Source organism: Orcinus orca, chromosome 9 (assembly GCF_937001465.1).
Source record: "Orcinus orca chromosome 9, mOrcOrc1.1, whole genome shotgun sequence".
Classification (NCBI taxonomy): Eukaryota; Metazoa; Chordata; class Mammalia; order Artiodactyla; family Delphinidae; genus Orcinus; species Orcinus orca.
The window spans coordinates 94,805,405-94,877,493 of NC_064567.1; positions in this window are offsets into that span (position 1 = coordinate 94,805,405).

Here is a 72,089-nt window from a genome sequence, read left to right on the forward strand (position 1 = left end):
GTGCTCACTCATACCCACATGCTCCTCATATTTCTCAGCTACCCTGTGATTAGACTGATGACATTATGGGGTTCTGGGCAACAGGCTGTAAGTTCAAGTGATATGCAACACTTGAGGCCTGGCTTCCAGCTCCCCGCTCCTGTCCAGGTCTCTCTCACATGCGTGCGCACGGGTCTGAGAAGTTTGAAGATAAAATTTTGGATCCAAATGACTCAATGTGGAATTATCTGATATCTCCTCATGAATAGATTTAGGTTATGCACACGTGACAGTTAATTTTATGTGTCAACTTGACTGGATCACAGGTACCTGGATATCCAGTTAAACATTTTTGAGTGTGTCTGTGAGGATGTTTCCAGAGAGATAGCATTTGGATTGCTGGACTGAGTAAAGTGTGTTGCCCTCCACAATGTAAGTAGGCATCATCTAAGCCACTGAGGGCCTGAATAGAACAAAAACTTCGAAGAAGGGAGGATTCTCTCTCTCTCTCTCTCCACCTGACTGATTGAGCTGGGACATCAATCATCTGCCCTTTTTACTCCTGGTTTTCAGGCCTTCAGACTTGGACTGGAATTTACACCTTTGGCTCCCCAGTTCTCAGGCCTTCAGACTGCAACATCAGCTTTCCTGGGCCTTCAGCTTGCAGATGACAGATTGCAGGACTTCTGAGCCTCCACTAATCTTGTGAGTCAATTCCTGATAATAATAAATCTGTCACTATATATATATATATATATATATATATATATATATAAAATATGTATATGATGTAATATATATATTTTATATAATCCATTACAAGATACCATAGAAGTGATGCTCTGCCCTTCTAAGTGCATAATATCAGGAAAATACTGGTGAAATTTCTTCCAATTCTGAAGCTGTTAACTTTTATCATATAGTTCATTGTGGCTGTCTCGAAATTTTATAAAGTGGAGTATAATCTTTCTTTTTTTGGTGTATGTCCTCAATATTATGTACACGAGATTCATTTATCACTCTTGTGTGTGTGCAGCAATAGCTCATTTATTCCCATTGCTGAGTAGTATTCCTTTATATAAATATATCACAATGTATTAGTTCATTTTTCTTTTTATGGACATCTGAGTAGTTCTAAGTCTGTAATTATTATAAATAATGCTACTATAAATGTTCCTTTTTATGTTTTTTTGGTGCATTTTCACATTTTTGTCGAGTATATATCCAGGAGCGAATTATATGTATAATCTTATATTTATAAATTCAGATGTTCCAAAGTGGTTGTACCAACTTACATTCCCACAAATGGTATCGGAGTGTTCTCATTACTCCATATCTTTGGTAACACTTGGTAAGTCCACTTTTTAAAATTTAGCTGTGTATGAATTACAGTTGACTCTTGAACTGTGTGGGTCCAATTTTATATATATATAAAAAAATATAATATATAATATATATATAATATATATATATTTTCCCAATAAATACTACTATGGTATTACACAACCATGGTTGGCTAAATCCGCGGATGCAGAATGGAGGATACTGAGTGCCAACTATGAAGTTATATGCAGATTTTTGACTACACAGGGGATCACAACCCCTAACGTTGTTCAAGGCTCAACTGTACGTAGGTATGTTTCAACTGTCTGCTTTTTCCCCTTGGATTTGGCCATGCCATTCTGTTTCCTGAAATGTGTGGCAATTTTTGGCTAAATGTCAGATATTTTTAAAGACATAGAAACTCTCAATAATGATGTCTTCTTCTAGAGAGAATTGAATGTTTACTCTCAGGGATATAGTATGAGGATCTCAGCTGAATTCAGTTGATACTGTTCCATTTCTGCTATTTCGTATTCTCTGCCATAACCCTTTAAATGGTTTCAACCTACTCCTTGTACTGTTGACCCAGTCCCCTCCCAACCTGAGAGGTTCTGAACTCCAATTTTTGTCTTTTCAGCTCCTTTGGAATGCTGAAACTTCTAACCATATTAGCAGCTAAATTCTCAGTTTTCAGAGTCTCTCTGAAACTCTATTGAAACATTACTGGATTTAGCAGATATCTAGGGTAAAAGTTGCACGCAGACTTTCTGGCTCACTTGTCTACAGTTTCTTTTTCTCCAGGATCCTGGCACCTCAGGTCCTGGATGACCTTGTAGACATCACAGCCCAGTGAGACTGCTGCCAGCTCTAGACCTCTGCTGTTTAATATGGTTGTCATTAGTCATACGTGGCTACTGAGTACTTAAATATGGCTAATCTGAACTGGCATGCACTGTAAGTGTAAAATACACACCAGATTTTGAAGTTGTAGTACACAAAAAAATGTAAAACATCTCATTCATTTTCTTTGCATCAAATGCATGTTGAAATGATATTTTGTTTCTATTAGATTAAATAAAATATGTTATTAAATTTAGTGTTGCCTGTTTCCTTTTACCTGTTTGAATGTGGTTACCAGATCATTTAAGATTATGTGGCTTACTATTGGACAGCACTACTCTAAACTACTGTTTTCTGTTCGGCTTCTGTGCCTCATACAATGAATTGGCAATTGTCCCAAAGGGACAAAGTAACTTCAGATGTGGAGCTTACTTCAACGTTCTTCTCTTTTCCCAAGAAATGTAGCCCCTCAAGTTCTGACTACCTTGGTTGCTCTCCAGTGCCTTAAGACAGTTGTTTTCTTCCTTTCTTCCTTATTTTTTTTCCTTTCCTTTCCTTTTAGTTTTTGGTTTTTGTTTGATTGTTTTTAGTTGATCTTTTACAGTTTTCCTGGGCAGCGTGCAGTCTAATATTGCCCGTATGTCAACCTGAAGCCAAATTTCCCCATTTGATTATTTTTAAAGGTTTTTAGCAGATGCTATCCATGTCCCCATATATCCCTTGGACACTATCATTCAGTGTGGGACAAATAAATTCTAACTGCCGGTATCTGTATTACTGTGCCTGCAGACATTTTATGGAATCACAGAATTTTTCTCTGCTTACTCACATGGCAGGCTGGGGGTGTCCAGAAATTAACAACCTGTGTGAACAGCCTCAACCAAAGGCTATTGAGAGTAGTTATATAAACACTCCAGTGTCCTCTTCCCCGAGGAGAATAACACTGAGGCCTGTGTTTTGCACTGGTTCCTAGGTTTCTCCAGGAAACGAAACTCTAGTTGTCCAATGTGGAATCTGTTCTAAAACACACCCATAACTAGCTGACTTTCTTGCCCTGTTTTACTTACCCAGCCTCTTCTCGTGTTCCCTAAACTTACCTTGTAAACTTTTGAAATATTGTCTCAAAATGTGCTTTTATGGGAACCCAAATTAAAACAAGTTGGAAGTACCCTTCCAAAATTCACCATCTTATCTTTTGATTCCTTGAACGTAAGAATTTAACTTAATGTTTTACTTTTTAAAAGTTGACATACTACAATGCATATATCTTAAGAATACAGTTTGAGGAGTTTTGGCAAATGGATGCACTTGTGTAATCTACATTCCAATTAAGATATAGATCATCTATCATCTCAAAAATTTCCCTTATGGCCTTTTCTAAAATTCAATGATGATGATAGAAATTAGGATAGTACATACCCCACGTTGTATATATTCTTACGTCTTTCTTCTTTCTCTCAACATGACATCTGGGAGGTTCATGCAGTCTTTTAGGGAATAAAGGTGTTGTTTTCCTCTGCATTGCAAGTATTCCAGTGTATGAGTGAATATATGACAAATTCTTTGTTGACTGTATGAGTCTTTTTGAAAACCTATGTTGTCATCCTCCTGGATAAATACCTAGAAGTGAAATGGATAGAGCGTAGGGTAGATATATGTTTACAATTTTTTAAAAAAGCAATATATGTTTTCCAAAGTAATATATGAGGTTTCCAGTTGCTCTGCATCCTCACCATCATTTAGTGTTGTCATTCTTTTTAATATTAGCCATTCCAGAGGACATGGAATTGTATTTCACTGTGTTTTTAATTTGCATTTCCCCAATGGCTACTGAGCAATTTTCATGTCTATGATAGCAATTTGTATATCTTATGTTGACAAGTACCTGTTTAAATTTTTGCCCACTTATATATATTTATATATAAATATATTCCTATATATAGTTACAATATGTGAATACTTTCTCCAGTCTGTAGCTTGCCTTTTTATATTTTAATGGTGTCTTTGAGGAGCAAAAGTTTTCGTTTTTATAAAGTTGAATTTATCGTTTTTTTCTTTTATTATTAATGCTTTTTGTATTCTGTGTAAGAAATCCTGTAAAGATATTTGATATTTAAAACCAGTTGTTGCTACGGTAGAAACCTTAATTTTCCTGAAAAGGCTCTGACTTGGAATGTTCCTCCATTTATTGATGTCTTATGTTGCTTTAGGTAAGACCTTCTTCTTTTCTTAGTTCCAGCCTCATGGAATTCAATCTCGGACACTCACCACTTGGCTGGTGGCCTAATAGTGCTCCAAACGATTTATCTCATCTTTGTCATTAGCAGAAATTTCCCCCAGATTCTGGCAATGATGGACTGTTGGTAACTTGCAGTTTTCTCTGTTGTTCTGAGTGTTTATGTTTTTCTGGGTCTACAAGAGGTAATTTAGCAGGAAGTTGGGAAAGCAGCTATTTTATAAAAATATACATCTTCAATCAAAATTGTTTATATAAAAATGGATGACGATTGGATTAAAAAGAAATGACAGATTGTAACCTAAATTACAGAGTGTTTTAATTTAAAAATGCCAGGCTCTTCCAATGAGTATTTTCAGGCAATAAGTGACTTGCCTCGAGTCATAAATTAAATAGGCAATTATCTCTATTTGTTTAGGAAAAGATGGTCACCCCTGGAGAGAAAATAACTTGCTATTTTCTAGGTTGTGGTAGAAAGCAGACTGTATTTCCCTCTTTAAAATAATAGCCACGGGAAAAAAAAATAAAAATAAAAATAATAGCCACGGAGTTTAACTTTGGAGACATTGAGAATGACTTTTCCATCCTTTAAATGTCAAATGCCACTTTCAGGGTATCTTCTTAAGATCTTCCTCTAGGCGTAACTGCCTTAGGAACTAAGTAAAATTCTGTTGCCTTTAAGGTATAAGCAGAGGCTCAGGATTCTGTAAACAAAAGATGAATTAACCAGTTAGGGAAAAAGGAGAGCTTGCCAAGCAATAAAGCCAGGCCAACTCTCAAATAGCTCAGCCCTCACTGGTATTTGTCATTAGCCACGTGTAAGCCACTTCTCTTGTCATCCACGAAAGGATGGCTTTTCTATAGCTCACTGTAACAAGTAGCTGAAAAACGCAGGCATTTCTTAGTAAATAAATATTTCAGATTTATAGTGTGTCTCAACGGGACTTTTTCAACCTGTAAAACATAATTTATGGCAAATTCTAATGGTGTTTCTTGTTATGGCAAGCACCACTTTAGAGAAAGAAACAAAGACAAAGAGAGGGCCCATAATATGTCCAAGGTTATACAGCCATGAAGTATCAAGTCTGGAAGCTGAACTGTGGTCACTGGATCCAAAACGGGTCACTCACTAACCACCCTCCACCAGCTGTATCTAGAATTTCATCCTCTGGGACATTTTTTTTGCCCAACATTGGTTAAAAAAACAAAAACACCCTAATGACTGGAACCGTAAATTGGAACAGTGCTAAATGAGGTGGCTTCCTCTAAGATTTAACGCGCGGATATAGGCCTCCCAAAGATTTGACATAGCGCCTAAAATTAACATATTGCTCAGTATTCTGATTAAGGCACTGAAGGTCTCTTAAAATGCAAATATTATCTGGCAGAGGATAATATGTAAAATAATGGCGAGCGTTAGTACTCTAATGAAATGATTTCTCAGATATTAGATGACAATTCATTTAGCAGGGCTCTGAGGAAATGATAATATATCAGGTAGTTTTATTAAGAGAGGAGTAATTGAGCAAGAGATGGCATACTGAGGTGATGCAGCTTTGGTAAATTTTTCTAGTCTTTCCTGTTGATTCATTTTGTTTGTTTATTTGCTTTTATCTAACCAAGGAATCATGGGATAAGCCAAAAGCTAGCATATCATAGAGTAAAAAATCAGGAATGGAGGGCTCAGCAGGAATTGGAAAGGTCTTGTCATTACTGTATTTCCCGGAGCCCTACTGTTGTAAATTATAATTAAAAAAATAATGTGACTGTCAGGCATTATTCTCCTGGAATGGTGAATGTGGGAGAGGCCTGTTCAGAAGTACCTGCTGAAGAACCCAGAGTAAAATGGAGCCATTTATGTTGAGAACAAAAGCCAACTGGCTAGCACAGGTGCATTAAAGAAGAATGAAACTCCACCAAAGGACACCAGCCAGCTCCCAAATGCCAAGTCTGTTCACACCATTTTTGGACTTCTTTGTTTCCCTGATTCAACTACCCTGATCTAAGTAAGGAAGAAGACCACTTGGCGATCAATCAGCTGAAAAAGTCAAATAACTTACATATTTACCCCATAAAAACCCTTTAGTCTGTGAGGAACTTGGAACTCATTGCTCCCATAGCTTTGAGCTTCCCAGCTTACAGGTTGAAACCCTTGCAACCAACTCATCTTTCTGCTTTGTTTTACTCAGTCTGCAGAGTTTGGTTTTTGACAATGGCCTATACCCCAAAGTTACTCCGTGCACATGTGTTGTCTAAAATACATGGCTACAGACCAGTCTATTGGACAAGCTGTGGTGGTGTGGCCTATTCCCATTGGTTTGTGGTACACTAACCAGAGGAGCTGTTCCAGACCAGGCGTCCAGGGGGCCATTTCAGGGATCATAGTGAAAGTGTGAAAGCACTGGAAGATGAAATGGGCACGGGACTTGGGAAAGATAAAGGGACCAAATAGGAAGAAAGATGAACTTTGCAACTTTATGGTTGTTTGATATGGCTGGGCAAAGACCCTACTGTACACACCGCCAACTGACCACTAGGTCACGAGCTGTAGGCAAAAGTGGCTGATGTTCATGCAATGCTACTTTCATCTTTATTTGCTATATTAGAGGTTTTTTATTCAAAAATCATCATTTAAAATATCCTAAATAGAAAGCAACTTAATCTCAAGAAATAATCTTTCTCTTAAAATAATAAAAATTCTAGCTATTCAACCAAACATACATACTCAAAGCCTCATAGACTACTTTCTTCGAGGTTTCAACACTGAGATTCTGCATTAACTTGTAAGATATTTTTCAGGCATAAAATTGTATGATCTAAACATATAAGTCATCAAAACCAAAATTTTACTGCTTGGTCAAAAAGAACCTCAAATATCATCTGATGAGTTCTCCCCAAATCTGATGCTTTAAATCGAAACTACACTTCCATAACGGTAGTGAAGGGAACTTGCCTCATCCCATTCCTTCCAGGGATAAACTTCATTTATTTAGAGCTTCCATCCATTAGCCTTTGGTCTACGCCTTGGTTGCCTAAAGACAGCTCCATTCCTTTATTTGAAATATCTAAATATCAGTTATCAAATTTTTTGAGGCTCGAATAGACCAAAAGTTAAAATTCCTTCATCAGTTCCATGTATGAAAGGACATTGGTATAATTTTGAGTAATTTTTTTCTTCCTTCCGATTACCCTTCTGAAAAAAATTATACTTTTCACATATTGGACATGATATTGGAGAGTTTTTTTCAACAGCCTTAAGACTTACTATGCAGAATTTCAACTATAAAACTAAAATGCCTTTTAAAGGTATAGTCATCTCACTAGACGGCCAACAGTTATCTTTAAGAATGTGACCTCCTAAGCAAAATACTAACCTAATACTATAGATAATAGTATTATTATCTATAGGCCAATATTTCATAGATTTAAAGCAGAATAGCTTGTTTATTCATTCAATACATCGATCTTCCTTCTGCCAGGCCTTGTGCTTTGTCTTGGGGATCCCGTGGAAAAGAAGATATAACTATACCCTCAAGGAAATATTATTGGGAAAAAAGACAGGAAAACAAGCAATCACAGTACAGTGTGTCAAAGGCCATAAAAGGAGATGTGCAGTTCTACAGGGAAAGACATCAGCCATCTTAGCAAGCTATGGCGGCGAGGGGACAGGTGTCAGAGGAAGGGTTGTGGGGTTTAGCTGATGGAGTGGCCATGGAAGTGTTGAAATTGGCAGAGTTGCATGGTGTGGAGAAGATCTTCCAAGAAGAGGGGCTGTTGGGACAAAGTTTTGTAAAGGAGAGAAATGACACGACCAGAAAACTGCAGTTGCTTTTACACGTGACCTGAAATGGGGAGGAGGACGAGGAGAAGAGGGAGAGAGAAGGTGAGGGTGAGAAAAAGGAGGGAAAGGGCTTCCCTGGTGGCGCGGTGGTTGAGAGTCCGCCTGCCGATGCAGGGGACGCGGGTTCGTGCCCCGGTCCGGGAAGATCCCACGTGCCGCGGAGCGGCTGGGCCCGTGAGCCATGGCCGCTGAGCCTGCGCGTCCGGAGCCTGTGCTCCGCAGCGGGAGAGGCCACAGCAGCGAGAGGCCCACGAACCCCCAAAAAACAAAATGCACTGGCTGCGTAGCTGAGAAGCATTACAGAGCAGCCTGGTGCAGGGCTGAGTAGGTGTTCAGGTGGGGGACTTGGTCTCCTGCTCTTTCTTGGTCAATTTCTCTCTCTCTCCTTCCACCTTTCAGCTCTGCTTTTCTCTGTTCCCCCAGCCCCTGAGAAGGCTCTTTCTATAAGGTGGCAAATCTGTGAGTTCAGAAGGAAAGAATGCCTCTTTTCTGGGAATGCCAGCACGATCCAGAGAGAGCGCTCATTGGCCAGCTTGAGTGATGTATCCATCTGTAATCCAAACACTGTGGACAGGGGAATGCAGAATGATGGGGAGCTAGGTCGAGGTCATGTGTTCACCCCACAATGGAGGTGAAGGAGGGGGGGTTATTTCCACTCTAACACATGGAGCAGGTTCTTGATAAGAGAGTTTTTGGGGAGTTTTTGTTTGTTTGTTTTAACACAAGACGGAAGATGTGATGCCAGACAGGCAAAAAAATCAACAGATGTCCACTAACTTTTCACACAAACATAAAGTCTGTCTGTGTGCCTCCCAGTTGAGGCCTTTTACCTTTTCATTTTTTTAATTTAACTTTTATTTTATATTGGAATATAGTTGTTTCACAATGTTGTGTTAGTTTCAGGCATACAGCAGAGTGATTCAGTTATACAAATATATATATCCATTATTTTTCAGATTCTTTTCTCATACAGGTTATTACAAAATATTGAGTAGAGTTCCCTGTGCTGTACAGTAGGTCCTTGTTGATTATCTATTTCATATATAGTAGTGTGTATGTTAAACCTATGTCACAGTTACCATCTTTGGTTCCTTGATTAGTTATCCCATTGATCAGATATCTTCACTTGGAAGGAAATATTTCTCTGACTCCTATATTCTCTTTTTCCTTGTACAGATTACTAACTCCATAAGCCAATCAGAAAAAAAAAAAAAAAAAGATTCTTTAAAGGACTGATTCTCCAAGTGTGATCCTGGAGCATGTATAGCAGCTGGAAACTTGTTAGAAAAACAGATACTCTGGCTCTATCCTAGACCCGCTAATGCAAATCTCTGGGCTTGGGACCCAGCAATCCGTATCTGCTCAAGCTGTGCAGGTGATTCTGAAGCCCATTTAAGCTTGAGGACCACCACTGTCCAGAGAGAATTAAAAACCACTTAACCATTGGCCACTTCAGAACCGCAGAGGGAAATTTTTCTTAACAGACCACCCTGGGGAGCTCTTTTCTGATCATTTTGATTCGGCTGGTCTGAGATGGTGCTTATTTTTATTTTCCCAGAGTTCCACAAGTAACCCAAATGCATACTCAAGTTTGAGGGCCACTGTTGGAAAAGGATAAAATGTCTAAGGTAAGGTTAGTGGCTAGATATCAAAGTTTAAGGTAAGATTGGTGGCTGAAATTATGTGTGGGGACAGTCACCATAATTCAAGAACCTGCACCCCTATGTTCATAGCAGCATTATTCACAATAGCCAGGACATGGAAGCAATCTAAATGTCCATCAACAGATGAATGGGTAAAGAAGATGTGGTACATATATACAACGGAATACTACTCAGCCATAAAAAAGAATGAAATAAGGCCATTTGCAGCAACATGGATGGAACTAGAGATTATCATACTAAGTGAAGTAAGTCAGAACAAGAAAGACAAAATACCATATGATATCTATCACTTATGTGTGGAATCTGAAGTAAGGCACAAATGAACCTATCTGCGAAAAAGAAACAGACTCACAGACATAGAGGACAGGCTTGTGGTTGCCAAGGGGGAAGGAGGGTGGGGGAGGGATGGACTGGCAGTTTGGGGTTAGTAGATGCAAACTACTACATATAGAATGGATAAACAACAAGGGCCTACTGTATAGCACAGGGAACTACATTCAATATTCTGTGATAAACCATAATGGAAAATAATATAAAAAAGAATACATATATGTGTATAAGTGAGTCACTTTGCTGTACAGTAGAGATAAACACAACATTGTAAATCAACTACACTTCAATGAAAAATAAATCTAAAAAAAGAAAAAGAGAACAGCCCATGAATTTGAACAGATTGGAAACTGTGTGGCCCCAGGATTTGGAAGCAGCTTGTGCAGAAGGAAGTCAAGAAGCCCTTTCAGATAATGTGGCATGACTCAAGCCATACTTGGAAAGCAAGGAAGACAGAGGCGCCAGGATTCAGCGATCTGAGAGGTACTGGGAAGAGGACAGGGCAGAGAACAGGAGGAGAGCATTTGAGCAAAGGCACTAGGTGATTGTGCAAAGTCAAGAGGCAGAGCTCTAAACGGCAACAGATTCTACAGACAGGCTAAGGATAACATACACATTTTCTAAGATCACAAGTCAGTTGTTTCGGCCCTCCTGACACATGGAGAACAACTCTTCAGCAGTGTCGTCTTGGAATAATGGAAGGCGAAGACACACACACTCTTCAACAAGTGTCTTGGCAGCTTCAGTGACCTCAACATATATTAAACATGCCAGCAACAAGTGCTTGCTTTCCTGAGGGATAATGACACAGAGAAGGGTGACCAGCTGTCTTCCCTCTCCCAGAGGAAGTGGGCTTAAGTAGCAACACAGGGGATGCAGGGCAGTGTAAGGAGATCCTTTCTAAAGGGAAAGTCCTGAGATCAGACACAGCATGGATTACAGCGGGAGGCTAAGGAAGGTTCTTCCCCAGAGGGTGCTGCCTGCTAGAGTGGTGCCCCTTGCACTCAGAGCTGCTTTTCTCCCTTCCCTGAGATAGTCCTGGATGTCTCTGCAAAATCCATCCAAAGCAGCAGATGTATAAAGGTTTCTAATGCATGGATTGCCCAAACATCGAGGACTTGAGGGAATGAGGCAAACAGAGCCTGTTAGGTTTAAACAGTCCTCTGAAGGATCCTCTGGGAACTTCCTGACAATCCAAATTAGAGGAAGAAATCCGTCTACTCTTAATGAAAAGGAATGTTCTCATTGGTGGATAACTTCCACTGGCTTTTAATCATTTCACTGCCTTTTAGAATTTCCACCAAGTGTTCATCGTGGACGGAAACTGAAGGGGAAAACTCAAGTCAGTCCTGCTATATGTTAGCTCTGCTAGAGAAAGCGACCTCCTAAAACTCAGAGGGACTGGAATCTACTTCATAAATTGCAATAAGGGGAATGCCATCCATTTGGATTCTCTCGGGAACAGTCTAGTACAGAAAGGACAGTGAGAGATTCACAGTTGGTTAGACATCATTCTTTGGCACATTGATACTCTGTTCATAACTAGTAAGACTGAGAGAAAACTATTTACATCATGGTGTCCCGGTAAGAACCAAATGGATTACTGAATCCTCAGCATGGAACACTGTATCTCTATGATGCTGCTGTTGCTAAACCATGGAACCCTGGCTCATCCCCCAAACAGGCAAGTCTTAATCCAGGATCCTGAAGCAAGATCTGAAGAAAGGACAATAAAATAAGAGAGGAGAAGAAAGAAGCAGCAAGACGCATACGTGTAGGAGCTGAGTCAACAGCACACAGACTACCGGGGTGCTGGGTCTCTAAAGGTACTACCTACTATTGCTATCATCACCACCTTCAGCACCGACCATTACCTACCATGTACGGAGGACTTGCTGTGTGCCAAGGACTGAAGTGTAGTCCATCACCTCTGATCAACTAACTAGTAAGTGGCAGATACTAGATCTGAACCAAAATATGCCTAAAAGCCCATGCTTTTACACCCTGAAAGATGATGAACACAGATAGTCCCAAGTGAGACGTGGCTATATATTTACCAACAAGTTTTTAAACTGATTTTTGCTCTCCTCTGTATTCCTTGTGTACTTTTTCAATAAACTCTCACTAAATGAGGTTCCCTAAGCTTGTCCTCATTCCTGGAAACCTGACGGAGCCTGAACACACAACTTGAGACCCTTCATGCCTCTGCTCCAGACCTTCTCCATCTAGCGGAGCAATCCCTCAGTCACTAGCTGGGTCCTAGACATCTCTGCACCCGCATGATCAGTCATTCTTATAAATCTCCAAGTATTGCTTTAACTGCACCCCACAAATTTTTATATGTTATACATATATATGTATATTTTATTCCATTCAAACTATTTTCCTAAATCCCCTTGAGACTCTTCTTTGACCTATTGACTATCTAGATGTGTGTTGTTTAATTTTCAAGAGTTTGGAGATTTTACTATTATCTTTTTGTTATTGATTTCTAGTTTAGTTTCACCAAGGTCAGAAAACATTCTTCCTATGATATTATATTTTTTGATTGTTAAGTTTGTTTTATGACCCAGAATATGGTCTATTTTGGTGGATGTCCATGTGCACTTGAATGTGAATTTTGCTGCTATTGAATAAAACATTCTATAAATATCAATTAGATCCATTTTCCTGAGGTGCTACTTTGTTCTACCTCACTGATTTTATTTTGACCTGTTTTTTGACTACTGAGAGAGAAGTGACGTGGTCTCCAACTATAATTTCTCCTTTTATTTCTATCACTTTTCCCACTTTTTTGAAGCTTTTTGTTAGGTATCTAAGTATTTAGGGGTTCACTTGGTTTTTTTTTTTTTTTTTTTTTTTTGCGGCACGCGGGCCCCTCACCGCTGCAGCCTCCCCTGCCGCGGAGCACAGGCCCCGGACACGCAGGCTCAGCGGCCATGGCTCACGGGCCCAGCCGCTCCGCGGCACGTGGGATCCTCCCGGACCGGGGCACGAACCCGCATCCCCTGCATCGGCAGGCGGACCCCCAACCACTGCGCCACCAGGGAAGCCCCACTTGGGGTTTATCATTATGCAATGTCTCTCTCCATCCCTGGTAATTTTCCTTGCTCTAAATCTACTTTATGTGATATTTATATACCACATAAATTTTCTTCCTGTTACTGATCACGTGCAGTATCTTTTCCATCCTTTTACCTTTACCCTACCCATACCATTATTCTAAAGTGGGCTCCTTTTAGATAGTGCATGGTCGGATCTTCTTTTCATCCATAACAATAATCTCCATCTTTTAACTTATATTTCATGTAATTATTTTATATTTGGATTTAGACCTGTCATTTTGATTTTTGTCTCCTGTTCGTTTCCTCTATTTTTCATTCCTCTTTTTCTCCTTTGATGCTTTCTTCTGAATTATTTGAATTTTGGGAGCATTTTATTTTCATTTTTCTGTGGAATTTTGACTATATTTCCTTGTATAGTCATTTTAGTGGTTGCTTTAGGGATTATAACAGACAAACTAAACTTTTCACAGTCTACTTAGGACTGATATTCTCCTGTTTCAAGTGGAATGTTGAAAACTTCCCATCACATAGGTGTCTTTATTCTCCCCCATCCTTTGTTGTAGTTGTCATATATTACACCTACACACTTGAAAACTGTTATTATAGACAATGCTATGACATTTTCTCTCAACTGTATACATGTTTCATACAACATAAGAGGAAAAGATGGGCTTCCCTGGTGGCACAGTGGTTGAGAGTCCGCCTGCCAATGCAGGGGACACGGGTTCGTGCCCCGGTCCGGGAAGATCCCACATGATGCACAGCGGCTAGGGCCGGGAGCCATGGCCGCTGAGCCTGCGCGTCCGGAGCCTGTGCCCCGCAACGGGCGAGACCACAACAGTGAGAGGCCCGCGTACCGCAAAAAAAAAAAAAAAAAAAAAAAAAAAAGGTGTTGTTTTATTCTCATAGTATAGCCTGATATGTCTTTTTAGTCTCTTCTGAAAACATTTTGTTTTACCACCAATGTAAAGCTATTATGCTTTATGTTGCACTTGGTGTGGTTAAATTCAATCTAAAGTCTTTGACAAATTTCACTAACTGAGATTACAGCTTTCTTTCTTTTTTCCACCCATCTTTAAGACCTACCATACTGACATTTTCAACATCAAGACTTCTGAATTCACAGCTACCTCAGGACATAAACACCTTATAGACAATGTAACTTACTAGATGACCATAATTGTATCATCATATTCAAAGAGAGTTATTATCCTTAAATAAAGTGACAATTCACCTATTTAAACAAGACCAGATTGAATGAAAAGTAGAGAAGGGGAAGAAGGATCAATTTTCTACAGAAGCCAACAGTAAGACGTGGTCAATGTGAGATCCCATATGGGAGGCATGATCTGTACTACAAAGGACTGGTAGCGACTGATCAGAAGAACCAATAGTAACTTGCAGTTAGTCTTTTGACACCATAAAATAGAAGAGTAGATGATCAGATTAATATTCACATTATTATTATATTATGTAAAATAATTATTATGTAAATTATTATGTAAAATAATAATTAATCCACAAGCTTCAGAATCCCTTCTGCTCTACGTGATGAATGTCCCCTTTTACATCCAAGATTTTGAGCTCTATTCCCAGATTCCTGCCCACCAAGTATAAGGGTAATTTTTGCATTTACTTAGCCCCAAAATAAAATTTTTACTATATTCATAAGAAAGGTCTCTGATTTTTTTTTTATGCCAAGAATATTTGACTGCTTGGATTTTCTTGATATTTTTTACATTATGGTAAGCAGATGATCAATACTCCATGGTCATAGTTTGCTCCAGAAATCACTGCATATGTACACAAAACTAAGCAGACGTTTAGAAGCTTCTTTCTCATGGTAACACTGTTTGCAAAAAAACCCCCATACAAACACAGAAGTGACAACATAAGATATGCATAAGAGAGCAAGTGTCATGGGCAAAATAACTATCCCCCAAGGATGTCCATGTCCTAATCTTTTGAACTTGTGAATAGCTTCCTTTATATGACAAAAGAGACTTTGCAGTGTGTTTAAGTTAAAGATACCTTGAGACAGAAAGATTATCCTGGAATATCCAGTCGGGCCCAATGCAATCACAAGCTTCCTCATAAGAGAAAGAGCTGAGGAGGTTGATGATGGAATCTGAGGTGAAAGTGCTGCAGCCAAGAGCTAAGGAATGAGGGCAGCCTATAGAAGATGAAGAAAGCAAGGAATGGATTCTCCCCTAAAGCCTCCAATGGGAATGCTGTCCTTGATTTTAGCCCCATAATAACCATTGAGGACATCTGGCCTCAGGAACTATAAGATATTAATTTGTGTGTTTTAAGCCACTAAGTTTATGGTGATTTGTTACATCATTAATTGGAAACTAATATACTAAGGTTCTGGAGTAGGATCTACATGAGGGAATCACGGTGGATTATGAAGTTGACTACATGCATCACAGTTAATTTGCCAGAACCAATGGTTCTTTAGGAATCTCTGTGGAAGAAAAAAGAGAGAGATGATAGAGATAGAGATAGAAACAGAGATAGAGAGAGGGAAGGGGATAGAGAGGAGGAGGGAAAGGGAGAGAGAAAAGAAAAAGGAAGGAAGGGAAGGAAGATCATTTTGTGAAAGCCCTAAGGTCAGCTGAAACTTCAGACTTGCATTTGATTTTATCTGTTTATCTAATTTGAATATAATTTTCTCTTCCACACTTCCCTCTATTTTGCTTGGCTTCTCCTTCGAAAGTCAGAGATGAAATGTTTTCATTCAAATAGTATTTTAAAATTCACATAGAATATTTCATGCTTTCCTAAAAGATCAAAGATAAAGATTACCTGTAAACTTGCTTCAGCTTAGGAAACAGATCAAACTTGCCTCAAGGTGACACCTAATTAAAATTATATTTTTTTAAATTTGAGTTGAATATTCTTGCTTTTCCTTCTTTAATGAGATTTTAAAGAAAGACTTCCATATATATTAAAAAAGTTAGCATAAAATATGTATAAAAATAGAAATTAATTTAAACATGTATAATAAAAATTAACATAAAAAATAAAGACTCCCAGAGAAGAATACCAAAACCAGCATAGGCACATAGCATCTCCAGCTCTCAGATTTTTTATTTAAATGATGAATGGAAGTGAAAACAGAGATCAGCCTCCACCAGCATTGGGACTGCCATCCACATACTAGAAACATCAGGGAATATAGTTAGCAGGAAGTAGTATAAATCAGACTCCATTCCTGGGAAACAGCAGCTGTCTGAGAAGTAATCAGAGAAGATGCTAATAAAACTCCTCTAAGGTCTCCTAACTCAGCAACAATATGAGAGCTAGAGGTGAGAAAAGACCATGGGGCATATGGTGCCCTCTGCCACCTGGAAGCCACCGAAGCACTGGAGGCCACAGTGGTTGGGGTGATTGGCGTGAAGGGAGAACATGATTGACCGTCTCCTGCCTTTGCTTATTCCTAGAGTTTGGGCCATGCTAAATGGAAAACTGGTTACCAGAAGAGCTTGTGCCCACCTTGTGTTTTTTCAAACTCAGTGAAGGACTATTAGAATCAAAGTACTCTGTGATTGTCAAGTCATGGCTTACCCACTTTGCTAGGGTTGGGGGATGTCTGTAAACTAATACGTAAGTACAGTAAATGTCATCTTTTTTCTTCATTCTGGATTCAAAAATTTCATGAAGATGCTTATCCCATTCTTGGGATAACTATAACTCATGTTTAACCATAGCCCACTGTGTAAAGATGAGCACAATGAGAAAAGCATCAACTGTCTTCAAAATTAGTGCATATCAATGAAAAAAAAGGTTTTCTAGGAAAACAGAGTAACTTGCTATGAGGAATAGGAGGAAGATATAGAGAATTTCTCATGTTCAATTCTAAATGATTGAAGAGGACATTTTATCTTTGAAACAAATTTGAGCAGCCATGAATAGGGCTCAAGGGAGTCGGCAAAAAGAATGAAAATATATACGGTCTAGTTGAGGGATTATAAACAAAACAAGTAGAGTGTGATAGATTAGCTTTTGTAAAAATCACATTGGAAAACTAGTAGACGTGTATGAGAAATCTTAAAGTTACATGGAAAAGATAAAAAGAGGAAAATAATAAATAAAAGGTAACTGCCTCTACTACCATTGGCTGATATATATGAACAGTGTCTTAACTGTTAGCTGAGCAGCCTCTGTCCTGTTGAATGATTTAATAACTCATTCTGCAATCAAAGCAGGGATGACTGTATTCCAATTACAGACAACATTCTTGACAACCTCTCTAGCAGAACCCTGGCAGTGATGAAGGTCTGAACGTTATGGATTATTGTTCTTGGCCTGCACTTGATCAAGGGTGAGAAAGAGTTTAACCATAGATCACACACCCAATTTGAGGACAATAAATTTATCAGGAAAAGCAAATTGGGTTGTGAGTCGACTTTTTAATTCATGGCTGAATTGAAACCATAAGTTGGCTACAAATACTAGAGTTTGGCAAAAATCAATGAAAGCATTCTGTGAGAATCAATCACCTATATAGGACTTTCAATAAGAAGTATTGCAAGTTTTTAAAGATCGGTGCTATAATCCTTTTATCAGTAAAATGTATAAGCCTCTGTGTATGTGTATGTATATGTATGTACATACGTACGTTCCAGAGCCAGTTATTAAACATTTACCAGCACATCACTTTTTGTAAATAATTATATCCTAAAAGTTGATAAGAATTCATTGAAAAAAACTAACTGTATAAATAAATGCAAAAATACTTACAGAAATATTTTATTTGATAAAATTGATAGCAGTATTTGATTTGTTAATTGAAAACAACTTATTAAGTAAAGAATAATTTAAAATTATATATTTATTTAAATAGTATATATTTTAAAATATAATTATATACATTTCAACTTAAATATTTAAGACAATTTGCCGTTTTGGGGGGGTGCATAAAGTTAAGGCTATCTCTTTTTTTTTTTTTTTTTGGCGGTTCCCGGGCCTCTCACTGCTGTGGCCTCTCCCGTTGCGGAGCACAGGCTCCGGACGCGCAGGCTCAGCGGCCATGGCTCACGGGCCTAGCCGCTCCGCGGCATGTGGGATCCTCCCGGACCGGGGCACGAACCCGTGTTCCCTGCATCGGCAGGCGGACTCTCAACCACTGCGCCACCAGGGAAGCCCAAGGCTATCTCTTTTAGAGTGTGTGCAATCATTAAAATTCCCTTTTCTCTTTCTTACATAAATCACATCAATTAATGCCAAGACCTCAAGGACATCTGTGACCCAATGTACATAACTTGCCCAAGGTCACACAAGCAGGTAAATGACAGAGCTGAGGTTTGACCCCAGACAGTTTGGACACACAACCTGTATTCTTAAGCAGTGCACTGCCTTGATTCTCCTGTGCAAGTGCTGGAGAGCAGCTGACAGACCACGAGTGTTCATCATGCAGAAGGCATTAGCCAGTATGTCTGACAGAGGCACAGGAGGAAGAGGTCTTGGGGATATCTATTACAAGAGTCACTATAGCTTTACTTTATAGCAGCAATAACTAGTTTAAAGGTATTATAAAAATCTCAATTCAAAACCACAATATGATACCACTTCACATACACTAGGATGGCTAACATCAAAAAATGGAGAAATTGGTACCCTCATACAATGCTGGTAGGAATGCAAAATGGTGCAGCCGTCATGGAAAATAGTCTGGTAATTACTCAAATGGTTAAATATAGAATTACCATATGATCCAATAATTCCACTTCTAGGTATCTGCCCAAGAGAAATGAAGACATATGTCCACACAAAAACTTGCAGAAGAATATTCAGAGACACATTATACATAACAGCTAGAAAGTGAAAACAACCCATATGTCCAACAACTGTTTTAAAAAATCTCAAGAAAAATATTAAAATATATGTTAATAAATATAACATGAAACACACTTGTTCTATGTGAAGAAAATGCTATAACTTTGATGAGGGACATAAAAGAAAATTTGAAAAAAAAGGGACTTATGCATTTGTGTAAACAGAATTTTGTGCTTTGTGAGTGCATAACGTGTTGGAGAATTTGATATTATAAGCAGATTAAATCTTCCCAAGTTATTTTAAAATTTTAAGTAAATTATTTCACTAATTTCTGTAAAAAGCTCATCTTCCCGTTTCTGTACTTGTTAATAGGATTATAATGTTTACTTGAAAATTTTAACTTTGAGAAATGTCTTGTAATTAAAAAAAAAGAATAAAGAGATTTATTCTACCACATATACAGTATTATCAAGTTTCAGTACCTGTATAAGTATGAAGAAGCAGATATTTTGATTAAACAGAATAGCTCAGGAACATAATTCAATGGTATGTGATTAAATTTGTATACAAAATAATTGGAGAGAGAAACAATTGTTGAATAAATTATGACAACTATTAAAAGGTAATATTCAATTATTGTCTCACACTGTACTTTAAAGTAATTATGTTACAGATAGGTTAAAGAATTTAACTTTTCTAAGATATAAAGCCATAAAAGAACTAAAATGAAGTAAATATAGGTGATGTTAGTTGAGTAAGAGCCACATAGAAATAAAAGCTATAAAAGAAAACAAATTAATGTGTTTATATATATAAAAAAGTAAATCTTCTGTACATAAAAAAGCATTATAAAATTTTAAGGTGAAATTGCAAAGAGGGAAAAATTTGTGCAACAGATAAATGCTTCCTATCTGTAATATATAAAGTGCTCTTACACATCACTTAGAAAAGGACAACTAAAAATATTAATAACATATAAAATTAAGTTATTCAATTAAAAAGTCCACTTATGAAAGCATGTCATAAACAAGTAATAAATGAAGTTTTTTTCCATAGGTTGAAAAATTTTAAAGGAATGATAATCACTGTTATCATGTTCAAAGTAAAAGGGCATTCTTAAAAATTTTTAGTTTGACTATCAATTTCTATAACCACTTCAGAGAGAAATTATCCTAAGGGAATAAATAATGATGTTATAAAACTAACATAAAGATATACATGATTGTATTATTTATTTTTACCAACAATAACTAAATAATGCAAACTTAATGATCCCCAATAAGGTACACGCCCAAAAAATTATGGTAAAACCACATGGTTGAAAGTTACTAACAATCATGGTTTCAAAAAATTTAATCATACGAGAAAAAGCTCATGATATGTCAAGTCAAAAACTTTACCCACATGATTCCAGTTATTTTCTATGTGTACATACCCACACACACATGTGTGCACACACAAAAGTACCAAACCATGTGTATAAAAACACTCACACATAAACTGGAAAAAATATATCAAAAAGTATATGATGATTTGCTCTAGTCAATGGTATCATCGATAATTTTTATTTTCTCCTTTGTGTTTAAAATTTTTTCCAAATTTTTATAGTAAACCTATTTATTTTATAAGTGGGAATTAAGTTATTAAGATTAAAACATAGTTTTAAATTGAAGGCATCGCATAGAATTGTATAATTGAGTCATAAATATTCAATCAGCAAACATTTATTATTTACTATGTGCCCTGCCCTGTTCTTGGTGCTGGGGATACAATAGGGATAAAACAGACAAATTTCCTCCCCTGTAGAACCTTACATCCTCAGAACAGATCACACAAAAACATCTCCCTGAGACTCTACTGCCAATGCAAGTACGTTTCAGGGGCTAAAGCAGCTAGCACTGAGTGGGAAATCTTATCCTAACTCAACTAACTCAGCAGGCGTTCTCTATCTGTGTGAACATCGGTTAACTGTGGACCACTCATAGATGAGCCATACATTTCTGTCCAGGTGATCTGGTACCTGACGCCATAACGGAAGTTATGGGTGATTTAAGTCCAGACTCATCCTCTTTCTAAAATTCAGAGGTGGTAATCCTGATTTTCCAAAGCTTGGCATTTCAAGTGTCTGTAGCTTTATAGACGATTTATAGCATTTCTCCTACGTGGTTTGTGCAAGTTCATTAGTAGTCTCAGATCTGCAAAGACATGCTTATTTACAGCCAATGGGGGCAAAAAGTACTTATTCTATCAACTCTGTGTCTTTTAAATAAATTCAGTAATATCCACATTCGTTCATCCACATTAGATTCTGAATTCTGGAGGAAAGGGACCCCGGAGGCTACTCTGAAGTTTGAACAGACACTAACTTAAACACATTAATTCTTAATAAAGACTCTAATGCTTCAGGATGATTAACGCTGGGTTACTCAGTACATAGTAGAGAACTGTGCACATTATCTGATTAACGACGTACCTGGGGTGGTATATAAATACTCTTTTACAAATTTGTCCATACACGCTTCGCTAGTCGTGCTGAAAATCGCGTTTCCAGACTATTTACACAAAATAAAGATGAAGCTGCCAAAAGAAGTGTTTTACTCTTGGTTGAAAGGATGTATGTATATTATCGGTTTGTATATTTTTGTATAGCAGTCTATGTTACTGGAAGGGCACAACATAATTATAATATGCATTTCTCTCTTTTGTGAGGATATAGTCATGGAAAGTGAATATTGTCAGGGCTAGATCATTTCTACATCAACACATATATTGAATTTGTGAAGGAATGGCTGTAACACATTTTATTTGTTCTTTCCCTTTCTCAGAAAAATAGATTTTCACTATTCTAGTTCAGTCACCATTTTGTTTAATTAGGACACGTGCCCAATCATTAGGAGATCCAAGAAAGGTCCCAAAGTCTACACAGAGCTCAGAAGACAATCATCATCTGAGTTCCTAAAACCAGTATTTTCACCTTTTTTGAGCATCAAAATCTTCTGTAGAGCTTTTCAAAACAATTTCCTGGGGCTCATTCTCAATGATTACCGTTTTAATAGATTTGACTGGAACCAAGGATTGCTATTTAAAACAAACAAATGAAACTCACATGGGTGATTCTGATATGTCCTGAAGGTAGAGAGCCATGATCTTGAGACATAATAATAACTTCTCAATGATCTTAAAGATCATTTCAGAAAATTCATTGTTCCTATAACAGAGTTTTCCCATATAACTTAAATATATCAATTTGGTTCAACTCAACCAATATTTATCGAGAATCTATTATGCACAGGTCACCTTCCTCTGATTGGGGAATACAAGGATATCTACAAATAAACAGACAAACAAAAAACCAAAAAGCTATTGCACAATTACCTTAATAATTAAACTTCAAGGGAGAAGCTGGTAGGATCTGTAAGAGAGAGAAAAGGTGCTATGAGGGTTTGAAGGAGGGAAAGGTCTCATCAACTCCCATAACATCTTTATTAAAGATGTATTTGAGATAGACATTGAAAGGTTGATAGGAATTTTGACAAGCAGAAGTTGCAGGGCAGGCCAGGGCAGAACACTGCAGGAGGGAGGAATGGATAAATATGGAACAAACTGACCAGAGCTTCAGTAGAAAAAATAAAGTGGGAAAGTTCTTTTGGGAAATTGATTCCATAGGCAAGAACTCAGTCCAAGGAAATGAAATAAATTCCCTTCCCACTATAGGACTTAATGACAACTGATTTTCAAAGAAAGAGCTCAAAATAAAGGAATAGTAAACACAATAGAATTAATTGGGGAAAAAAGGAGATTGCAGTTAAAGAAATAAAACAAGGAATAAAACAACAATATTAGAAGCTATAATAAACAGAACACCATGCCTGAAATTTAATTATTATAATAAAGGCTTGAGATACAAGAGTTAGTGCAGAGGGCAAATATAAAAAAATAAAACATTAAGATAGATGATACCATGTTTTGTTAAATCAAAGGTACCATCAACTGTAAGACACACCATTATTTTATGTACCACTCAAAATGCAAAAATGCACTGCAAATCACATTATGATGCAAGGCTGTCTTATTTCTTAGAATTTTTGTATTTACTGAAGGAGCTCATTTAATCTTAGACATTGATTGTTTTACATCACATATCCTTCTGGTGCATACAAAAAGGATACATTATCAAGATATATAACCAGATAAATTAGTTAAGACATTCCTAGTTCTTCTCATGGTGTCGAATTGCTCCGAGTCCCTTTTCAACTCAGAGTTGTTGATGTCTGTGTTTTTTCTGTTTAATACTCAGTAACACAATGTAACACAGCATTACCTAATTGTGAGTGCTACCGCTTAGTAAGAAAATACGCCATTGAGTCATTCCGCCATTGATGAATATTTGTTTCAAAGATAATCTAACATATACATGGCAGATGTACCTGAATTAACAATTCAAATAATAGATTTTTGAAGATGCATTCAAATTGTAAGGAAAAACTGTCCATGAAATAAGATATACTCTGACTGAGAAAAAAATATAGAGAGAATTTGGATATGAGAGAGATGCTGATTAAGGCATCACATTTCAGAAAAAGGCTGTATGGTATATCACTGAAGTGTGTGGGGCTGGGAGTCAGACCCCCAGAGTTCAAACCACAGTTCTTCCAGTTACCATGTGTCTTCCCAGGCAATCTGTGCTACCTCTCTGGGGGCTCAGAGTGTACTCATCTCTCAGGGGTGTCGTGAGGATTAACCAACTGTCAGTAAGTGTGTCTCTAGCTGTTAGGTACCACTGCCATAAAAAACAATCAGAGTTCCACTCTGGGAAACGTGGAGTAACAGGGACTGGATTGACTCTCCCTCCTGACACTGAAAAAATGGACCAACCATATGAAGCAAAGGTTTTCAAGACATTAGACCCCCGGGCAACAAACCACAGTGATCCCCGGGAGACTGGTAACAAGATGAGCCCTATCACTGCCCCACTTTTCTTCCTGGGGAGAGTTTCTAGGCTGCAGTGTAGAAGAGGGGACCCCAGGCCAAGCAGAGGGGTTTCCCTGAGCTGAGGAGATTGAGCTAGACATCCGGGAGGCCACGTGCCCAGAGGACACAGGGCGGAGTGCTGGAGAGGAGAGCGCTGCCTCATGGTGGCTCTGGAGATCTGCAGGGCGCCCCCTCCTGCCTGCAGCTGAGTAGGGCAACACACGCACTACAGGAAGGGACCCGAGAACCACTGAAAGGATTAGAGGAAATCATTTCTGAGGATCACAGAAGGCCAGAAATTGTCCCTGTTCCCAACAGCCAGATGGGAAACCTCAGAAACCATGGGCCATCGGGTAGAGTGCTCTGCTGTCTCAGTCGTAGGAAAAAATTCCCTCTAGACTAAATGCTGCTCTGGGCCAGCCTAACAAATCTTACAAGCAAGACCCCAAATGTTTCCAATTTGTTCAATGTTTCCAAATAACTCCTTTGGTTACATGTCTGACCAAATCTGTTGCCTATTTTTTTCAGTTGAATTTTTTGTTTTCTATTACTGTTTTAAAAGTTCTTCATATATTCTTTTTATCCAGTTTTATTGAGACATCATTGACATATGACGTTGTATTAGTTTAAGGTGTACAGCATAAAGATTTAATATCCGTATATAACGCAAAGTTTACCACTGAATGTTTACTCAATAACCGTCACTTCACATAGTTACAAACTATTTTGCTTGTGATGAGAAATGTTAAGATCTACCCTCTTAGAAACCTTCAGATATACAATATATGTATTTTTGATACAAGACCTTTCCAGATACATGGTCTGCAAACACTTTCTCCCAGTACGTGGTTTGTATTTTTATTCTCTAAAGAATGTCTTTCAAAGAGGGCAGAAGCTCTTGTTTTCATAAATTCCAATGTACACATACACACACAGTCACACACACACAAACGTTCATAGCAGCTTTATTTGCGATAGCAAAACTCTGGAAATGCCATCAACAGGTGAATGGAAAAATAAATGTTGGTGTACGCGTACAATGGAATACTAATCAGCAACGATTCATATATGCGACAACATGGATGAATCGCAAAATAATTATGCTCAGTGAAAGAAGCCAGACCAAAAAACAGAGGGTACACTGTATGATTCTACTTATATACAACACTAGGAATACAGGAAAACACGCAGAACAGTGGTTGCCAGGGAGGCGGAGGTGGGGACATGATGGAGCAGTTACAAAGGGGACAAGCACACATTTGGGGGTGATGAACATGTGTATTACCTGGGTTATGGGTTATGGTGATTATTTCATAGGAATAGAAATATTTTCAAACAACAAATTGTACGCTATAAATACGTACAGTTTATTGTATGTAAATTATACTTCCCCAAAAGCTCTAAAAATTAGTTCTTCAGTCATCTAAGCACAGAAACCGAGTACTAAAAATGGTGAAAAAGATCAAGCTATCCCAGAGGACATAACATCTATGATAATTTCTTTAAAAGAAAAAGTAAAGAATTGCAAATCGTTACAGATGTGATCACTGCTATAGGCTAGTTTTGGGTGCTATTGGAACGTGACCTGGATCCGGCCTGAGCATCTGAGAACGGTGTCCCTGGAGAAAGCACATCTGGCTAAGATCAAGAAAAGTTTACTTTGTGAAGAGGAGTCAGAAGAGTGTTTTGGAAAGAAAGAGCATGTGCAAATGAGGTTTTCCTTTACAGTGAGCTCAAATTTGCTTTAGAGGAATGGTACCAGACCTACGAAACTCAATTCAGATGTTTAAGGGCTTGGCCAAAGGCACACGCAGAAGTGACAAGGACTAGACAAAACCTAAACAGCTTTATTTGACCGATTTGATCAAAAAAAAAATCTGTATAATTTAACCATCTGAGCTGAAAAAAAGAAGAGTCATGCTACCACTGGGAAAATACAGGAGACACAGGCAGAAGTCCCCAAACATCTTTCTTTAAAAAACAAAAAAAACTTCCAACGGTTTAGCAAGTTCTTTTTTTTTTTTTTTAACATCTTGATTGGGGTATAATTGCTTTACAACGGTGTGTTCGTTTCTGCTGTATAACAAAGTGAATCAGCTATACACATACATATATCCCCATATCTCCTCCCGTCTTCCTCCCACCCCCCTAGGTGGTCACGAAGCACTGAGGGCTTAGCAAGTTCTTACTGGATAAAATCCAAACACATTTTCATGACATACAGAACCTGCATCGTTTGCTCATGACCTACTTTTCTACAGGTATCATACAGAACAACTTCCGGTCACACCTTGGACTTTCAAATGCCTTTTGCTGTCTTCTGCCTTCGCCAGTACTGCTCCCTCTGTGACAAAGCTTGCCCTCACCTTGCCCGGGAGCCACACCATCCACTGGATAAAGACTCCTCCACGGAGGGTTCATTGGATGGGGCCACCTGGGCCCAGGTTCCCTGCTATCTCTTGGCCAGCACAGAGGATGTGTTTCACCAAACCTGCCCACATCCCTGTCATTTTTCAAACCTCAAAAGAAATTATAAAAGAGAGATCTGGAAGTTAAGCACCTTAAAACTGCAGCATTTCATGGGTTGATGGGCAACAGTGAATTCCCCGGGAGAGAAAGAACGTTTTGGAAGAGCTGGAATTCACGCTGTGAAGCAGTGATTTTTAAACATTTCTAAAGATGGAGGCCTGTTTTTCCCATGAAAAATTACTTGAGATTCCAACATATAATATAGATTAAAGTAGAACTTTATGAGTCAAAGTTTAATTTATAATTTCACATTTGTAAGGGCAATCAATAAGAAAAACGGGGCAGTTTAGGGAAAACCACATTTTGGTGCCTAACACATTTGAGTATGTGTGCTTTTTTAAAGCACAATTTTATTAAAAGCCTTTAATGTGTTCTTTAAAAAGCCATTCAAACATTTGCAGACCCCGAAGCAGTCCTGAACCTGGCTTGAAAATGACTGCCTTAAATTGGGAGGAGTAGGGCTTAGACTGGAATCAACGGGCATTCAGGGAATTCAATGGTGTTGCTTGATTTAAGCCTGGGTCTTTCCAATTTTGAAACCCTGTACTCTTTCCATTGCATCACTGCTCCCCAGGCTTTGTGAATTCGCCCTGAGGAGTTTCAGACAAGCATTTGCCATTCCGAGTCTCTAATTAACAGACCAGAAAATGCACTGGCAGAGGCAGGGGAGTGGAGGACCCCGACAACTCTGCACTCTGCAGACTGCTTTGCTGTCCTGTGAGGCATGCCAAGCCCCAGTCCTGCAGCCCTCCAGGAAAATGCATTTGATGAGGCCACAATGAGCTGGGCTTGGGCAGCTGAACAATGATAAAAAACGGAAGGTATTTGACTGCATCCAAATACTTTTAGGAACGGCCAGTCTCGAGCGCATTTGTGAGGTTCCTTCACTCAAAGAGAAGCAGAAGGTTCTAAATGGAGCGATTGTGCACAAGCTTAGGGGCAACGTGAGCCACAGCCAAACCACATGAGGATAATAGCCATCTCAGCATTGCGACCGGAGCTATGTAAAGCTAATACACACAGACGCTGTGGGCTTCAGCCTGTCTAAAAAGGCAGGGAGATTGCATGGTATATTAAATTCACTGAATTTTACAGCTAACATCTGGCCTCAAGGACAGCTGTGGTCAGGTTTAGTGAAAGACTTTAGTGAAAAATGGTAAAGTCAAAATATTTGAGCCTCTCCATTTGCACTAAAGCAATTTGTTAATCGGTCGGTCTGCATTGAGGTTTAATATTGAGTAGTTTTATTTCACTTGAGGCAAGAGTAAACTTCTCAGAGTTGAACATCACCCCCTGGACTCGAGGGAATCTTATTCATGTAACGCTGTCTTTTCTGTTTGGGAAACATGTACTTTTATTGTTAAGAAATTATGACTGTTTCTCCTCACATCCCTTGAGTTTTACTTACTTTGATATCGCTAGGCACTTAATGATGAATAAACAGCGAATAAAGAGCGTGTAGAATAATCAGCAACTAAGCCAGCCTCCTTGCACATCAGAGTTTTGAATAAAGACTCTTTAGCATAAATAAGAACTCTTACTCATAAGCATGAAAACGAAACTGTGGGATTTTCTATTCAGTCCAGAAAAGTTGCATCTTAGAGCTGTTGAGTTCATTTAGCAGTCTGTTTCTAATCTTTCAGAAAACACAACATGGATTTAATGTGACCCTGAAGGGTCTAAGCAAAACAGGGCTTGCCCTCTGATCTCCATTTGAAGCCTGTTGAATTAGTCCAAGCACATTTGAAATGAATCAAGATGGTTAACATCTGCCTCTCTTTATTAGAAAAATTCTCTTTTTATTATAAATAAACACTTTGTCCGGGTAAGATTGTAAATTCCATTAGGCCAAGGACTGGCGTTTCCTGAGCAACATGATCACTGGGGCAGAAACACGAGGTATGATCTAAATCTCGCCAGAATCCACCAGTGGACACAGAGTAGACAAACAATTAGCTAGTCCATGGCAGGCTTTTGCTCTGTTCTCTGTAGCAGCTGATTCAGCTACACGGAAGAGTCCTGGAACACGGTCTTGATCTTCCTGATTTACATCACAACCAAATTGTGCAGGGGTGCTTGGGGCTCCTGCGAGAGACACACACCTCAGTCAGCACTTCTCTAATTATCAGAACACGGAAGAGGACCATCAATAGTTGCTTTGCCCTTCAACCTCCTCACTGATATCAGGGGATAAAGTACATCCAGATGAGATCGTTTTTTAAAGGGCTGTGGGTATCAGAAAGTAGGACCTTGAAGAAGGGTTGGCCTCCTACCACCCGCCCCTGCCCCTCCACACACACCCTCCATCTTCCGTCTCCTTCTCCAGCTCTCATGAATGCACAGAATGTGGCTTTAGTGTAGCTCTTCAGAGCGACCGCACTGATGTCACTTACACCTCATTTAGTGGGTAAGGCATGATGGGTCCTGTGAATTCAAGAGAATGATTTCCCACTAAAAGCTGGAAAAACTAAAAGCCTCTATTAGAAGTGAAGGTTTTTTTTTTTTCTTTCACACTTACTCTCTTACTCAAAGAAAACTGACTTGATTTGAACACTAAATTATTACTATGTGACTTCGGATATGATACTTCAATCCTTTAAAACTAATTCTCTAGTTCGAAAGTAATAGAACACTGACCTTTGAAGAATAATCTACACAAAATGTCTTCCTTTACATTGTATAATTAGCGCCCCCAGGTAACCCTGTATTGGAGACATCATCAGCCCATTAAACCCAGGAGGAAAAAAATGAAGGTCTGATATTTGCACTTGTGAGATACAGAATGGGACTAATGTCTAGGTCTCCCGCTTCTCAGTCCTGTGCTCATTTCAAAACACTAAATCCAGGACACCTAAAAACAAAACAAAAAAGACCCTGAAAACTGTCACTATTCTGTTTTACAAGGCCTGATGGAAAGAAAGATATTTTGGTTTTGGTATATGTCAGGCTAGGTACCTACATCAACCCACTGAAAACAAACAAAAATGCTGGAGGAAAAATTTTTTTTTAATCTTGTTAAAATAACCACTCAATTGTTGTGATATAAATTCCCTGAGGGAAGGGACTATTGCCTGTTTCTTACCCTGCTATATCCCCAGAACATAAATAGTAGCTGCTGTATTGCAGGAAGTCCCCAAATATTTGTTGAATAATTAATTTGGTGAGCTAGCAAAAAAAAAAAAAATGAATCCTTAGGCCAAAATCTAAGTGAAGGTGGAAACCTGGAGAAGCAAGCATTTCATCCAGTATTTTTACCTTAAGAAGATTTGCAAAGCTTTACCATTTAAGCTTTTATGATCCTGTGGGGTGTGGAGGCCAAATAATAAAGCACAGGTATAAGACAATAAATAAAAATCCCAATATACCACATCAGACATTATGGTAGATATAAATAGACCAAATAATCCAATTAAAATGCTAGAGTTGTTGGGCTGGATATTTTAAAATCTGACTCTATAAGATATGTGTTTATAAAAGGCAGATTCCCAACAATAAGGACACAAAAGGCTAAAAGTAAAAGGATGGAAAATATGAATCATGAAATATTAATGATAAAAACAAAAGCCACTGTATGTTAATAATATATAAGAGAGATCTTAAGGAAAAAAGTTTTCCTAGATATAGGTTAATTTTAAATTATAAATGATTTAATTTACCAGTAAGATATACAGTAACAATTCTAAATGTATATGCACCAAATGACATAGCTTCAGAAGCCATGGAGATGCAGTAATGTTGCCAAGAAGAACAGTGATGGCAGACCTTAGACCTCTCAGCAAAATTCACTCCTAGACAAAAAAGACCCAGCCTCTTACCCTGAATGCAATATATATATATATATATATATATATATATATATATGTATTTAATTTTATAGCGTAAATGAAAAGCAACCCATCAATGGCCAAATAATTTGTGTTATGTTTACGTAATGGAATACTACAGAGTAGTGAAAATGAATAAACTACAGCTTGGTACACAGAAAAATCCCCAAAACATAATGGTAAGCAAAGTAATCAAGTCAGGGAAAGTACATGCAGTACTGCTTCAGAAACAGACCAAACTAAACAAAACAATACTTGGATACATTTGAAAGTCCTAAAGAAACGCACAGCAATGATTATGACGAAAGTCAAGATAGTGGTTACATGTGGTGGGGAGATAGGAGCAAAGCACACAGGGGGTATCTAAGAAAATGGCACAGTCTCAATGGGTGTTGAGTTCTCAGGTATCTGCTGTCTTACTTTTAGCAAGCTATTGAAATAGAACATATATACACAAAAGTGCACAAAGAGAAGTCAGCTCAGTGAATGAAGGTAAAGCTCCCAGCGCACTGGCACCAAAACTTTCTTACATCTGAATCACTAGCTATCCTAACGAAGAAAACGATAACAAGTAAGAATACACAAAATAAGGAATGGCAAGTTGCTAACTCCCTCTCAAAGGTAACCCTATTCTTACTTCCAGCACCATTGATCAGTTTTGCCTGTTTTTGAACTTTATATAAATGGAACTATATAGTATACACTCTTTTCTTTTTTTTCTGGCTGCTTTCCCTCAATACTTTATTTGTGAAATTGATCTATGTTGTCCCATGCGTAAATAGCTTGTTCATTCCCCGATTTACAGGCCTACCTTTTTTTTTTTTATTGCACTTAGCTTTATTGTGTCACATAGATATTGCATTTTTTACAAAGTGAACTTTTGTGGCAACCCTGCTTCTAGCAAGTCTATCCGCACTATTTCCCAACATCATTCCCTCATTTCATGTCTCTGTGTCACATTTTGGTGATTCTTGCAATATTTCAAACTTATCCATATTTATTATAGTTCTCTGTGATCAGTGATCTTTGATGTTACTATTATAATTGGGTGTTTTAAATATTTTAAATTAAGGTATGTACATTGGTGTTTTTTTCAGACATAATGCTATTGCACACTTAATAGACTACAATGCAGTGTAAGCATAAATTTTATGTGTACTCAGAAATAAAAATTTCATGTTACTCACTTCATTGTGAGTTTTGCTTTATTGTGATGGTCTGGAACTGAACTCACAATGTCTATGAGGTATGCCTGTATTATTTTAAAGTCATACATACGTATTTTATACAAAGATATATGCCTATGCTTTATTTTACAGTAAAACAAGTGAAAATAAAACTCTGAAAGATCAGATTAAGTAGTTAGGTAGATGCTGTTACTCTTTGCAGGTCCCTTAAAGTTGTAAATCCTAAGTATCCAAATATTTTAGACATTAAATATTTCCAGAGAAGCTGGAATGAAAGTCATTTCTCAAACACCTCAATCTTTCTACTTTGGCTGCCAAGTCCAGACCAGACACAGGGATGACAAATATGGACTCTGTCAAGTAAGTTCACCTAAAGTGTTTATAAGACCAAAATTCAAACAGCAAAAACAAAGAAGTGCTCACTCAGCCAGATTTCCGCAGCAGATCTGCTTCTGGCAAAGTTACGGAGCTGGTAAACTGTCTCAGTCACATGGCTCTTACAGCCCTCAGCCCCCCTCACACACATACATACACCTGTTTGTCCTTTTGCCCTGTGTTTTCCTTTTTGATCCGTAAGTCCCACCCCTGCACCATGCTTCATGCAGATTTCTCCATGTCTGATGAAAAAGAATCTGATAAAATAATACACAGTGGAATGTGAAAAAGGAGGGATTATTCTATATTTCTAGAGGCTGTCTACGTTTAACAAGGGCAATGGTAAGGGAAAAGTTACCACAAAGGATCAGCCATGGTGATAGAATACTGGGGGAGATTTTGGATGAGTTTTTTACATTACATCAGGATGGCATTACCTTTGTTTTCTTGCAGTGAGCAGACCCAAGACCCTCTGCCCTGGAAGGTTTTGTCTATTCTAAGCAAGGGGACTTCTGAAGGCAAGAAGAAGCCTTTAACTATATCCCTCTGGCCTCCAAACCAGAAGCCACAATTCAAAGATGAAAGCTAATCTTCACAGCAGAAAATTTTTTCTTAGCTGCTGCCACTGAAAAAGCTAGAAGTCAACCCTAGCAGAGGGCATGATGGGAAAACATCCAAGCACTGCCTGTTCTTCTGACCAGGCTGAGAAATGCCTGGAAATGCCTGCATCTTTAGCTGTGTCTGAGGGTGGAGATCTATCGGTCTAGTAGGAAACAGGCTTGCAGACAGCTGCTTGAAGTTAGAGCAGGGCTCAGCTGTATCTAAAGCTCTTTCCCTGAGGATGTTACCGTCAATCTATTCTTCTCTGGGGGTGGTGTTCATCATTCCACAAAGGTGACCTTACTTTCTGATTTGCCTCAAAGAGTTCTGGTTTATGCCTGCTGTCTTGGAACCCCCTTTGGTTTTGCATTTGTCCTGGATTTTTCACTTTCTAACAAGTTATAAGTAGTAGTAGATGCATTAATGTAACTTTCCACTAGGTCGGGTGTCAGGTTGGACACACTTCTACCTTTTATCTCCAGCTTCTGCCATGGTCTCATCTAGGAGTGGAGGAGGTGCATTAGTGGCCAGAGTTCTCACGTTATGGCCTGGTTAGAGCAGAAAGACAATCAGCGATCAACTTCTCTCTTACCTCAGATTTTCCCACATGAAACTCTTCTCTTGTGGGACAGCATGCAGGATGGTGGCTGGCAAACTAGTTGGGTCAGACATCAGTGGTTAAAGACAACTCACTCCTTTCGGTTTCAGTGATATGGTGAGGGAAGCATTCTGGCCACCTGGTATACCAATTTGTGGTTCCTTGGTCAGCATTGTAGACTACAAGGCACAAGAAGCCACAAGGCCGGGGCTTCCCTGGTGGCGCAGTGGTTGAGAGTCCGCCTGTCGATGCAGGGGACACGGGTTTGCGCCCCGGTCCGGGAAGATCCCACATGCCACGGAGCGGCTAGGCTTGTGAGCCATGGCCGGTGAGCCTGCGCGTCCGGAGCCTGTGCTCCACAACGGGAGAGGCCACAGCAGTGAGAGGCCCGCGTACCGCAAAAAAAAAAAAAAAAAAGCCACAAGGCCACTAGTCAGATCTTACACTTAGTAAGTGGTTGAACTGGGACTCAAACCCAGATGTATTTGTTTTGAAAACTCATGCTCTTAAACATACTATGGAACACTCCCTCATTTTCACTAAAGACAATGACAAAAGACTCAGCATCTCTCTATTCCATGTTTCTTCCTACGTGAATTTCGTGTCCTTGTGGTCAGTTGCACCACCATTTCAAGTTCATGGCCACATGCCAACTCATGCACTTTAGTGGCTGAAAGCTGATAGGAAAATCTTACAACTCTGGGCATTCGTGCAATTACAATTTCCTACTAATTCTAGGAACAAAGTTCCAATTCTCCCAGTAATAGTTCTTGACAACTCCTTTGCTAGTCTTTGATTAGCTCAGTCTTCACCTAAGCAATAATTTAAGACACTCACAACTTCTCTCAAGCCCTCTATCCTATACTTACCCTTCTTTCCAAAGATGACCTTGTATTCTATAACATTTTTGGAGGATATTGAGGGAATTGGCTATGAATTTCTCAATCTTTAGATATCACGTTCTCCTTCCCACCTAGTTCTTCCCTCTGTTAACAGCCAAGATACCCACTTGATCCTCTCTGCCTTTGTCGCCCAAAGACCTGACTCCATTTCTTATCACTATAATCTTTTTGCCTTCAACCTATTCTACTGTCTCATTTCTTTTGGTTTATAAACTTGATAACATCTCCCTCATCAAAATAAAAACAGAAACAAGCAAAAACCTAAAACTGAAAAATTCCCTTAACAGTATCCCTTTACCCTTGACTTATCCCACTTCTTCTCTTGTAAGTCAAAGATCCTGAAAAAGTTGAATACATTTCCTCACTAAATTCTTTCACTGCCCATTCTCATCTCAAAGTCTCATAATATAGCTTCCACCCTCACGAAAACCCTAAAACTGCTCCAGAAAAAAAAATCACCAACTCTCTCCCCATTGACATTTCAGTAAAAAATAATTATCTTTTGCTATTACGGTCCTTGGTTTTCTGCATCATTTGATTCACTTTACTATTGTACTTCTTGGAACTCTGTGTAGACCTGGGTTCCTGTGACCATGACTTCCTGATATTCCCTCTCCCTCCAAACCCACTACGTTTTCTCCCTCTTTATTCCCATCTGACACATCCTCCCCAAATCTGAGCATTTCTTCTCAGTCTCCTTCATGGGAACATCTGTGTTCCCAGAATTCCCAACTTGGCTGCAATGGTCCTCATTCGATTGCTGTCCCAGGGCAATTCCACCCACACTCAAGTTTATCTGCCACCTATGGGACACTGACCCCCAAACTGTCTTTCTCACCTTGACTTTTCACAGGCACATCAAATATGTATACCTACCTGCTCCCTGAAATATGTAACTTAGTTGTCACACAGATACCTCACAGCTCAAAGGGTCCAACATGCCTCATTATTTCCTCTAAAACTTATTCCCTGTAATTCCTCCCCCACACACTTTTTAAAATAAATTTTATTTTATTTATTTACTTATTTTTTTTACTTTTGGCTGCATTGGGTCTTCGTTGCTGCGTGCGGGCTTTCTCTAGTTGCAGCGAGCGGGGGCTACTCTTCGTTGTGGTGAGTGGGCTTCTCATTGAGTGGATTCTCTTTGTGGCAGAGCACGGGGTCTAGGTGTGAGGCCTTCAGTAGTTGTGGCAGGCCAGCTCCACAGTCCAGCCTGTGAGCTCCACAGTCCAGCTCACGGGCTCTAGAGTGCAGGCTCAGTAGTTGTGGCACACGGGCTTAGTTGTTCCGCGGCATGTGGGATCTTCCCGGACCAGGACTCGAAACTGTGTCCCCTGCACTGGCAGGTGGATTCTTAACCACTGCACCACCAGGGAAGTCCCTCCCCACCCCCCCTTTTTTTTTTATCATAGCTCCAGCCACTTTGGCCAAAAACCTGGGATTCCTCTGAGAGTCTCCCCTCCATTCACTATCCAATGTCCAAAGAATCATGAAAGTTATCCACTTTTTATCCTAAATGGTTTTCAAAATGCTTCTCACCTTTTATATCTCGTATTCTCAGGCTCTCAATCCCTAACTTTTCTCTTGCTTCTCCTCTTATACTCTCTTTACTCCATGCTGTTAGCTTGATGCTAACATTTCACTCAACTTATCAAACAAAACTTTTCATGGGTTCCCTATTGATTGCAGGATCAACTCCAGGCTCCCAAGATGGCAGACGTAGCTCTCCGTGGCGTGCAGGCTGACGTTAAATGCACACAGAAGCGCCTTTTGCCCCTGCTGATGTGAAATCTGAACATGCATAAACCAGCAGCAAGGTGATGTAATCCCATCCAATTTTCACAGATAATATCCAGGGTAGAAATGTTTCCAAACCACAGCTGAAAGACACATGTGGTTTTATTCGGCATGAAATTCAGCAAGTAATTAATACTCAACTCTGTCATGCTCCTGGAAGCAGGGCCACTCTTGGGGTTTTGGAGAGTGAGAATTAGACCCCCACCCTGGTCTATACAGACTCCCTCTCTTCCACCAGGGAAGGCTAAAGCTTCTCGTACCTACTGCTACGTAATTACACACCTGTGTGGTTGCTGCTTGGGGTGTATGGAGGAGTGTCAAGGATGCTGGATGATTCCACAGAGAGTGCCCTGAATCAAGACTGTTTCAGGGGCTACCTGAGGCTGTTTCTGAGCTGATTTCTCTTCAACACTGCCCAGCAACTGTACACAGCTAAAGACATCTAGAAAAAAACGAATCCAACTAAGGGTTTATAATATACTAAATATGTCAAATGCTAGAAAAGCTCACCTCTAAGACCAACTAAAGGAAACCACGCGAATAAACTACAGGAGTAGTCAGGCTTCAGCAAAATGAATGTGAGAAAAATCTCATCTGGAAACCTCACGTCAAGAGCATTTTTGTACACAGTTGCCATAACCAATGTTATGGTTTTCCTTCCGTCCTTTCCCTTGTCCCTTCTCCTACTAGACATATTCATTTCCTACTTAATCCTGCCTTGAATCTCTCTCCAATTCTGCTTGATAATAGACACCCGTTTTAATACTTTTTTGGCTTTTAATCTTATATTTTTTTAATATTTTGGGGACCTCTTTGAAAAACAAAATAAAAGTATGAAGAAAAATGTAACTACAGTTGAAGTTATGCTGATAATTCAGGGAATTCATGTACCAGCCCCATCCCAACAAAACACATTCCTAGTCCTCATCGGACCTATTATGCCTTCAGATGACAAGCTTCGAGTATTTGAAGAGAGCTCTCAAGGATCTCTTTCTCCTCTCTACCTCTGACTTGACTTATGCAAGTCTTTCCTCACTTGCCATGTTTTTCTCCCAAATTGAATCTGTTCATGTTCCCTCTTTGGGGATGTGCTGAATTGAGTTTGGCTCTATGGGTTTGGTATGAAACATGCCCAGTAGGATAGGCCATTGCCTCCTCTTCATCAGGACCGTAGTTCAGGAAAAGTAGACCTTAGCACTTGCTTCCTCGGGAGCTCCATGGCAGACTCACCCAGAATGTTCCAGCAACTAAAATTCTGAGGATGTTTCTTGATATACTGATGCTAAGTTGCATTTCTATCCAGCTCCACTTGTTGGGTCTATAGGTACTACATGGCAAGGCCCAGTCAACTATCACCCAAGGTAGCAGATTAGGTGAGGACAGGACCTGGAAGCAGAGTTCCCCATGAGAATGAGAGAGGTGTTGTGTTGGAACCAGCTGACAATGCAAGAGACGGTCCAGGTTAGCTGCCACCACAGGGCACCCTTCGGTAACTCATCCACCGTTGTAGACGGGCAGCTGATACCGAGACTATGATAGAATCTCAGCCAACCAAAGGAACTAAGCACTTGGAAAGTGCATTCATTCATTCATTGAATAAACCAGTTTTCACTGTGCTCCTACTAAGTTCTAGGCTCTGTGCTAGTGCCTGGAACATAACGGAGAGAAAAACAGATACGGTCCTACCTTCCTGGAACGTCCTGTGTCGCGGGTGATTCAGTCATGATGGTATAACCCTTGAACTATGAAGGTTAGAACAAAGTTTTAGAGAGAACTTAGAAGGGCATCTAATATACTTTGAGAAGTAAGGGATCAAGAAAGGTTTCTAAGGGCAGTGACATCAATGCTGATTTGTAGATGCAAATAGGTGCTAGCCAGGTGGTATGTGTGTGTGTCTGCACGTACATTGGGGTTGAGGGGGTGTCCGTGTGGAGAGGGCCAGTAGAAGAGTGGACACCTGGAGGAAAACTGGTGGTGAAGAGCAGCAGAGAGTAAAACATCAACAGATGCTATGGAAGAGGTCGGAAGGGCCCCAAACTCCTTTGACATGATTTTTCGAACTTTACACTTTACTCCAAAGGAGTTTAATCAAGGCACGATCAAAGCAGATGTGGGTTCTGGAGCAGCGCCAGTGGAAGTCTGGAGCATTTGTCATCTTAGAGCAGGGCCACCCCTCTGAGCTGGCTGGGGAACCCCCCGTAGTTGGGGGAATAGGGGCCCAGAGAACCAGCAAGTTCCAGGCCTGCCCTAGGGGCCAGCTGGCTACTTGGGAGGTGAGACCAGAGCACAGAAGATGCTTCTTAAACATCTGCCGTCTTGTCTCTCATCTGCATATTTGCCCCTCTTGCCCTCAGAGTAGCAAAGAATGTTGGTCCCTTGAGCCTCCTTTTCTTGATCTCCTTGTCCTTAGCGGAGGAGCAGGGGTGAGGCCCAGAATGGGCTCAAGGCCAGGGGATGACCCGGGAATAAGTAAGTGTACTAATAGCTTTTTGCCAAATCTCACCCAGGCCTGTGCAGCATCCCAGCTCTACCTGGGGTTTCTCAAATCCATGCAGAGAACCTGAAACTGGAAGTCTTAGTGGAACACCTGGGTTGCAGGGCTGTGCGTGGCCCACCTTGTCCTCTGGGTGCCCTGGCCCTGCGGTGAGAGGCCGTCTAGGTAGCTACATGAAGCCGGCAGCCACTGAGTCTCTGTCTTCCTGATTATATTCCCAGGGGGAGGACTGAATTGTTGAGTAAACAGACAGTCACATGGGAGCAGAAGGAACAGGTGGGACTTGTCTCTTAAGAAAACTTCTCATTAAATCAACAAGCTTTTCGGTGTCTGTTTAAAGCCTGCTAGACGTGATGTGCAGAAAGGAAGAGCCATTTGTGCTTTGGCATGTGAGCTCCTAGGAGGTGGGGTCTGCAGGCCTCTGGGATGCAGTTAGCCACATTCTTTTTGTCCTGAAAATAATGTTTACCTGTCATCCAGGCCCGACCTTCCTGATGGAAGGTATTCTGAGAAGAGCATCTACTCCTAAGGGTGAGAACTGAGGACCATGGGGACCACCCCCCCATCCCCCTGGTCTCAGCCTTGCTCTGGGTTGACCTTCTGCTGACCTCTCTCCCTTGGGGCAAAATCCAGGCGAGGCAGCTGCCGGTTCCTTCTCGGTAGTAATAGGACCCCTTCTAAATGCTTATCAAAGTGCCAGGCGCTGAATGTGAGCTCTGGAAATTACTTTCGCTGAAAGATCGCTGGTGCCTGTCCCTGCATTCGGTTTCCAGAAGTTTTGCCACCACTGGGTGTTTTACTGAGCTCTCTCTAGTTTTGCAGCCAGCTTGTAAGTCCTGGATGACATTTGTTCAATGGGTTTCCAAGGACTTGTGTGCTGTGTGTTTGTGAGCCAGGTTGGAAAACTCAGCCTTTCTGGGGGACGATTCCTGCCTTGCCATGTGTGGGTGAGTGTCAGAGGGCATCCTGGATTAGCTGAGCCTGAAAGCCGGAGGAACGTTTGTCCTGGTGTTGAAAGGGGTAATGGGATGCAATCCAAGGCTGGGAAGAAAAGCCCCAGGGCTGCTCTCTGCTTCTCAAGGCCAGGGTTAAAAAGAACAGGAACCAAACTTTGCATTGAATCCAGTAACCTCTGAGCATTTCACCCCACCAAGCCCCTCACTTGGGCAGCCCACCTCCCTCTGCTTAGAGAATTTACTTCTCCTTGTCTCATATATCAAAGCAACTGGCAGATTCTAGTAGGTTCGCTCACTAGTAAATATTCATTTATGGTAAGAGATAGAATCATGAAATAGATACCTCCCATGTCTTAAAGAAGCCTGATTGTAAGAGAAGAGAAACAGACTCTCGAGATTGGAAAGGGCTTAAGGGTCCTCTAGGCCAGCCTGCCCTGGGAGCTCAGATCCCCTGGCTTGTCTCCTTATCGGGCAGACTTAGAGCCCAGGAAGAATGCCCCTGATGACTCACTCTGCCTTAAGCTAAAGGCATTGGTTCCTCTTCCGGGAAGCAGCTCATCAGTTATCCCAAACCTAGTGTCCTCTGTCCCTCCTAGCACTGTCTCCAGGGCCTTCAGCTATTTCTCTGGGAGGTGGTCCATGCGGGAAACTCATCTACTCCTAAGCCTTGTCTCCCTCATTCTGTGCTTGCGAGGCTGATTTTTTAGGTCTAATGTCATTGTCCTATTTTTAGTCTATAGTAACTTCTTTTTATATTCATTCCAATATTTTGTTCTAGATCAGGGGTTGACAATAGTGACCTATGGGACAAACCTGACCCACCCCCTGTTTTACTATTGCCCACCGTCTAAGAATTGTTTTTATATTTGTAAATCATTGGAAAAACATCAAGAGAACAATATTTTAATGACACATGGGAATTATGTCAAAGTACCCACATAACATCCTCGATTTTCCCTCTTAGACCATGAAGCCTAAAATATCTACTGTGTGTCCATTTACAGGAAAAGTTTGCCAAAGCGTCGTCTAGATTTTTAATTCTGTTGTTGAACATAGAATAACCCGTCCCTTTTACACAAGGGCTCTAATCGGATAAGGATAATGTTTTATACCTTTGATGAAATCTAAAAATGTGTACAGAATATGACAGGTTAAGAAGAGCATCAGGTCCTGTTGTGTACCACTAGTGTCTCCCCCAGGAAATATCAATCTAATAGTCAACGGATGGTAACTCCTCTAGGTCAGTTGTTTACAAATTCACCTTGTTTCCAAGGATATCAAGAGAGTCACGTCAGTTTTCCTGTTTACATCCAGAGATACCAGATGCACTAATACACCCGACTCTTGTTTCAATAAGGAGCTGTTTCAATAAGGACTGAGGTTAGTCTGACATAACTTATTCTTAGGTGCTAGCCTCCTTTTTTAACATACAAGATTTGGCACACCATTTTTCCAAGACTTAGTGGTACGCTCTCTGAACTGAGCTTGAGAAACCCTGAACCAGTAGGGTTCTGCTGGCTGGCGTAACAGGTAAGCTCCACAATCTCCGTGGATCAATGCAACAAAAGTTTATTTCATTCTCAGAGTAGTTCACGATTCTTATAACATCCATGTCATGGTTTAGGGACTTTATCACTCATGGCTCTGTTATATACCAGGGCTTCCAAGGGAAAGAGAAACTGGAGAAGGTACACCTGCCCCTTAACTTTCTATCAGCTTTACCCATGCATCATGGATGACAACCTGACACATGACTCTACCGAATGGTGCTGTTCTAGCCTCTTCCAGCCACACTCTAAGCTATGGAAAGGGAAACGAAATCTTCGTTGGGCAGCTGGCCATGTCAGCAATGATATTTCCTGCTTTCCTTTTGAACACTGTAACTCTATTTGCAAATATCTATACCTCTTTTTTCTCTCATTTTTTGCCCTTGGGCATTGCTAACAGGCATTTGTCAGGAGACCAGGACATCAAAACAATTTTTTAAAAGTTCTGTTAGACTTACTCCACCCATTCATTAAGTGATTCTATTGTGACTTAAAAAAGTTCACCCTACTCCTTCAGGTCTTAAAATCAGTCTCTTTAACTGAGATCAATTTAGCAAAGATATTTGGTTGTAAGTGTTAGAAAGCTAACTTAAATTAGCACAAGCAAAAAAAAAAAAAAAAGAAGGTACTAGGGTATATCTAGAAACAAAACCTGGAGGAACCATGACCTTGGGGATTGGAACAAGGATGTAATGGACCCAGGTCTCTTTCTACCTCTGTCTGCTTCTTTACTTGTCCATCTGACTCCATTCCAGCTGCCCCACATCATAGCCCCAAATGCTTCTTATCTAATTTTACATCAAGAGGTCCCAGACTCTGATTGGCTGGACTTGAGACACCTGCCAGCTCCTAGACGAATCAGCACATCCCCAGAAAAGGGACTAAAGTAACGGACCAAACCCAGTCCTGTTCTATACGGCCATTCCCCTGCCCTTCACTGCTCCACCCTGACTATGGATGGCTAAAGACCAGGGTAATGGGAATACTTGCCAGGCAAACGAACAGAAGCAATTTCCATTCTCTACACACAGACAAAGGGAGTGAACTAGGAGATGGGGATTCCTTTGTTATCTGTTATACATCATACCAGGGCCATGCATGGCCAAGCCACCTAGACTTAACATGACCTTTCTTTGTTTTTTTGTTTTTTTTGTGGTACGCGGCCTCCCACTGTTGTGGCCTCTCCCGTTGTGGAGCACAGGCTCCGGACGCGCAGGCTCAGCGGCCATGGCTCACAGGTCCAGCCGCTCCGCGGCATGTGGGATCTTCCCGGACCGGGGCACGAACCCGCGACCCCTGCATCGGCAGGCGGACTCCCAACCACTGCGCCACCAGGGAAGCCCATCTTTGTTTTTTTTTGTTTTTAGTTGTTTTGTTTTGCCTTTCTCTTGTTGTTTAAACACACCTGAAAAAATGTTTACTAATACCAAAGTAAAATATATTACATGGTATGACTGAGACATGAGCAGAGTGCTAGAAACGTTTGGAGGCAAGAGAGATGCTCTGTGATATTTGGATTCCAACTCTGAAGGCTGCATAGGATTTCAACTGGCAGCCCTGGGGGAGGGCGAAGAGGAGATGGGCCGGCATTCCAGGCCAACTAAAGGTTCTGAGAAAATCCTCAGGGGTGATCCATATTAGAAAGGGTGTCAGGGTGATGGGCAGAGTGGAAGAGTTCCAAAGAGTGTTTTGAGAACAAGGCGTTGCTGGGTTTGGCTGAGAGGCCTGTGAAGGCCAGAGTATCAGGATACATAAATTCTGGTCTGTCTGTGTGAGAAACAATCTAGTTTGCTTATCGTCTCTCATTGTAGATTCCGTTTCCCTCATTAAATTCCAAGCTCCTTGAATCCCGGGGGAAAGAAGCTCCTTTATAGAAAGTCAGCTGTGTGCTGATGTTTTTTTAAGTCTTCATAAATCATGTGAGCTCTTTCATAAATCACGTAGGGCTGCCTTTGCGGCGCAGCTGCACTGCACAGATACTTCAGGGTAATGCTTCTATTAGTCCCAGGCAAAACTATCAAACTTGGGCAGTCCCAGACCCCCTCTGTTTCTTGATGGTACCTCTCCCCCATGCCCTCCCTTTGCCCAAAGGCCTCTTACTGTCTTCACTCCCCCTCTCCCTTTCCCACCCACTACACCTATGAAAACAGGAAAGACTCTCTTATCAGTCACTTACCCTTGATGATGGATTGATTAATTGCACTTTAACTGAAATCTAGTCACCCAAGTATAACCTGTGCTTTCAACTGTTCATTTGCATTTTAATCCTTTTATCTTCCAATGTGGAATGAAAGGCTATTTTCTATGCTACAAGGCTGTAACTAGCTTTCAGGGATATTTTAGATGGTAGTGGTGAAGGAGGAGAAAGAAAAGAAGGAAGAGACCAGAAATAAGGAGGGGTAAAGGGACAAGTTGCAAGGCAGAAGATATACAAGGGGTAGAAGAGGCATATGAGCTGACATAGAGTATATCTGATAAATCAGATGTTCATTAAATATTTATTGAATAAGTGCTCCTGGAATGCCTAGATGGATGAATGCTAGATTCAGAAAAATAGATTAAAAGAATTTTCTCTTCCAACTAGACAACAAATTCCTTGGGGGTGGGAAATGTGACTTATTTTTTAAATCCCATGGCACCTAGGATATATTGCCCTACCCAGTAAATAAGTAGAGACATAATAAATGGAAGCCAATTGAGGTGTTACATGCATAGTTAGCATATCTTGCCAGTATAGGAGCCAGGCTTGGAGCGTGTCAATAAAATAATTTTGTAAAACCCCTAAACCTCAATCTTTTACTTGTAGACACCTGGCTTTTCAGTCAATTTACTTTTCACCCTTTGGTTCACGGGTTGACCTCTCTGAACCTGGTTGCACTCATCTGCTAAATAAGTAGTTGGAATAGATCAGCAAATTTGAACCCGTACTCTGCGGAACCCTAGAGGTTTCTGAAAGTGCCCCCAAAGCCATCAGGAGGTGGAGGGGAGCAAGGAAAAAGCCAGATGGTTAGGGCAGAAAACCTCCACCATAGCCCAGCCTCAATCTTCCCTCCCCATCCCTACCACCTGCAGTGGCTCCATGTCAAGGAAAGCAGACCTGCTTTTACCTTTTAATATTTTTAGAGTTCTGAGTAAATATTTATTTGGGGAAGAGGAAAGTTTCAAGACCAGTGCCCTTGATCTCTAAACTCATCATTTCTTTAACTCTTTCATTGATTATTTTTAGGATATTTCTCCTAGCAGTAGTATCTAGTTCGAGCAGCTTCTCAAATTTTCATGATTGATATCTTTAAAATTAGGAATTCAAGGCATTTGCCAAATACCTTCACATCCTAGATGTTAGACTGAAAATAGATTTAGACATAATCTTGAAATTATTAGTAGTACATTTCAAAGTGCTTTCCAAAATTGTTGCAAAATCCTCGCGCTATCTTCAAAGTATTCACTGAATGGACAGCTATTAAAATTAATTTTTGAAAACATCTCTCTTTCTAACCAGAAAGCTGAGTCAGATTTTGTGAGTTCCTGGAGGGGAAACAATTTCCAACTAGTGATTTCTCTGGTGAGTCATAATAGAGAAATTTAAAATCTCATACTAATGAAAAAGAGCACAAATAAATTCTCAATTGATAATTGATAATGATATTATCACCAAATGATAATTGGTGAATTATCTGCCTTTTGAAAATACAGGAATCTAAGGTAAATATATGTCCAACCTCTAGCTTGATGATGACCATACTCAAAATGTCCATATGTTTAACCTAAACTGATGTCTGTTGATAAGAAACGAGGTGGGAAGAGATGGGTCAACATATTACATGAATTGCAAGTGATTTTAGAATTCATGGACACCTTCCTACCAAGGCGGAAGAATTGGAAGCCAAGCTCCAAGTAATTAATGTAATTAATGTGCCATTATATGTATGGTTGTGTTCATACAGTTAATCATATAAATCCAACACACGGAAAGATTGTACTTCCTGGCTTCCTTAGGGTAGGATGGCATCATGGGACTAGTTCTGGCCAATATCTGAACTGGGTCAATTATGAGCTAAGTATTTAATTGCTAAGGCAAGACCTTCCAAAGCATTCTTTCCACCTGGCTTGAGTCTCAGCAACTGGGTCCCCGAGTGCCCAAAATGAGCCTGATGGATGTGTAGGTGTGTAGCGTGAATGAGAAATAAACCACTGTGGTTTTAGCCATTGAGATGTGAGGGCTCATCACTGAAACCTAGTCTGATAAAATACGTGAAAGAGAAATTTGTTTCAACCAGCAAATAGCCTTCCTCTTCTAAGCAAATTGAGAAATTTGCACAAGACCAGACCACAGGCAAGAAAGTGTGCGATAATGCAGCCCATCCCTTCTGAAAAACGTATAATACTTCACTGATTTCTCAGGCTCCCATGGAATACTTAAATACTCTCTGGGAGACAAAAAGAACCTATTTTAATTGAAATCATATGACTTTTCTTCTCCCATCTTGAAGTTTTTAAATGACATGTGTCATATTTTTTTAAAAACAAGACCAACAGAGGTAAGAAAAAAAAAATCCCTGTAATGTTTTTCATTTGAACAGGACTCAGAAATTTTTCCATAAAACTTTATTTTTCCAACTCAGTTTTTTTAAATTTTACAAGAAATGCTACAAAAAGAAAAAACATTCTTCAGAGCCTCCATCTCTCACAATCCTTGTATCTTCAAATACAGGGACAATACATCAACACATGACTTTTTCTAGGCAATTTTGGTGGGTCTTAATATGGTTAATTTAAAAAGCTGAGCTAATAGCTGATGGAAGCAGTCGAATCCCCATCAGAGAATGGCAGAGGAAAGTTCTTTCCCGGAATGAGTCACATGGTCCTCACGGCTGCTGAGTTCAACGGTTCCTGCTAGCTAGAGTGCCAGAGTTTGTTCCCCCCACTCTTTGTTTTTACAGCAATATTAATTCCATTCCTATGAACTGAGGTTTGGACAAGTTCCTCCTTGATTTTTAAAAACATATTAATAGTGAATCAGGATGGGCCCCAAAATAAGAAAAAACACACACACACAACTTGTGCATGATTCCACTCCTATTAGATCATAAAATCATCAATTTCTTATACTTTATACTTCTTTTCCATCATTTAGTCTTACCAGAAAAAAAAATGAGTGGAATATTCTCAAATATATCCTCTAATTAATCAGCTACTCCCTGAAAGTTTTATTGGTAAAACAAAATGGGACATCAGAAATTTATTTGTGGGGGGAAACTCCTCAGGAATTTTTTAACTCAAAGTTCACATTTCCCCCCTTCCCCATAAATGCCCACAAATGCCAAGTACCATCTGTGCTCTATAGTCTCACTCAAAAAGTAGGGAAGCAAGGCATTTAATATTCATGGTTACTTAATTAACTTCAGTAATTGTTAAGTACATCTCTCTAAAATACAGTATTTGAAACCACAATATCTAATTTTATTTTCAAGCTGAGATATATTTTCCACATTTAACCATGGAACTATAAATTACTTTTTGACAATTGAACCTCACAAGGCTCTGAAATGCAGGTTGATGATTAACACAATGACCTAATATAGTCCACTTATAATAATTGCTGTTAAGTTGTTATCAGTTTATAAATTGAAAATCAGACATCTTTGCTTTGGGGGTGATAGTAATATATCTGTATTACTTGGGCTTATGGGAAGAACTTTCCTGAACTAGTGACTCCTGTACACTGGTAGCCAGACCAACAAATAAGTCAAAAATTATTTTACCACCATCATTCTAACAACACTTCTGACACTAGAACAGATGTTCTGAGCTAATTTAAAGAATAAAAAGAGAGATGGTTGCCTTCAAATTTGGGGTCATGTACTGGAACAATATATGTGAGTAACTTACATATTCCTTTCGTGACTTTCCCCTTGAAACCATACAGTTTGATAAGGGTTGGCTGCAGAAGACAATCAATGATTTGGTAACTAGAGGTAGGCTTATGTGAAGGCCCAATGTGAGGTACAAACCACCAAAAAAAAAATCACAGAAAGGCTTTTAAAATGTGATGAACCCTTCTGCATTCAGGATTATCAACAGCCTTTATAGCGAGTGCTGTGCTACACAAAGTGTATGTGGACTTCACCATGACTGTTGGTCTGTTCATGAAACAAGATAAAAAAAAGCATATAGTTGCATATAGTTATCACAGACAGAGAGCTGAAAAAACATTAAGCAAGTATGAGAGGTAAAAATAATGCATCAGGGCTTCCCTGGTGGCGCACTGGTTGAGAGTCCGCCTGCCAATGCAGGGGACGCGGGTTCGTGCCCCGGTCCAGGAAGATCCCAGCTAGGCCCGTGAGCCATGGCCGCTGAGCCTGCGCGTCCGGAGCCTGTGCTCCGCAATGGGAGAGGCCACAAGAGTGAGAGGGCCGCGTACCGAAAAAGAAAAAGCATCAATTTTAAGTATAAGCAAGGATCTGAATAGGGAACATAGGATAATAACTGAGAAACAGCAAGGAAGGGTTGTTAGTGGATTTTTCCATGTCAATATTCCAGATATACTTCTGAGGATGTCCAAGGCTATGTGAGACAGTAGCTACACACATCTGTTTGAAAAAAATCTGTCTGAATTTGAACTGCTAATAATTTATCAAGCAACATCATTTAGCAGCTGTTAATATTAATAACGATGATTTTTTTAACCTTTTATTAAGCACTTTGCATGTATCAGGCCCTATGTTTTACATTTACATTTTGAGTTGGTTATCACTATCTTCATTTGGTAAATGAGGAAACAGAGGTGCAGACAGATTCATTAAATGTTGGCAAATTGTGAAACGGAGATTAGAACCTGCACCTGAATTCCAATGGTTGTTTTGAAAAATAGATGCTATGAAGACATAGTAAACAGACTTATGGTCACCAAAGGAGATGGAGGTGGGGAGAGATAAATTAGGAGTTAGGGATTAACATATACACACTACTATATATATAATAGGTGAACAACAAGGACCTACTGCATAGCACAGGGAACTATACTCAATATCTTGTAATAACCTATAATGGAAAAGAATCTGATAAAGAATATATATATATATATATATATATATGTATAACGGAATCACTTTGCTGTACACTTGAAACTAATACAACATTGTAAATTAACTAGGCTTCACTTAATAATGCATAGTAATAAAATAAAATAAAATAGGTGCTTTGATGGGTTAACTGTTGGCTTGTTTGCTTTCCTTGATTGTGCTTTTTTAAGGCAGTTGGAGAGCTGACTAGGTAAATATGGGAAAAGGGGAACTCAAGAAATCAGGGCATGACCCTCTGCAGACAGAAAAATCTTATTGGAGAAAAGAGAGGACAGGAAAGACCCCAAGTGAAACATTCAAGTTTTCTTTTCCTTCCCCCATCCCCGCACCCTGAAGGATCCTGGTCTCATTGACCTGCAGCCACAAGTTTAAAAATCAAACACGGAGTGGAGCCTGAGACTAAGGCCATTCATCCTCTGAGCATCTACAGTGAAAACACGCAGGAGAAGGCCAGAGGTACAGGAAGAGACATGGAGGCCCACCAGCTTCTACAGCTGTAGTCAACATAGAAGACAGAATTCCATCATGACATTCAAACTACCAAGCCTGAAATAAGGCGGCATATGCCTTGAGCTTTCTTTTTTTTAAATTTATTTATTTATTTTATTTATTTTGTTTTGGGCTGCGTTGGGTCTTCACTGCTGTGTGCAGGCTTTCTCTAGTTGCAGCGAGTGGGGCCTACCCTTCGTTGCAGTGCACGGGCTTCTTATCGAGGTGGCTTCTCTTGTTGCAGAGCGCAGGCTCTAGGCGCGCAGGCTTCAGTAGTTGCAGCACACGGGTTCAGTAGTTGTGGCTCACGGGCTCTAGAGCTCAGGCTCAGTAGTTGTGGCGCACGAGTTTAGCTGCTCTGCGGCATGTGGGATCTTCCCGGACCAGGGCTCGAACCCATGTCCCCTGCATTGGCAGGTGGATTCTTAATCACTGCACCACCATGGAAGCCCACCTTGAGCTTTCATTAAACTTTTTAATATCATCTCATGTTGAGTTCCAGCCATGTAATTTAAATATTCTGCGAGTGCCTGGAGACAGAAATATGCCACGTGGCAATACCCCATGAAACTAGCTGGAGAAAGTCACGACTTATTCCTAGTCATCTGGTTAAATGAAACTTCCTTAATGCACTTTAAGCATCCCCAACAGGCTCCATTTTAGATGTAGCGTCCAGGATCACAGAGGGAGCGGTTTCAGGCGTTTTGAGAGTAAAATTCACACTTTGTTTTCAGCCAACATGCCTTCAGCATCATCATCTAGTACCCTCTTCCCTGCCTCTGCATCCCTAAGCCATAATATTTCAGTGCAGCTCAGGGTAAATCTTAATCTTCTGGAGCAGCACGATGGAAGCACATCTCAGGGAAGGGGGGCCCACAGGGGAACAGACACTTCCAGTAAAGGCCCCTGGGAGCCAGTCCACAGCGGATCAGGCCACCTCTGCCTTCTTTGGAAGAAAGTGGAGATGTGGTGAGGCCCTAATATTTTGTAGGACCAGAGAGCTAGCTGGGAATGAATGGTCTCTGGGAAAACCTTCATTCTCTAGTTGCTGGAGCCCAAGAGGAAATGTTTTTCTTTCTTTAAGATTTCCAACCTCCCTACTTGTTCTCCTTGCTGCCAAGTTGCACACAAACATGCCTTTGAATCCAGACATTTGCTGGGCCCTCTGGCCTCATCTTGATTTCTTCTTCTGGTTAGGGTTCCATGCTGGGCCTGGTGTTCACACAGTATTGCATGTGGGGAAATTGCCTAATAAATCACAGTGATCATGGGCTCCTTATATAAATGGGGTTTTTCTTCATATATCTTCTACCTGGTGCAAAATGCATTGAGGGACAGATTTTCTATGAGTCATTGTGCAATTTTATGCATTTGCGAGAACCGAAGTCTTTAATAAATCAGACCTTTGGAGTCCTCGGAGTATTTTTCTTTATACCACGGACCTGAACATTTTGTATGGTTTGTGGTCATTTGTTTTTTTAATATTCTGGTTGGTTTTCAGTTTGCTTGGTGGTGTTGGCTGCAGACTCGTAATTCCTGCTAGAGTTGAATTTTCCACTCAGAGCAATTTTATACTTCTCCACTGTTCACAGAGACCAGAACAGACATTTCTGCCAATTTGACCAACTTCATTGACAGACTCAGAATCTTAAGTGTGGGTCAAATAATGGACGTGATTCATATCTTACAAGAACCCCCATTGATTTGCCCAGGATCTGACGCTGGCCTCGTCTGAATAACATTCTCCAGCCTCCTCATCAGGGTGTCTTGGAGTATGCAAGGCCCTATCCCACACGGAACGCAAATGTTATCCGTCATTTCCAGCACGTATTCTCAGGGTCAGTAGAATCCTTTGGGAGAGCTGCAGTGTCCACACGAGTCTGAATATCTTTTATCCTTGATTATGTATGAGGTGAAGGAACATTGAGTGTTCAGAGCTGAAGCAGAATTGTCACCCAGCAAACTGACAGACTGGTTTTATGAAGAAAAACAGTATTGTAGCAGTTCTATTGCATGGGAAGGCAACATGATTTTAGAAGGCCTTCCTCATTCTGTTTTATAAGGCTTGATCTCAGGAGAATGACAGATAACCCAGATGTCATTTAAGGATAGCTGACTTTGTTACCAAATGCAAGTTTTTATGCCCGACTCACAGTAAGGCCCAACAAACTGAAACATCAGAGTCTGTAGCAGTGAAAGGTTTATTGAAGGGCCAACCAGGGAGACAGGTGGCTTGTGCCCTCTGCCCCCCAAAACCCCGAAGTCCCCAAAGTGTTTCAGCAAAGCACTTTTAAAGGCAAGGTGAGGGAGGGATATGAGGTTGGTTGTTGCGGACTTCTTGGTGTCAGAATCCTTTGTTCTTGCAGCTGTCTAGGTAGGTCAGGTCATGCTGTTTCTGTAAACCTCCGAAACCACAGATGTTATTTTCTGTTCTCCAACTTCTTATCTCTAAATGAATGGACTCTTAAAGGTCAGAACCTTGAGAATGGGTTATCCTATATATTTCAGGCTATAGGCGACATTCTTTTACAAAAGGTGCAGAGACGGCATGACTAAGCATAGGCAACAGAGCACAAAGCATAAAGTTAACGGAAAAAATCTAAAGTGGAGTCAGATTTGTCCTTCCCTATCACAACATAAGACAATGCTTGCCTGATGTCATACATCAAGGCAATGAAAACTCAGCACTCGAATCCATTGTATATAATCAAACTGATGCTAACGTGAATGCATATTATTGGGTGTGAGCAGAAATTCTCTCAAGTTCAGATCTACATAGGAAACAATTCCTTCAGAGAAGTTGGAGGAGGGGAAATCAGCAATATTTAAACATCTGCTCTGTAGCCCACGTCTTGCCTTTATTTAACCTAGTCAAGTATGGAAGGACTCATGAGTCCTATTTTATAGATTAACCACTCATACCAGGAAAATTAATTCATGTACCCAAGATGGCACAACTGATCACTGGCCGAACTGAACCTGAACCCATGTTTCTTTGACTATCAAAGCATATGTTCTTCTCACTACACAACTATCTCCTTCAACTTAAATAAAGCCTTGAATTACAGTTTTGAGTCTTCAAGCAAAATTTGGCAACCTCCTTCTGAGATCATTGCCACTTCCAGCTTTGCTGCCATTACTTTAGAAGGTAGGCTAAACACACTCCTTTACAAGTGTTTATGTGATGCCTACCATCCAATGTTGTGCTACGGACCAAGGAACACATACACTTAACGTAAGGTAATTCCTGTCTTCTAGCAGCTTATAATCTAGGTGGAAAGACATGAGGTAACCATACACAATAGTTTAAAAACGATGTAAAGTAGTATTGATCACTGCTTTCATTCACATTCATTCTTTCATTCACAGTGGAAGCTCTTTTTTCTATGGCATAGTTTATTTAATAACACATCCAAGACACTTGAGGCAGCTTCCAGTGTTAAAATATACGTGATACAAAATGTTAAAACTAAGACAGAAAGATCAGAAACAGTTCAGACAGACAAGAGACTATTCAACTAAGAGCCCTCAAGTACAACACGAATCTCTTAACTATTGAAGCAGAATGTAAAATCTAAACGGACTTTGCTGTCCTCTTTAGGTCCAGCCGAGGAATGAAGTGTTTGCTGATATGAAATGTAACAGGAATTTATTCAAAGAGATCCATATTACAAGTTGACACTGTCAACAATGCATCAGAACCTCACAGGATCACTCAGGGATTGGCTGTGATTCACAAGAGATTATTTAAGGAAATACAGCAGAGAACCGAATTAGGGCAAACGTGTGGGTGACAATGAAGATGATTTTAAGAATTAAGAGTATTCAAAGTTAAATACTGTAAGTCACAGAATGAGAAAGTCACTTCCTTTTCAATGCTCTTTCAGTCAGACTGTCTTAGTTTGTTGTTAAATCGTTAATGCTCTCTAACACCTGCTAGCTTTCCCTTTTAATAAAGGAAAAGGTGACCTCAGGCTAATTGTTTTCAGTAGGCAGGAGTATCTAGTGATGATCTTGAACATGATTTTGGTTTTGTTTTATTTATTTATTTTCATGGTTTCCTATTTATAACAAGTGATATGAATTTTCTACTTATGGTTAAAAATATAAAATTTCCCTTTAAAAAGTGTTTAAGTGAGACTTGTCACCTATCCTGTTGGTATAAACTCAGAAGTCCGACACTCACAAGTACTGAGCAGGGTGTGAATTCAGAGCTACCTGTAGTGATTGGTGGCAGAAAAATTGGTGTGACTGCCCTGGAAAACAGACAGTTTGGCATTGCCTCCTTAAATGGAACATTTGCCTGTTCTAACAAGCCACCATCCCACCTGTGTATCCATATCCAAGATACATTTTAGCCCTTGAATGCAGGAGATATGCAGAAAAAGGTTCACAGCAGCCCTCTTAACAACAGCAAAATCATGGAGCTCACCCAAATACCCAATGGCAGGAAAGCAGATGAATAAAATAAATGGTGGTGAATTCATACAACAGAATATTATATTAATGGTCAGAATGAATGAACTACAGCCACGGAGAACAATATGGATAGATCTAAGTCATATAAAGTGAAAACAGCAAGACTCAAAAGAGTACGTGCCATTAGATTCTTCTTTTGAGTTAAAAACAATTAAAATTTAAAACTGCACATTTTAGAGGTACGTATTGATGAAATGAGACCATGTACTAAAGGAGGCAACTGAACAATGAATACAAGGTTCAAGATGCCTTTCAGGGGGCAATGGTCAGGGGATAGGTTGTGGAAGGGGGTCATAGGGCTGGATTTATTGTCAACATCTTGGCTTTTGTTTGGGGTGGTGGTTCACAGACGCTTATTACATATTCGTAGTAACTAAGTAATTAACAAAATAAGGAAATGTAAGCCTTGATTGTGTCGATGATAAGAGTCTGTCAAGAACCAAAAATAATGATGAACTCGACTCTGTATTTCAGGTCCAATCGGAAATACAGGGAGGGAATTTAAGAAAAGATACTGAGCAAACTAAGGATACAGATGTGAAGCAGGATGCAATTGACTGAAATTTGAAAAATGCTGCAATAAGAGAAGTTCCTTCCTATGCAGGCTAGTTTAAATAGTTCAAATGACTGGACCTTAGAAGTCAGGTTGAGGAGGGATTCAGAAAGCACCTGAATTGAAAATGAAGTTACCCACAGGGGCCAAAGCAAGCAAAGAATGTGGGGCAGTATGGGACCCATGAGAAAATAGGATGGGCAGCTAAGGATTCTGCGAGGAGGCTCAGAGCATCCGAGGCTGTGATGCGGTCAAGGAGGCATCAGCTCTGATCGGTGCTACGTGGAGCATTTTTTTGACATTGGAGACCTGACTCTTCTGTCTCTTGGTGTCCAACTGAAGGTCAGACTCGGGTATTTACTGGTAACCTACCATTTTTTCAGAAAGAATTGAGGATGGCTTACAATATTATTTGAAATACACCCGAGTAACTAAGGTGAGGAATAAATGAGTTTTTTAAAAAAGGAAGGCGGGGCGGGGGGCAGCCAAACTGGAGTCAGCAACACTCCTAATACCAAAAAAAAAAGTGCTGGCCCGAGAGTTGTCCGTTATACTTGCCACATAACACATGTGGAGGAAACAGGAATGCTATCTTTAGCTGTACTTTCATGGGATTCACAAGTCCTTTCTTCAAATACTGATATTGCAGAGTTCCTTAAATGAAGGCAAGTATGTCCTGATTCTCTGGGAAAGCTTTCTTGAGAGAGCCAAACACGTGCACTGGTTTTTGGTAACCTAACTTACGAGTGGGTAGAGGACCTGCAAAAGTGGATGAAGGGTATAAGCCTTAAACAATGTCTACTAAATAATAGTTTCTGCCATATTTTTGGCAGGAATGCTTTGAGGTCGAGTTTCTGAATTGTGCCTGAAGTGGACATTCATCTCTAAACAGGGAGCTCCATGAAAAGGGAACCTTCCTACACTGTTGGTGGGAATGTAAATTGGTACAGCCACTGTGGAAAACGGTATGGAGGTTCCTTACAAAACACAAAATAGAGCTACCATATGATCCAGCAATCCCACTCCTGGGCATAAATCCAGAGAAAACCATAATCTGAAAAGACACATGCACCTCAGAATTCACTGCAAGCAGTATTTACAATGGTCAAGACATGGAAGCAACCTAAATGTCCCTCAACAGATGAATGCATAAAGAAGATGTGGTACACACACACACACACACACACACACACACACTGGAATATTACTCAGCCATAAAAAGAATGAAATAATGCCATTTGCAGCAACATGGATGGAACTATAGATCAGCATATTAAGTGAAGTAAGTCAGAAAGAGAAAGACAAATATATGATATCACTATATGTGGAATCTAAAATTTGACACAAATGAACATATCTACAAAACAGAAACAGACTCACAGACATAGAGAACAGACTTGCGGTTGCCAAGGGGGAAGAGGGTGAGGGAGTGATGGATTGGGAGTTTGGGATTAACAAATTCAAACTATTATATATAGAATGGACAAACCACAAGGTCCTACTGTATAGCACAGGGAACTATATTCTATATAGTGTGATAAACCATAATGGAAAAGAATATAAAAAAGAATATATATATATATACATATATATACACACACACACATATATATCTGAATCAATTTGCTATACAGTAGAAATTAACACAACTTTGAAAATCAACTATACATCAATAAAATAAATTTTAAAAAATAAAGAAATAAACAGGGAGCTGAATGCGCTGCAGATTTGTGATGGACGAGTGGAATGGTTGATCTTTGGATGCTAACACGGGAAAAGACGGCCTATACTGTATTCCAGTCCAAGCTGAAGGCCACCCATTCTCCATAACAAGGGAAGGGCAGGATATGGTCTTTAAGGATAAGTCTTTAAGCTGTGGAATAACAAGAAAACATTGGTGCTTGGAGAAGATTAACCAAGGAAGGAGCTATGGGCTTTATGGGGCTGGACACTGGAGGTATGAAGCCAGTTAAGAACTTAGGGCAGCAGTCAGGGCCCTGAGGCTATGAGTACTGCCTCTCAGATGATAGCCCATCTTGGCACACCTCCTTCTTTCTGAGTGAGTACCCCAGCTCTGTATGGGGATCTGTGTTGCTGTGTACAATTTCAGCTGATTTAATTCCCCAAAGTAACTAACTCTTTTTAGTTGTCTAGGAAGATAATGATCGTTTATAATCAACCCTTCCTACAAACACTAGTCCAGAATCTAAAGAGTACACAGGATGTGGCAGGAACAAAAAAACCGATATTAGGGGATAAGTATCAAAATTCCATTTTTTTCCATTTGGAACAGACTTGAGCAGCATGAGAGTTGAGATTTCTGGCTGAAACATTCCAAAGATGTCACACAGTTCCTCTTGAAAGGTGAGATATTAATATATCAATCTGAGGTATCCTTAAGCTCCTACAGCTGAAGAATGAAGCCAACAGGAATCCGTAAAAACACAGAGTGCACTCCAAAACCACGGGCCCACATGGCTTTGGTCCCTTACATCCTCTGGTAGTTCTGTTGTGCTTTTAGCACCACACTCTATATGATGGACCCCACTTTCCCCATTTGTTAGACCTTTAAAACAAATCCTTCCGGCAGAAGGGAAGGAAGCCAAAGAAATTAAGATAGATGTGAGCTGGCTGGATGGAGGCCTGCCGGGAAGCATCTCAGCCCACTAGGGCAAGTACATCCTGGTGAAGACACGAGGAAAGGGAGAAATGGATGGTTAGAGAGAGAACGCTGAGCCCAGCGCTATTGAAATTTCTGGTCAGTTCCTGAGTTTTTGTGCTAATGTAGTGTGACTTATGAAAAAAGAAAAGTATGGATGTTTCCATAGGTTGAACTTCCATGCCAAAGAAAAGTCACCCAAGATTCCATGCACCTGTAAGCCAGTTACTGACTGAGAGTTTCCAGGCTTACAAGATCTTTTAGGCCATCAGCTCAGGCTAGAGGATCTAGATTTCCCAGAAGTGAAGAAGAATGGAAAGGAAGAAAAAGAAATATATCAATTTCCTTCTGACAAAGAGATTCCTTCAACATTAAGTGAGAGCTAAAAATATCTTAGATCTTAAGAGATCATGTCCAATTTAAAACCTGATTCTATAACATTCAATAAAAAAATTCAAGTCCACTTAAAGTGTGGTTTTTATTATCTTTACTAGAATATATTAGGTTGAACCATAGAAAATATTCAACCATTTTTACCTACAAAGCCAAATTTCATACTGTTCAATCTGCTACAGTTATATATATCGTACTATAGAGTACAGTCATTAAACAAACAAATGAACACATAAAAACAAACTAAAGCTGGGTCAAGGATCAGTGATCTGGAACTCAAATCCATGCATTTTTATTCTCATAGGAAAACTCTGCAGAACTAAAAGAAACGTTTTTTAAACATCGTGTAGCCTAGCCCCTTAACTTCTGTTTGAGACTTGAGACCTAAAGAGGTTGATATTTGTGTAAGACCGTACATTTATGTAAACGTCATGGACGTGAAATTAAGCAAGGGTTTGCTTTCAGGACCAGCTGTTGTCGGAAAGATGATTTCTGTGAGCCTATCTGTAGTCTGCCCAGGTCACCGATGCAAAAAGCGTATCAACAGTGTGGTCTTATCAGAGGAGACGTGTGTTCACAAGGCCTCCTGACACATTTGGGAAAACGAATAACTCTGTTTCTCTCCTGAAGAAATTTTTTTTTTTAGCCGCACCGCACGGCATGTGGGACCTTAGTACCCTGACCAGGGATCGAACCCACACCCCCTGCATTTGCAGTGTGGACTCTTAACCACTGGACTGCCAGGGAAGTCCCAGGACATTTTGTGCTTGATGGTGGAGACAAGAGAGAAAAGAGGTGCCGACCATCCAAGAGTGGAGAAGATTATCCTGCCCTTCTCCATGCTGGAGCTATTGGGGTTGAAGATCCCCATTTGACCAGAGCCAGGAATATTGGGTCAAACCTTCCTTCCTTCTTTTCCTTGTCCTATTACGATAATAAGACCATGCTCCCCAGAGTTGATTCTGAAAGAACTGAGGGCAGACATGACTGTGGGATTGATCTGCCCCAGGCAGTGCTAAGGAGGGAGGAATTCCCATTACTGTACCACAATGAATCTTCTCTATAGAAAAAGTTAAGACTTTTAGGAAAAGGCTTAAAGAAAGCAGAATGGTTGGAGCCTACCTAGTAGGTAATTGGGGAAAATAACTTTCACATTACTTCAAGATAATTAGCACTGGCTATCTTTCTTTTGGGTTTTTTAAGAATTGGGGTTGTTTTCCATTTTCTGATAGGCTTAATGCATTTGAGCCCTAAGAAAGAAATGGGGTGACTGTGGCTGCTGATTTATACTTAGGAGCGTAGGGAGGTGGGAAGAAGGAAAGAAGAGCCCGTTTCTCAAGCAATTGTATGTAAGAGGCACAGGCAATGTCTCCCTCTGACAAGGTAGCAGTTAAAGGGGTTGGCAGGGCCTTTCCCCTAAAGATGCTAAAACCAGCAGTAGGAGCTGCAAAGAGGCGCTGAGGTTGGATATAGCGGCAGCCACACCTTCAGAATAGCATTTTTTAAATAGAAGTACAATGCAAGGATGCACCCTATGGGACTCCGAGGGTGTAAAATGTTCCAAGGAGGGCAATGACAAACGGCTGCTGTTTTGCGTGAATGTAAGACTCAGTGTATTCAACACTGAATGACTGACTCATACATACACTGGGAATCTCCAAGGTGATTTATATCTAAGTGTCAGTCATAGAAGTTTCCTAATCCTTAGCAGTGTAGCCTAGAAACTGAGAGAGGATCAAGTACTTCATCTCTTCCACCATGAAATATACCTTTCATTCATCCTAAATGCCAGCGACTCCTCCCCTAGCTTGCATTTCCTAAACTCAGTGATTTACACGGGCAACTACTACTTAATTCTTTAAAATGAAGGACTGTGGTATGGAAGTATTCAAGAGAACCCCATATATTGAAGGTAATATAAAATACTTTATGTTTGTATAGCTTTTGATAATGTACATAGATATATGCACATACATTATCTATGCCTGTGAGCCTTACAACAATCCTATGAAGTGGATGTCAAAGGCATTCTCATCTTATTGAGAATTAGCTTCATTTTCTTGATCTTCGTCTTCTTAGAGTTTTCACAGATGGTTCTACTAGCATTGACTACCCCAGTGGTTTTCCAAGTGTGGTCTCTGGACCAGAAACGTCAGCGTCACTTGGGTACTTGTTAGAAAGGCAAGTTCTTAACCCCCTCCCCTCCTCAGACCTACTGAATCAGGAACTTGGGGTGTTTTAGGTAACTCTGATGTATTCTCACGCTGGAGCCACTACACAATGCTCAGCCTTACTCCGGTTCCTAAGCAAATCCTGAAGGCTGCAGGTTACAGAGCAAACGGCCCAGGTCTCCATGCTCCGGGACTTAGAATGCTGACCTCACCAGCTCCAGAATCTGAAGACCGTGGAGCCACGTTGTAGGCTGGCCTACTTGTTATTCCTCTCCACTTTGAGTTTTTAGGCTAACCGTAACTTGATCTGGGTCCTGCGAAAGACAAAATGCACCAGACACCTAAAGAAAATGCTCTTATGGGAGAATGTTCATCCATGAGGATCATCTAAAAGAAAAGGAAGGGTGCCTAGGGTTCCATAGAGGTGAAGAAACAGGGACTTATAGTCACTTAGAAAGGGCAGAGGTGGGTCTTGTCTCAGAATATGGAGAGCAGGTGGTCCTTGTCTCCTGAAACCCAAAATGAGAAGATTTCTCATCTGTCTCTGCTTTCCAGGAACGCAGGGCTCAGATGAAGTTCAAGGTTGTCAGTCCCCATGTAGCCCACAGGTTGGATCTCTCTCCTCCACCTGTATTGGCCTTGCCATTGACGTTTGCTTTTTCTGCCTTGATCTCAGTTCTCCCTGCTTCTGCTGGTTACTTCATATGGTCTACCTGTCCTCCAATGGACTTGGAGTTAGTACCTTATCTTGGTCTTCCAAGTCCTCTCCTAGACATGAGAACCTTGCCCCTGACGCCGGCAGTGGCTAAGGCAGGAAACCCATGGAAGTCCTTCCCAGGTGATGTCTGCTTCCTGCCTGAGAAGCAGATTCCAAGATTTCCTTTCCCTGTGCTCTGCCCACTTGTTAAAATCTTGACCTCAAACTCTCTTACTGTTCACATTATTCCTGACTCACTAGGCTGCATAGGCAGATGGGTTTCCCCAGTCTCATTCAGTTCAAAGGACGTTTAGCAGGCTCCTGGTTGCCTCTACCTCCTTGCCTGGACCATGTCATCTCATAAGGTCTAATAGCTGAGTTATGAATGTCATAGAACCAGAAGCACAAGCTTTGCAATTGTATATCTTGAGTCAGCAGGTGACTTCGGAAAATACTTTATGTTTTGTGCTTTATTGTGTATCGTATACAGCAAAATGCCTGGTGCCCAGTATGTTCCATTTATTGAAGGAAAGAGATGGGGTAGGAGAGAAGGAAAGCAGGAAGGAAGGGAGGGAGGGATGAAGGAGGGAAGAAAGGGAGGAAATATAATATGCTCTCTTTCTTCCTGGATTGTTTCGGGAGTAAATGACTGATTATATACACAGTGTTTTCAGCTTTTTGGAAATTCACTGCTTAAATCTCAAGTTATTTCACTGTCACCATCAATATAATAATCAGCTGTATCCCCATCCCCGGGGCTCTGATGCATGTTTATGGATGTCAGGCTTCTTCTACAGACTGGTGGTTATCTATTGAAGAGACAGAAACTTGAAAGAAAAAGAAAATGCGACAAATCCACAAGAAGGCAGCTTGGCGCAGGCGGAAAAATGATCAGACGGGAAGTGAAAAGAGACGGGGGAGCCTGAGACATGCTCACCACGGTCCCTGTGGAAAAGCTCCAGGCCAGCTCAGGAAGGACTCCGGGAGCTGGCGGGCTAATTAATCATCGCAGCAACACTGGGTGGGACACAGAGAGCGCATTTCCTTCGCACAGAGGCTGGGGGTTGGGTGGGGACCATCGCCCTCCCTCCGTGGTCCCTCCCCCAGCAGCCACAGGATAGGCTCCCAATGCATCTCCTGGGGCACCAGCAGGGCCTTCCAGGTGAGAGTCCAGCCCCCTGGGCTGACAAGAAGGAGGCCCCCTACCTCGCTGACTCATTTCTCCCTAAACCTCTGGCCCCTCCTCTCTGAAAGGAGGCTGGGGCATCAGCGGTTCCCTGGGCAGAAAGAAAACTGAGCCTGCAAGAGGGTATTTGTTCCACACAGACGTCTGAGAGTTCTGTCGTCGTACTTGTTTCAATCAATGATGCAGAGACTTTCCTTAAATGGTTAATTTCTCCTTTTCCTTTTGAAGTGAGACAATTTCTTACATTCTCAGAACAAAATGGAGAGTGCCCTTTTGCTACGTCCTTCTGCTCTAGGGAAATGTCTGGTATTCTCAGAAAAGTGGACACACCTCCCACGTGGTACAATTTCAGGGGTGTTGAGAAGGCCCCTTTACCCCAAGAGCCCCGTACCTTGCCCCCGGAGTGCCGACCATCTATACACACAGACCCAAAACCAGCACGGAAGCTTTGAACATTACCTTTTTCCACCTCTGCATAACGTGTAAAGGATTTCTGAATAAAACTTTACAAGCGAAAAAAGAAGACCCATAGCGTTAACACACGTACGCATGTACACGTGCACACAATCATTCTTTAAGGAAGAAGAAAAACATAGTAAGTGTGTAAATGGGATCTGAATGAATTTGTTTGTGAAGGTTATCTAAAAGAACGCTATATGAGTAAAAGGACTTCTTATACCAAGAGACAATGCAGAAGGGGGACACAGAAAGCAGGGATTCATCTAACTCATTAATAAATAGTTTGAGAAGGTCGTTCAAGTACAGTGAACTCTGGGAGTTACCAGATAATTGCTCTTTAGCCAATTCTGTAATTCGGTTTTTTATTTTCTTACTGAGTTTCGAGAGCTTTTATATATTCTGCATACAAATCCTTTAGCAGATGTGTGATTGCAAATATTTTTCTCCTAGTCTATACCTTGTGTTTTCACTCTCTTAACAACTTCTTTAACAGAGTAACAGTATTTAACTGATGAGATCCAGTTTACCAACATTTCTTTCTATGGGGAGTGCTTTTGGTGTCATGTCTAAGAATGCTTTGCCTAATACAAAGTCATATTTTTTTCTATGTTTTCTTCTAGAAGTTTTATAACTTTAGCTGTATCTGTGATCTATTTGGAGGTGATTTTTTTATAAGGTGTGAAGTTTAGGTTAAAGTTCTCTTTATTTACTTATTTATTTATCTTACATATGAATGCCCAAGTGTTCCAACACCAATTATTGAAAAAGCTATCATTTCCCAACTGAATTGCTTTTGCACCTTCGTCAAAAAGTTATTTGGCCACATTTGTGTGAGTCTACTCTGGATTCTTTATTCTGTTCCATTAATCTACGTGTCTATCTCTTCACCAATATCACACTACCTTGATTACTATAGCGTTACAGTAAACCTTAAAACCTCAATATAATTTCTCCAACTTTATCTTCTTTTTCAAATTGTTTTAGTAGATGTTCTAAGGTTCCCTGCTTTTACATATAAATTTTAGTATTAGTATGTCTATATCTACAAAAAATCCTGCTGGGAGTTTAATTGGGCTTGTGTTAAATCCATAGATAAATTTTGGGAGAGTTGACATCTTTGCTAAGTTGACTCTTCCAATTCATAAGTATCATGTGTCCTCTCCAATTATTTAGTTCTTACTTGATTCCTTTCATCAGCATTTTGTAGTTTTCAGATTACAAATTGCATATATGTTTTGTTAAATTTATCTCTAAGTATTTCATTTCTGAACGTATTTCACATTTATTGTTATTAAAATATTTGATTTCCATGTACATTGCTAGTGTATAGAAATATATTTCTATATACTTCAAAACATTGTCTTTTGTGTGTTCAACTTGTATTCTGTAACTTTGCTAAACCCACTTATTAATTCTAGAAGATTTTTCCCTATTCTTTGGCATTGTCTACATAGACAATCATGTTATCTGTAAATAGGTACAGATATATTTTTCCCTTTCCCATCTGTAAACCTTTTCTTTCTTTCTTTCTTTCTCTCCCTTTCTTTCTCCCTTCCTTCCTTTCTTTCCTCCTTTTTTTTTTTTTTTTTTTGCCTTATTGCTTTGGATAACACTCTAGGACAATACTGAATAGGAGATTTGAGAGTGGACAGTTAACAACATGGCAGTTCTAAGTTCTACCTATCAAATAAATGGAACTTTAAATGGAAATGGAATAATTCTCCAATCAAAAAGCCACAGGGTGACTGAATGCATTTCTTAAAAGAAAAACAGATTTTAATAATATGCTGCCAACAAGAAACTCACTTTAATGTTAAGAACACACATAAGCTGAAAGTGAAGGGATGGAAAGCGATAAATAAAGGATCACACACATATACCTGCACACAAAACTATATCATTAAATTTGCAATAAGCACTTGGAAGGAAATAAAGAGTATGCCATAGAGTCCCGAACCTAGGACGGTAATCAGGACAGAGGGCTATGGAAAGCTTCCCTAAAGAAGTGATATTAGCTTCCCTAAGGAAGTCAAGGTTTAGTGGTGAGTAGGACATTCCTGGGTGAAGAAGAGTGAGAAGGAGCATTCCTGACAGATGCAATCCCATCGGTTGGAGATTTTAAGATGGGAAGGAGCTTTCCTCAGGAGAAAAATGAAGGTTAGTGTGGAGCACAAGGAAGGGGGGTAGAATGGGAAAAGAGGCAGCTTGTGTTGCTTGAGCAAGGTGTGCAGACCTGCCTCAGGAAGAGCCTGAAAAGAATGGTCCCTAATCTACGCTAGTGGTGTGGTTCTCCACCAGGTCATCCAGATTGCTTGGGGTCTCTTTCTGAGAAGAAGCAGGCCCAGGAAAGCACACCCCAGTACTTCTGAAGACTGAACAGAAAAGGATCAGAAGACCAGGAAGATTCATTAAGTGTTTCCAAGACTACCTTCCCCTGATTCTACAACCAGAAGTGCCTCTGGTGGAAATAAAGAAAAGAAAGAAAAAGAAAAGAAACGTGTATGTAACCATCGTCTTTCCTTGTGTTGCTTGACTCAGTCTAAGAACTGTGGAGACTAAACCCTCAAATTTGAGAAGATACTTTGCAGTTTTTCTGGCACAATACCCTTATTATAAAGGTGTGCGATGAACAGTTATGAGGTCCAGGGGAATCACAGGATGAGTATAAAATGGCAAAGCAAGTTAGTGGCAGCAAAGCCGGGACAGAGCCCAGAACACCCTCACGTTTTCTGTGGTGCAAGCAGAAGAGCCGATGTTGATGCCTTTGCAGACCAGGCCCCCTTTCACTTTTTAAACTCACTCACGCTGCCTGGGAGACAGAAGGGCTTTTTGTCCTCATGGTCTTCCTGTAGCCATGTGGTAGTTCTTCAAAATTACTGCCCTGGGGCTTCCCTGGTGGCGCAGTGGTTGGGAGTCCGCCTGCCGATGCAGGGGACGCGGGTTCGTGCCCTAGTCCGGGAGGATCCCGCATGCCGCGGAGCGGCTGGGCCCGTGAGCCATGGCCGCTGAGCCTGCGCGTCCGGAGCCTGTGCTCCGCGGCGGGAGAGGCCACAGCAGTGAGAGGCCCGCATACCGCAATAAAGGACAAAAAAAAAAAAAAAAAAAAAAAAAAATTACTGCCCTGGGCTTCCCTGGTGGCGCAGTGGTTGAGAGTCCGCCTGCCGATGCAGAGGACACAGGTTCGTGCCCCAGTCCGGGAAGATCCCACATGCCGCGGAGCGGCTGGGCCCATGAGCCATGGCCGCTGAGCCTGCGCGTCAGGAGCCTGTGCTCCGCAACGGAAGAGGCCACAATAGTGAGAGGCCCGTGTACCGCAAAACAAACAAACAAACAAAAAAACCAAAAAAAACTACTGCCCTGTTGTCAATTACCTCTGATCTTTGTTACTTCTCCAAAACAAATGGGTGGGGTTAAATCAGTTCTAGAATGCTCCTGGGAGTTATAACCTATATTTGAATAAGGTCATACTTATCTGAGTCAATTTTTAAAGTACTGCTTTCACATTTTAATGCTAAATCTCCCCATTTTCTGTCTCGCAAGCCTACCCACACTGAACACACTGATACAGGAAGTTTTTGGTTTCCTTTTCCATAAAACAAAACAATATGAAGAGCCTCAGCTTTACAATCAGCTCGACACATGTGAATACACTCATTCAGATGTTGACTGGACAGTGGAAGGCATCAGTGGAGGGGCTTTGTGGCTGGGATCTCTCCTAATCCCAAGGTAACTGGCCATGAGAGACCTCTGGACGCAAGTTGGGACTTTCCCAGCCTTGGAAGAGAGAGGCATTTTCCTGAATTGCAGCAGTTGTATCTGGTGAGTGATAGAAGCATTCATACCCAGAGCCACAGAAAGAATCCAGCCCAGTTAGATATTTATGAGCTGATATGTAGCCCAATTGATGGAGAGTTTGACCATGTGTTTATTTAATGGCCAGTCCTAGTCAAGGTTAAAAACCATGGGTAAGATCCTGGGAAGTAGAAGTCCATCTCACATGCCTGGTCAGTGCTTGTCACCCAACTTCACAGGCAGACCAGAGAACTTTTTTAAATTAATTTTTATTGGAGTAGAGCTGATTTACAATGTTGTGTTAGTTTCAGGTGTACAGCAAAGTGAGTCAGTTATACATATACGTATATCAACTGTTAGGATATATGTATATGTATAACTGTTATGTATCCATATATCCACTGTAATGCATATACACATATCCACATATCCACTCTTTTCCCATATAGGACATTACAGAGTATTGAGTAGAGTTCCCTGTGTATACAGTAGGTCCTTATTAGTTATCTATTTTATATATAGTAGTGTGTATGTGTCAGTGCCTATCTCCCAATTTGTCCCTCCCCCTGCCTTTCTCCCTCGGTAACCATAAGTTTATTTTCTACGTCTGTGACTTTATTTCTGTTTTGTAAATAGGTTCATTTGTACCATTTTTTGTTTTTTAGATTCCACTTAGAAGTGATATCATATATTTGTCTTTCCAGACCAGAGATTTACTCTTAAATGTTGGTTAAGCCCACATTTGATGGTTCCTTTTCCATATAGGTCTGCCTTCTGTGGTGTAACAGACAAAGATGTGAGAGAAAGGAATGATCACCATGAAAAGTCAGCTCTGTAGAATGGCACCAAGAGCTGGGCAGATGTCCGAAAGTGGGTCTTTATCTGAAAACTAGGCAAGAGTCAGAGGTTTGCTGTCTGGGAACCCCATTCCCTGAAGCACAAGGAAAAGCTGGTCATAAATCGAGGCTGGTCAAGAGGAATTGCAGTTCCTCCCACTGTGAGCCAGAGAAAAAGCAAACAGGCCACTGACAAGGGAACGGTCCGCAGCCTCTTCTGCACCAATTTGTGAGGCGTTCCTCTCCTGTCACCCCACTCCCTACTCCCTTCCTCCAGACTCTGCTGCCCACAGAAGTCCCAAAGACAGTGTGAATTTTGATTTCGCTGGGGCATTGCATTGGGTGATGTCAAATAAGTGTGCCCATGACAAGATGCAACTGGAAAGAATGTTCCGGAACAGGCTGAGCTGCTTCAGCATTTCCAGAACGAAGGGGTATGAGACTTAGTTAGCGTGGTTCCAGCATGCAGAATTGTACTGGACTGGAGTTGAAAACCAGCTGTTTTGTCCTCTTGCTTCAGTGAAAACAGTTGTCAGATCATGAAAGTCTGAATTTGCCACACGTTGAGACTGCAGGCTGGGAGTAAGATGTAAACCAAGGTCGGTAATTACTTGGCCAAAGTGATTCCTTCTTCCCTTTCATTTTTCCTTTTATTTTGCCATCTCTGAAAATAATATTGTACCATTGCTAATCTACTCATTATAATCATTAACTAGAGAATTAGTTTTCCTCTATATTTATGATTTAAAGCCCACTGTAATATTAATTATTTGTACCCAGATTCTACAGAACTTTCCAGAAAAATATGACTCCAACTCTAAGGGAAAACAAATACATACAGGAGAAATTCCATTTTGTCATAGTGCTGCAACACTTGTGTTCAAGTAGATAAAGCATGCCTTCCCTTAAGCCTCCCCACCCTAAATCTCACAGGTTCAGACTTTTATTTATTTATTTATTTTTGATTTGCCATCTCAGGATCTCTCTTTCCCAGACTAAGTCGTTCATGGAAATAGTCAATAGTTACTACTCTTCTTTTTCAATAGCCGTCAAAATGTTTTCTGGTTAAACATTAGATGTGAGAGGAATTAACAATGTGCAGAAAAGATGAGGCGTGTTATGAATTCTCCTTTCTCAGCTACGTCTTGTTTTTTAACTGCCAGCCGCCAAATACCGAAAGATCAGGAAGCCAGCAAAGAAGCCCCGTGGTGACCCCACTAGAGCTGCATGTTTCGCTCAGGATTAGAGCGTTGGAAAGACGAGTGGGACTTCAGCTGGCACACAGTAGGAGAGAGAAAATTTCAAAAGCTCCCCATCTTTCTCCTTGTGCCTGGACCTCTGCCTGAGTCCAGGCATATTCTAGTTACTTCTGGGAATGCCAGCTTCTCCCCTGCAACAGAAAACCAATTCAACCACAACATTTAGACCAGCGGATGGCTTCCAGGGAAAATATAAATGATCCACCTGCTGAAGCAAGGAGCTGACATGAACTTGGCTGTATTTGCAGATGACTCACGCTGATGACTTCCTTGTGGCTGTGTCACTGTGCAGCTTCTCATGCCCCTCTAATTGCTGGGCGGACAGCTCAGCGAGACAATGTAGCTTCACTGTCTGTTCCTCTGGGGGACCACAGGGCTCTGTCTCTACCCTGACGCTTGAGCTCTTCCGTTGGTGAAGCTCTGACCTCATTTTCCTGGTAGCCACAATGTTTAACCCACTTCCTCCCTCAAGAAGGCACTGGTGAGTATTTGTTGAGATGAACTCGAATCCAAGGTAACAGATGAACATGGTAGTCTGTCCAGTTGTCTTTTAGGACACAGGTAGGCAGATTTATTTAGAACTAGTCTAATTTTAGAGTATTGCTGGCAAAGTCTAGCTAATGCTAATGTTCCTGCACTAAGTTACTTTGCCTAGATTTATAGAACCTCAGATTTATATGAGTCCTTAAAGGTTACCTGGTCATATATATGCTCTAAATACATTTATGCTTTTTTCTCCCGGGCAGCAGTGGTTCTTAACTCTTTGAAAAGGCACGTATTCCATCACCATCTCACAAGGAGAAATCCACTTTTGTCAAATAAAATGTATACTCAGATTTCTAAATGAGTTCTAGATCATGGATGAAAATTCCTTTTCTTTCCTTTTTTTTTTAACTTACTAAGGGAAAAAGGAAAAGACACAGGAGTGTAATATGACTATCAAGTATTATATAGTCATCTTTACTAGCATTATTTTTAGAAGTAGAAGATATTAGAATTATCTCTTTTTAAATTAAATCAATCAAAGAATACTAAGTCCATATGGTAGAGCATTCTGTGTATATACCACATATACATATTTAATGCTAGATCAATAAGCAGCCTTACTGACTATGTACCATGCCTTCCTTATTTCTACAGAAAAGGACTATTAAGGACATAGAAGAAAGAGGCACACCCATGAACGTGTAGTAGGAAAGTCAGTTAAAGCAGAAAGAAATGTAAACAGAGAGTAAGGGAAAAACAAAGACCATAAAAGAAAGAACAAAGTGAGGAAATGGGAAACAAAGACAGAAAAGAAGCAGAGGTAGGAATAGAGCCAGAGGAAATTCTGGAAGAGGTAAGAAGAGAAAAAAAATAGAGAGAATCAGGAGGAAATGGTGATGAGGGGCAGAGAGGAGGCAAATTAACAAAAGGGAAGCTTAGTGTAAGAGAAACTGTTGTATAATAGTTAAAAAAGATGGACTTTGGAGGCCTATTGTTTAGGTTTAAACACCAACTATACCTCTTACTAGCTGTGTGACCTTGGCTAAGTTACTTGCCTCAGTTTCTTTCATCTGTTCAATAGGAGTAATTGCAGTACCTATTTCCAGAGTCACTATCAAGTGCTGGGACCCAGTGAGTTCTGTATCTGCACATTTTTGTTCATTATTGTCTGCTGACCCATCACCCACTCTGGGACTCAGGTAGCTCCCAAGTGTCACATCCACTTTCAAAACCAAATAATAGGCATTTGTAAATACCTCACTGATTTTTCAAGTTTTGAACACAAAAGATTTTCTCCTAATACCACACATACCTTTTTTTTAGAAGATGTTGGGGGTAGGAGTTTATTAATTAATTAATTTATCTTTGCTGTGTTGCGTCTTCATTTCTGTGCAAGGGCTTTCTCTAGTTGTGGTAAGCGGGGCCACTCTTCATTGCGGTGCGCGGGCCTCTCACTATCGCAGCCTCTCTTGTTGCGGAGCACAGGCTCCAGATGCGCAGGCTCAGCAGTTGTGGAACATGGACCCAGTTGCTCTGTGGCATGTGGGATCCTCCCAGCCAGGGCTCGAACCCGTGTCCCCTGCATTAGCAGGCAGACTCTCAACCACTGCGCCACCAGGGAAGCCCATACCTTTTTTTTTATTCAAAATCAGATAATTGATCTGTTCAAAACATAATTGTAGTGATTAGATTTCCAGAATAATCTAGACTTCAAATATTCTTTCCCACTGTGACTATGAGTAAACCATGTCAGACCATATATGCTTACTTTCTCACATATACAAAAGTGTTTTTGTTTCAACATCTGGGAGAAGAAATTGCCCAGGCTATGAACACAGGAGGGTTAACTCACGTGGCAGTGCTCACTTCTGGAAGTTCTCTAAGCCAAGCCTATACTTGGGTGACCCTATCTCCACTGTGAGCCCAGCCCTCCAAATGAAATCAGTTTATGAAATTCTCATTTGTTTTTCAGTTCCATGCCCCATTCCTCTACCCTCCAACCCCTACCAGCCAACTAATGCCTTCTAACCACTTAGCATTCTCTACTCTGGCATTTCAGATCAACCTTTGAAATACCAATTTGGATGCATGATGTCTTAAAGTAAATTGCTCGCCGATACATCAGCTGTGTTAAAAAGCCGTAAAAGGGGCTTCCCTGGTGGCGCAGTGGTTGAGAATCTGCCTGCTAATGCAGGGGACACGGGTTCGAGCCCTGGTCTGGGAAGGTCCCACATGCGGAGCAACTAGGCCCGTGTGCCACAACTACTGAGCCTGCGTGTCTGGAGCAACAAAAGAGGCCCGTGCACAGCGATGAAGAGTGGCCCCCGCTTGCCACACTAGAGAAAGCCCTTGCACAGAAACGAAGACCCAACACAGCCCAAAATTAATTAATTAATTAATTAATTTTAAAAAAAAGAAAAAAAAAGAAATTCTGACTTCCTAACTGCAAGGAAGTCAGAATTAAAAAAAAAAAAAAGCCGCAAAACAAGTCAAGGTAGGTCTAAAGTCTGGATAAATGCAATGTCTGTCTTGGACAGCTCAGACATTCAGAATTCACACAGTTATAAAACAGACAGAACAAATACCATGGTCTGGCTCTGACAGATTTCTCCACTGCTGTGACAAGCATAGAATCATTTACTTGAAAAACTGATATGTTTTTATCATTATTATTTTCAAAATTGTGCCTTTGGTGGAATTGACTCAGGGTAGAGTACAAAATTAAAACTAACTAAAATGCACAAAACACAGAATGACAACAGTAATTAAACAACTTAATCCCTCCCCTACCGCCCCGGGTAATCCAACACAAAACTTCATGGGAATCTTCCAGTTGAGAAATCCCAAGGAGTTACTGAAAGTTCACTCTGGCCCTCATATGGTAAGTGTTAGTTCTCCATTGTATCTCAGCTTCTACACCATTCTCCGCAATTTGTAAAATGTAACAAATAAATATGAACTCTTTGAACTGGGTACTCCTTAAGGATGCTCTCAGACACCTCATCATCCCCTCTTAAACGGGTGTAAGTGAGCAAAGAGGAGGTGATTTTATCCCTTGCTGCTTCCTTGAAAGCTTCTCTCACTTGCCAGGGAGCTTTGAACTATCTAGAGATACAGATCTGGGAAAGAAAGGGAGCAGGGACTAGTATAAAAAAATAAAATATGGGCTTCCCTGGTGGCGCAGTGGTTGAGAGTCCGCCTGCCGATGCGGGGGACGTGGGTTCGTGCCCCGGTCCGGGAAGATCCCACATGCTGCGGAGCTGCTGGGCCTGTGAGCCATGGCCGCTGAGTCTGCGCGTCCAGAGCCTGTGCTCCGCAACGGGAGAGGCCACAACAGTGAGAGGCCCGCATACCGCAAAAAAAAAAAAAAAAAAAAAAAGTAAAATATTAAAGAAATAGACAGGTGTGTTTCAGAGAATTGTCTTTGGGGATAAGGGTGTAGTGAAGAGCAGATACAGGTGAGTCCCACTAGTTCTCAGTGCCTGTACCTGATTTTCTGCAGGGGCTGTTAAGCCATAGCTTTTTAATTGAGAAATTTTACAATTAAAATTTAATTGTAAAATGGAAATTGTATTTCAAAATATTCTGTGTATTGTATATGGATGTGTGTATACATGTGTAGATGCATTTATATACATTTTACGTGTACATATAATTATGTATATATATTATATACACCCAGTACCCAGCTAAAAAATTAAATATTAACATTTGCTGAAATCCCCTGTATCCCTCCCTGGTCTCTGAGCTCATTCTCCTCCACACACACAGAGAAGAGCCTCACCTGCGTCTGGGTGTTCTGAACATTCCCGCGTATATTATACAGAGAGGATTGCTTTGTATGTTTGTATATTTATTTCAACTCCTATGTAGAATTCCATGAGCATTTATTTAGCTTTTTGATTCAAGGCCACCTTCTGTTATTGACCCATCATTTACCAGGATAATATTTCCTGCCACCAAGAAGCTGTAAATGAAATGATATGTTTTGGAGTTAAGGAAACAAAAGAAAAGCATATTTCCTACCAGCAATGCAAAGGTCCGTAAGGGCAAGAGTGACACATTTTTTTAGGGCACCATCATATTTCCAGTTCCTAGTGCAAATGCCTGGTGTATAGTTGGCGCTCAGTGAATATCTGTCATCCTGTGAAGGGATGAACAGATAAGACAGGAAGAAAGGAGTCAGGCTGTTTTCACTGCCTGATGCTGTTCCCGCCGGTGGTGCAGTTTCAGTGCCAAAATCAGCCCTTTATTCCAACAACATATTAATGGCAGGGAGTGATTTCAGTTGAGGAAATCTGCAATGCATTTTGGGGTGTAACCAGAGAAACAATGCAACTATTACAGTCCTCTAAACGCTAGTAAAATGTAGCCACGCAGGGCTTCGGTCCATTACCGTGGCGTTGAAGAGAACCGGAGGAATTGTTAGGCAAGAGGCTAAATTCTCTTGTTTGAATGATTTGATTCCCTTGAAATACAAGGTCACATATGGCCAATTTCATTCTTTCTACTCATAAAGAAGTCCAGATCAAAACAACTGAATAGAACCCAAATTTCACAGTTCTTTTCCCTCCAGGCCCGACTCAAGCTCAGAGGCATCGGTGACTGATGATTTTTATGACAAGCTCCAGTATTGGCATAATGGGGTCCCTCAGTTTTAAGGCCCTTTCATTAGCGATATAACAGTTCTGTTGTCGGCAGCGTTCGGT